Raw genomic sequence first — 60,948 nt, 5'->3', positions numbered from 1 at the left:
TGCAAAGCTCTGGAATGTAGCTGGTCCCTCAATCTCTCCCACCAGCATCATGGCTGTAGATCATATATCTCCTGTAAAGCCCTCCGGAGGACAGCCTGGCCAAGCAGCAGTCATGGCCATGAGTTTTTCCCCAGCATACACATCAGCCTGTGTGTTCGGTGCTTGCTCCTCTGTGGGAGGACTTTCATGCCAGCAAAAGTGGGGACTGAGCGCAAGGAGAGGCTCATGGGGAACAGGGAGCAGAGAAGGAGGCAAACATAGCGCAGAGTCCATTTAGGAGAAATCATGACATATGAATCAGGGACATCCCACCCTTCGGATCAAAACAGACACGTTTGTACCCCGGCTGCTTGGGGATGAACAAAGTTCATAGGCACGCGGGCATTGCACATCATCTGCCCCCGGCCTCGGGCATATGCCCAGGTCTGTACAAGTCCAAAGGAAAGCCATGAAAATGCAAGGATTCAGCCAAGCCCCAAGCTGGGGAAGTGGGGAGCCTGGGGCGAACAACCCCCAGCTCTGGTCAAGCAACAAGACCTAGCCATTGCCCAGCCCCTGCCACCTCTGCTCTCCCCCAAAACACCAAAAACGCGGATGATCACGAAGGTGGTGATTTCATGCAGCTTCCTCATGAGAAGAAGGAGAAATGTGAAGTTCTGTTAAGAGCCACTGCAGGTTATAAAGCCATCGTACTTCAATGAGGAAATCCAGGGAAGGGAAAGGGGCTGAAAAGAAATGGCCACAGGACAAGAGCAAGAGAAAGAGGAAGAAAAGGAAATAAAAATCATCATCATCATCATCATCATCAGGACACAACAACAGGACGAGAGACAGAGCGCTTTCCATGGGCAGTTCCCCGCGGAAAAGGAGCCACTGTGTCCGTGAAATACAAAACCCAGTGCCCTCCGGCTGGAGGGGGCAGCAGGTGCTGGGACTGGTTTGGCATCCCCTTGGGGCGAAGGGTCCAGTTAGGAGCAGAAAACCCTGCAAGGGAAAGGGGAGAAAGGCCGGTCTTAGACGGAGCAGTGAGGAGCATCTGAGCACCCTGACTAAGGACTTTCCAAGGGACCATGTTGTAGACAGGAATTTACACAGCCCTTTGCAGTTGGGTGAGGTGGGCAGGTAGGTGACCCTTATCCTCACGTAGAGGTGGGAAACTGAGGCACTCTGTATACAGTGCAGACCCCAGAGTATGTGCTGCGTTGGAGAAAAATTCCTACCAAACCTCAGGGATGTTGGGAAACCCACTCCGGGTCAGCTGAGCACTACATGGCACAGCCAGGAGTGCAGGCAAGGGATTGCACCCCAGGCTACCGAGGGCCAGGACGAGCAGCAAGATCCATGCAGCTGCCTATCCTTTATCCGAAATAATCCTTCTGCTCAGCCGGGGAAAATCCCACCACGACGGAGCTGAGCAAATGGCAGGACATGGTAGAGCAGAAACAAACATAGCAAATGTCAAGGTTTTTTACTTCTTTCGGTTGTTTTCGCAACCGTGGAAAGAAAAGTGTCTACATCTTTCCTAACCAGGCATGCAGCAGCCTGGAGACCTCTCCCACCGTGGGTATCTGCTGCCTGCACCCCTGGAGCCAGCCAGGCCCCCCCGCAGCCGGCACTGGAGCTGGGGAGAGCCACCCCTCGCCATGGGTCCTGCAAACCTTCCAGCCCGTCACCCGCCGGCTCACGGGCAGGGGAGCCAAGGCAGGCAGCGGGCAGGGCTCTTCTGCTTTGCATCACCCTTTGGATGGGATTGTCAGGTCTGAGCATGTTGGTATGGTGGGTGCAAGAACCTGGTAAGGCCAGGGGGGATTGGCCTAGCGAGGTGACAGCCGTTTCAGAGAGACTGCCGGGCAGCAGCCTCTGCTTCCAGTGCAACAATCAAATGCCTTTTCTCAGCCTCTGCTATAAGAAGGAGCACGTGTGTGCAAAACTTAAAGCTACCTTCCCCATCCTGCAGCCCACGCGCTTGGGAGACAATTGCAGGGGTTAAAATAAACATGTCAACTCACTCATCCGTATCTTTTTTGCTCTCCTCAATGAATGCAATAGACTCAGATCTAAGGCGGTTAGTCACTTCGTACGTACGCAGGGTGACTCCAAAAATATCCTCGTGGTACCGGCTGTCATCCTGAAACAGAGGATGGGAGAAGGGCAGTGGGGAAAAAAAGAGTATTTACAAACAGTTGGTGTTGCTGCGGCACCAGAAAGCTCTCGTGTTGTGGGGAGGTACCAAATACACAGCAAATGTTCTGGGGCTGTCACCAGAGCTGGTGGGACAGGCACGGCAGAGGGGCAGGAACAAGCAGGGAGGTGAAATGACCTTCCCAAGGTCACACCGTGGGGCAGTGGCGGAGCTGCTCAGTGCATTAGACCTCCTTAACTGCTGGTAACCCAGGGACTGCCTGGCCATCAGAGGGACAAGTAGCCCGAGGCCGGCCCGTGTACGAGAGCTTTTGCTTGCAAACCAGCTAAAAACGTGGCTCTGGGCTCCCTCGGCTCCTGGATGGAGTGTGGGGACAGGGTTCAGAAGGGGTAGTCCCATAGGAATCGGGCTGAGTTATCCTCCTGGGCAGAAGCAGAGGCGTTTGAGCATTCGTCCTTGGGCCTGTGTCCCAAACTGAGCTCATTTATGCTTCAGCTGCAACCTCTGCAGCAACGTGTTTGCCACACAGACAGAGGAGATTTGGGGAGGGGGACCCACAAACTGCCCTGTTAGATTGCTGCAGTGATGGAGGGACAGCGGGGACTTAGCAAGGTGAACAAGCCCTGCCTGGGCTATCAAGGGTGCCCAAAAGAGCTTGTACCAGTGCTCAGCACAGCACCAGGCTCATCGCGGGAGCCCAGCACAGGCTGAGGGGGCTGCAGCCTGGAGCAGAGCTCCTGCAAAGCAAGGTGACTTCCACTGTGCACCCAAAGCTTTGGAAGATCACGCTCCTGACCTTGCCTGGGTGCAGGCAGCATGGGTGGGAGCTGCAATCCCCCCCAGCACCCGGTCTCCTCGGTGCTGCCCGTTCTGCAGGAGGAGGCACCAGGTGCAGCGCCCGTGGCAGGAGCTCGCATGGTGTCTCGTGGTGCAGACGCTACTCACCCGCAGCTTGCTGATGAAAGCGCCTGCCTCCTCCACCGACAGCTGGCCCTGCTGCCTCACGATGCGCTGAATGGTCTTGAGGACGTCCCCGGCCATGGTGACATCCCCGCAGACGTAGATGTGGCCTCCCTGCTCCTTCAGTGCTTTGAACACGGTTTGGGCCAGCTGCTCCTGTAACACGTCCTGCACGTATTTCTGAGGGAGGAGGAGGAGGGAGCTGAGATTAACTACAGCTTCTCAGCCCTATCCACCTGCACGCTCCGGCCAGCTTTGTGTGCACCAGCTGCTTTCGAGGCAGCAGCGCAATGCGACCACCTCTTTGGGGGAGCATGCCTGCACCTTGCAGCACCCACAACGATAGAAAAGAGATGGGGTAAGCAGCAAAGCGTTGTTTTGCTCTTGCATTCTCGCACCTTCACCATATATCTCATCGCCAGGCCTGCTCAGGTGGTGATGGGAGTTTGGACCAGATGTTTGCACTGGTTCCGGGCCACCCCACCAGGTGACATCCCTCCTTGCCCACCTGCTTGGGAAGATGTGCCTTTCCCCTCCTCATCTGCTCCTGCCTCGTGAGGACGGCTGCAGCCCCCCAGGGCAAAGCATGAGCAATGTGGGCACGCATTCAGGCTGGCACAGGGATGGGGATGTGCCCTGGGAATGGGGCTGCACTGGGAAGGGTGTGATCCTGCACACTTAGGCAACCAGAGAGCCCCAGGGCATGAGCTGCCATGGCTGTGCCAAGGAACCAGCATCTCCACGCCGTGCCGGCTGGCTACGGCCGCCCGGGGCTGCACACCAGGACTGGAGCAGTGCCTGCCACGCACCTTTGGTTTGTCCGGTTCCCGGGAGTAGGCTGTGTACAGCTCTCTGAAGACACCTTGGGTTTTGGCAAAGAGCGTCTCCTCTTTGTAAATGTGGTCGATCCTGGACTGCCGGCAGCCAAATACCAGGACCATAGGACAAGGCTTCAGACCTGGGGGACAGATGTGGGAAGCAGTTAGCCCAGGGACAACCAATACCCCCTTTCTGTGAGCCACCTACCTCCAGATCTGCCAGCAGCCCCAGCACCCTGCACAAGACTGCCAGGAGCCTTCCCTGGCCAAACTGGGAGGGAGGAAAAACCAGTAAGGAGGAGGTAATGCATTGTCTGAGCCAGTGCATGGCCCGGGGTCACATGGCAGGTGCGCTTGTGCCAGGTTTTGGGGAGAAATTAAACTTTTTTTTCCTAAATGGTCTAAATGATCAGTGAAAAAAGTGTATCTTACATAATTTTACATTAAATGTATGTTGAGACCCCACCTGGAGTACTGTGTTCAGCTCTGGGGCCCCCAGCCTAAGAAAGACGTGGACCTGCTCGAGCGGGTCCAGAGGAGGGCCACGAAGGTGATCAGAGGGCTGGAGCACCTCTCCTATGGGGACAGGCTGAGAGAGCTGGGGTCGTTCAGCCTGGAGAAGAGAAGGCTCCAGGGGAGACCTTCTAGCAGCCTTGCAGTACCTAAAGGGGGCCTACAGGAAAGCTGGAGAGGGGCTTTTTACAAGGGCATGTCATGATAGGACAAGGGGTAATGGCTTTAAACTGAAAGAGGGTAGATTTAGATGAGATGAAGGAAGAAGCTCCTGTGAGGGTGGGAGGCAGGAACAGGGGAGAGGCTGTGGATGCTTGGAAGTGTCAAGGCAGGCTGGATGGGGCTTGAGCACCTGGTCTAGTGAAGGTGTCCTGATGGTTGGAACTCGATGATCTTTAAGTCCTCCAACCAAGCCATTCTATGATTCTATTCTATGATTCTATAAATGACCTTTAAAAACCAATGCCAGCACTGTAGTACTGCCATAAAAACCTTGCAAAGTTTTACAGGAGGATTTTCATGGAGTTTGTTTTGGGAGTTTGGGCTGACCTCCAAGCCTGCACTTGGGACAGCCACTGCTTCAAGAAGCCCTTTGCCTCTGCGGGGGCAGCCTGGGCAGAAGACTGGACCACCATCCCAAGCCACCAGCCCAGGTTCCCGAGCACTGCTTGAGATGAGAAACAGGAGGAACAAGCGTCGGCCCACCTTTGTGCTGGATTTCAAAAAGCCGCTGCTGCCAGAAGCTCCGGAAAGGGGCAATGCCGGTGCCGGGGCCGATGAGGATGCAGGGCACCTGGGGATCCTGGGGCAGGTGGAACCCGGGCGCACTGCACACATTGAAGACGCCAGTTAAACCCAAGCAGGATGCTCCCTCCCTCGCCTCTGCCCACCACCCAGAGAGGGAGGGGTAGAAAACGAGGTGAAATCCCAGAAAGTGACATTTTAGTGCAGAAGAACTGCACCCGGGAGGGACCCATTTGCTCACAAGTCCAGCCCTGTTTTCTCCGCACCCTTAGCACTTTGCAAAGAAGACTTGAGGGCAAAGACCTCATCCTGCAAGGGGGCTCACTCCATCTTTTTCACCCCTTGCCTTGTGTGGACCACTTACCCTCTTACAAAACAGGGCACTACTTCATCGGTCTGTATCCGATTGAGCCAAGAGGAGCAGACTCCGTGGTGGATTGGTCCTTCTCCATCTAAGAGGGGAGGGAAGGAGGTCTGTATTTGACACACCAGCCAACTACTCCAGTTGCTTTCCATTCTGAAACCCTCCCTGCTACATCCCACATGAACACCTCACTGCAACATTTAGTATCTCTGCATCCATTCTCCATGAACTTGGTAGAAGTTTGGCACTTCGATACCTCTGTGGAGCTACCCAAGTTCACCCAGGACCCAGCCCTGGGATAGTGGACCTCCACAATACTTAGGAAGCACCCAACTTCTCTTTGGTCCTTTTTGGCAGAAGCAGCATCATGCTGTGGTGCTTCCAGACACAAGCCCTCCATGGCAGCCCCGGATGAATGGCCACTGTCTTCCCCTGTGTCCTACCTGCTGCAAGGGCACCAGGGCTGTGTCCATGTACACCATGACCAGGGCTGCTTGGACACATCAGTGCTTGCACAGGTACAGAAATTTGGCTAGTGGCAATGTGGAGTTTGGTGTGGGCAAACATGGTCCTACATGGAGCTTGGAGCCGCCGTGGCTAGTCTGTTGCTGGTACCTGACCCAGATCTGGCATCTCTGCAATACACTGCCCTTTGATGGATGGCCATTCTCCATAACATGGGACAGCAGTGTCATGGGTTGAAGGAATCTAGTCAGTGCAGCAGGTAGAAAGGCTTTAAAATAACATCTCTCTGCCAAAGACCTTGTGGTGTGGCCCACGTGCTAATGCTTTTCCCCTGCTCCCCACACCGAGCCTGTCTCCACTGACCCCTGCGTGAGCATGGTACCTCTCGTGCGATAGGAGACCACTGCCACGGTGAGGTGGACCTCGCCTGGATACATCTCCGGGGAGGAGCTGATGGAGTAGTAGCGTGGTTGGAGGAGGGGGAGCTGCGTGAGCAGCAGCGTGGAGGGCATCTGCACTGAGGGGAACTCCTCCAGCACCTCCACGATGGTGGGGTTCTTGGACCACTTCCATTCCTCGTACTCCTGCAAGCCCTGCAGCCAGGGAAAGAGGGAGGGAGGGAAGGAGGGAGGGAGGGAGGAGAGAGCTGCGGCATCGACCTCTTCCAAGCCAGATGCCTCTAGTGATATCCCACCAGGCCTATGGCAAAGCTGGGGTGGGTGGCAGTGAAGGCAGGCAGGAGGAGCCCTGTTGTCACGGGTGGAGACTCAGCCTAACCACAGTGTGGGCGAAAATGCCCCGGGGTTGTGGTTGTCCCCAGGGCCTTGAGGAACTTGGGGCTTGGGGTCTGAGGCTTTACCTTGCTAAGGACTTGCAAATGTTTCTTCTCCTTGTCACTGGTGGCCAACAAAGCAAACTGCTGCAGCAGCAGGGGTGTGGGAGGGGTGGTGATGTCCAAATAGTACTTAAAAGCCTGGAAGATGGTGCATGGTGGGACACGGTTCTCGTCTGTCCAGTTACTGATGACACCTGCCAGGAGGGAATTCAGCACAACCATGGGATCGGCTGAGCATAAAAGCCAAGGTGGACAAATCCTTGCTTTCATTCCCCCTTATCGGCTCTGAGACAGTGAATGATGAAGAGCTGGAAAGAAGAGTCAACGAGATATCCTCATGCTACAAGTGAGATGCTGTACTATGAGCACAAACATGAGTCTGACACTCCACCACCTTCAGCCTCAGTCACTCTGAGTTAATACTGTTTTCCATCTCCTGTTACACTGTGCATGGCAGTAGAGTATCAGACTTATTCCTGAAATACAGTGTTGGATGGTCCATCAAGATCCCTTAACTCTTCTTCCCAGTCCTAGACATTGCTCTTCCCATAAGAATATAAAAGCCTTTAGTTTTTCTGAAGAACAAGGAAGCATCTTCTCCCCAGGGCCCTGCTCACCCTTCAACCCTTGCTCTACACCCCAAATGCAGATAAGCAATAGCTCTGGGCAGAGGAAGGTTGAAGGAGGTGCTCCCAATCCAGGCAAATGCACTAGTGAGATGGGAAGTGATTTCTCCTGGGGGCCACCTACCTCCCCGAGGAGCTACAAGAGCCGCTACAAGGGACGGGTGAGGAGGAGAGAGGCCATCTCTACATAGAGGTGGCCCTGGTTACCTAGAGCTGTGTTCCTCTCTTCCAGGAGCTCCACCTTCACCAGCTGGTTGGCCGGAGGGGCATCTTCAAGCCTGTCGATCAGGGCATTGACCAAGTCTTCGTGGTTCCCTGGAAAGACGCCCAAGTGGTCCCCAGGCAGGTACTGCAGTTCCTGGTGTCCGTTGGTGTGGAGACGCAGGAAAATTGTCAAGCGACTACAGGGAAAAGAGAAAAAGCAGGATGTGTTTTGGGGGAGTCCTTCAGGGAGCTGCTGAGCTCTGGCCTCAACAGCCACTGGGTGTGCTGGGCAGCGGTGGCATGTCCAAGCCCTGGTGTCCCGCTAAGCACGTCACCAAAGTCGCAGCAGGGAGCTAGAAAGGACACTGCAGTGTCCGCCTCCCCTCGCTGCTGACTCACCCTCAGGGACTTTTCAAAAGGGAAAAAACAGTTTAACCTCTTGCTTCAGCAATTTTATCCTTTCTTTGCATGCATCCTGCCACTCCCTAAGTGCAGCCACCCATCTTCTCATCCTTACAGGCAGCAGGTTAATTTATGTAGTGGCAGAGATTTCACAAAGAAGGCAGGAAACACCCGTCACCAGGTTCACGTAGCTTCCAGCCTTGGTGATGATTTGCACGAAGATGGTATCCGTGGGACATTCAGGGGTCAAAGGATATTTGCAGCACTGCGTGCACGGATGCTTGGGTGCACCATGAGTGCGTTCAGCTCCCGCAGCTCCCAGGACAGCTGCATCTCCTACCTGGACTTAGGGCTCTGCAGGTTCTGGCGTGTGATAAGCCGGGCTGCATAGACGCGTTTTTTGTGGATGCTGTACAGTCCTGCAGAGGAGAAGAGTCAAGTGAAGCAACGCAGCAGAGCGTGGTCAAGGCAGGCGGCTTCTGGCTTTTGCAGGGCTGTCGGCCACTGCTGTGGGTTCAGCTCCTTGGACCGGAGCTGGCTGACGCCAGCTGCAGCAAGTGGAATGTGGGCTCAACCACCCTCCTGCCCCCATCTCCTGCAAAGCTTCAGCGAGCCTGGGGGATCAGAAACCCCAGGGGGGAACCAAACACGTGTCCCTTTTGTGAGTGACTGAGGAGGACTCCGAAACCACCTGCATGAGGCGTGGAGACATGCCCTCACGTGCAGGCATGCACCTCTTGCTGCCAGTACCACCTGGCTGGTAGCAAAGCGCCTGAATTTGGGAAGAGCTAAGCCAGTGCGGCAGATCATCAGCTGCAGGAGCCGTGCTGAGGGGCCAGGTGTCGGTGGGCTGGACCTGCCATTGCACCGCCACGCTCGGCGGAGCGGCATTTGGACAAAGCGAGCTTGGAAAGCTCCCAGGTTTCCAGCTCTTTGCTTCAAAAAATGGGGTCAGGAGGAGGGAGATCAGATGATATCCCAACATCTCTGTTACAGATACAGACAGCGACCAGCCAGAGGAGCCTGAGACCATCACAAACTGCTCCTTGGGCATGTGATGGAGGGGAAAGGCAAGACTGAAATGCTGGGAATTCAATACAGAATAAGTAAGGAGGTTTGGCCCCTTTGCCCCAACTTGAGCCCACTATGTCTTCTCCTCCACCTGCCCCACACCCAGAGCCCTCCGGGGTGACCCCGTCTTCGTACCTTGTGTGAGCTCCGGGGCCTCGGCCACGTAGGTCAGGCGAAACTTGCTCCTCTTCCAGCTCCGGTCATTACTGATGAGGGAGTTGTTTGCTTTCTCGATGTTGACGTCGTCCCCCACGCAGAACACGTCGCACGCTGCCTGCAGCACGCACCAGGCTCTCAGGCATATCTGCACTGCCCTTGGGCTTTCTGACCGAGCCCCACGACCCCCCTTGTCCCACCCCACCTCAGCCAACACATGGAGAAGGAGTCCCCAATGGTGTAGGGCTATACCATGTCTCGTGGTGCCCTCCTTCCCCAGGCATCTGGGATAATGCAGGAATTCAACACAGTGCTCACCCTTTGGCAGTCAGCACAAACCAGAGCGTCAGCTCCACCAAAATATGGAGAACCTCTTTATTGTGGGCCAGGGTGATGGTTGAGCATCCCAGTGTAGGGAAGGAGAGGCTGGGTTTCGATCCAGCTCTAACCAGCAGCTTTGCTCTGTCCCTGTGTCCTTCTCCCCCCTGCCTCTCCTTGGAGCAGAAGGGAAGCGGGTTACCTTGAAGACCTTCTTGGCCCAGGTCCTGAAGGACTCCTCTTGGCCACAGAGCTCATCCCCTTCTCCCATGCGGAGGATCCGCTCTCCACCCAGCTCCTCCAGGAGGGTGTCCACCGCCCGGGCAAAGGCGCAGAAATGGGGGTAAGCACGCGACCCCAGCCCAAACACGGAGAACCTGCGGAGAGGTGTCACAGCTGTGGCTACAGAGCCGGGAAGGACACTGACGTCTCCCCCTCCTGCACCACCACGGCCAACACCAGCATGAGGGAGCGTGGAGGGACCTGCACGTTGCAGAAACACATCATGTTTTAGGTAAGAGCTGCAGTAGGAGAAAGGGGCTCTGTGCAGCACCAGCTCCTGCTCTGTCCTTTCTGCAGCAAGAAATTGCTGCTCCCACCCCATCCTATTTACCTGACATTAGCCAGGGGCCCCGTGCTTTCAAAGTTGTCCCTGGAGTCAGGGCCGTCGCTTGAGGATTTCCGTGCATCCAAGTAAGAGGAGACGCTGTTGAAACGTACCTTGTAGCTCCTGTGAACAGCAACAGCATCGAGTATTACAGTCGTGACAAATACACGTGTGGTTCCCACCGGGCTGTGTGCTCGGAGGGGACCAGATTGTGGAGGAGACCAAACCAGAGCCCAGGGCTCAGTATTCCATGAGCAGGCACCATGATCAGTGGCTACAGCAGAGAAATGTGCTCCCTCCCAGGCTTAAGCCATAGCAGCCCATACGTTGCATCCCCCCAGCTGGACCTGGTCTGCTCCATGAGGTCCTCCAGTCACCTCCTAGTAGGTTGACCCAGGTGTTGGCCACCGCATTGTCCCCAGCGGTGCAGAGCTGACAGGACCTTTGGCTTTACCTGTCCTTCCCTGGCTGCACACAAGGTCGGGTATATGTCTGAACAGATATTCTGAAGGTTTTTTCATTCATAGGAAGTAAAAAAAAAAAAAAAAAAGGAGTGAGAGAAGAGGGGATGAGGAGGGGGAAGGGGAGCGGAGAAAAAAGTCTGACAGCAGCAGAAGTATTTCTGAATTGAACCATCTTCAAAAATTGCTCTACACAAGAGTTTCTAAATATACTGCCAGAACGATGAAGCAGTAGTGTGTGGATGAGTCACAGCAGACCTCCTGCACCCAGCATGCCACGCAGAGGAGACAACCCTTGAACAAAATAACTGCCAGGGTCGTAGAGCCCTGTGCTCCACCACTGCTCCAGAGCCTCCTCCTTTCTGCCCAGACAGCTCATGCTTTTCTGCTTCACTCCATCTGGATGGACCCACTTCTCTCTCTGCTGTCCCTGGGCCATGTCCTCACCCCAGGTTACGTGGCGCAGGCAGGGCAGCACAGCCCACCAGTTTAGATGGGCAATGAAGCCCAAATTCCCCAGTTGGGTGCTGGGCCCAAGGTCGGGGCACCAGCAGCTTCTGCTGAAATGAATAGGTCCTTGTGGCGGGGGATGACTGTTGAAGGATGGGCTGCATTTGACCAGCGGGTCCTTAAATAGGAATGGCTTAGGAACGCCTCTGAAAAGCCTTGGAAAACCCTTGCTGTAAGACACAAGGAACCAAATATACAACCACAGCAAATCCCCTGGGCTGTGGTCAGAAAGCTACGGCCGCAATGCACTGGCAGGCTTCTCGAGACACTGTGGCTTAGAGAGGCCACCGGTCCCTGCCCTGGGGGGTCTCAGCCACCCTCAGCATCCCCTGGTGGACATGGAGCTGGGACCCTGTGGAGTGCATGGGCAGGAGCTGCTCTCTCCAGCCCTTTCCTACAGATGCCAGGCTGACACTGCCCCTCTTCCCTAGACGGTCTCCTCCAGGCCGCCTTTTCTCATTGCAAAAGCTTTTTTTCATGCTTAACGTCAGCAAGGTCCTGCACGTGGGTCAGGGCAATCCCAAGCACAGATACAGGTTGGGCGATGAGCGGATTGAGAGCAGCCCTGAGGAGGAGGACTTGGGGGTGTTGGTTGACGAGAAGCTCAACATGACCCGGCAATGTGCGCTTGCAGCCCAGAAAGCCAACCGTATCCTGGGCTGCATCAAAAGAAGCGTGACCAGCAGGTCGAGGGAGGGGATTCTCCCCCTCTACTCCACTCTCGTGAAACCCCACATGGAGTACTGCGCTCAGCTCTGGGGCCCCCAGCCTAAGAAAGACGTGGACCTGCTCGAGCGGATCCAGAGGAGGGCCACGAAGGTGATCAGAGGGCTGGAGCACCTCTCCTATGAGGACAGGCTGAGAGAGCTGGGGTCATTCAGCCTGGAGAAGAGAAGGCTCCAGGGAGACCTTCTAGCAGCCTCGCAGTACCTAAAGGGGGCCTACAGGAAAGCTGGAGAGGGGCTTTTTACAAGGGCATGTAGTGATAGGACAAGGGGTAATGGCTTTAAACTGAAAGAGGGTAGATTTAGATGAGATGTAAGGAAGAAATTCTTTACTGTGAGGGTGGTGAGGCACTGGAGCAGGTTGCCCAGAGAGGCTGTGGATGCCCCCTCCCTGGCAGTGTTCAAGGCCAGGCTGGATGGGGCTTTGAGCAACCTGGTCTAGTGGCAGGTGTCCCTGCCCATGGCAGTGGGGTTGGAACTAGATGACCTTTAAGGTCCCTTCCAAGCCAAGCCATTCTATGATTCTATGATTCTATGATCTCTTCCTACCATCTAGAGCCAGGACCTCTTGGCCTGTCCCAGCACGGAGATAATTTTTCCCTCAACCTCTGCAGTCACCTTTTCCGTATGTGAAGTCTGCTACCGCACTACATTTCTGTCTCCTCTTCTCCAGATAAAATAGCTCTCACCCTTTTGATCTGTCCTTGCAGGTTGCTGTTTCCAGCACTCTGACCACTTTTGCTGTCAGGTAACCAAGCCACAGGCTGTCCTGGCTCTTAGAAACTCCTGCCAGCCCCTTAAATTACATTTAGAGGTGACTGGGACAGCCAGCACCGAGCTCAGGTGCTTTTGTCCTCCTCAAATCTGCCTGGCTTGCCATGGGTGGCACCTCGGCACCCAACCCAACGTTGCACCAACCCAGCTCCGAAAAGTGAAGATCCTTGGGGTGAGAACCACATGCAAAATGCCCCTTCTCCATCCAGACACCTCCAGGGCAGCCTGCACGTCCCATTTTGTCAGCTGTCCCCATTAAGGCATGAGGCCATTAGAAACCTAATGGGTTTTCGTCTTGCGAGCCCTGCGGGGTTCTATCAGATGACTTGGCTGCACAGCAAGGAGACCACTTCGGGGCTGCTGTGTCTCCAGCAGCGGAGAGGTGCAAATCGGGCCCTGCCCTGCCCAGCGGTGTTTGTCACCGCTGTGCGGCCCCGCCGGCACCGCTCTGCGCTGCTCAAGCAGAAAGTCAGGGCGGTTAAATTGCACTGTAGCACTGGTCAGTGCTAATTCTTCCTTAATTAAGGAGCAACGTTTTGCCAGTGGTTAAGCATCGCTGTGTTAACTCAGGAGAGACTCCAGAGCAGAGCAGTGTCCCAGTTAAGCAAAATATATTGTACTTAATAGCTAAAATAAGAGGAGGCCCCAAGAGATTAACACTTTGCCAGCTGCCCTCGCTTCCCAGCCTCTGGGACGTGCACCGAGATGCTCAAGGCTCATCTTCCAGCAATGGGGGATTTTCTAAAAACCCAGACCCTGTCTCCAAGGTACCGGTTCCAGACTCACTGTTACAAACATCACAGCCAGAATTTATAACAGCTCTTATTTTCCCTGGAAATATTTTCACATGATGCAAGAAGTTAAATTTGGTTCTCAAGCCCTCCCCCACCTACATCCACATAACTGGGAACTCCCTTCTACCTCCACGTCTTACTATTTTGGTGTCTCCTGGACAGCCCCAGCTCTCAGATTCGATGATTTTGGGGGAATTCTTGCTTTTATTTGTTTTTTTCATAAATGCCTGCCTCTTACAGCTGAAGAGAGATGCTTTAAAATGCCAGCCCAGGGAATTACAAGCTGGAGTCCACAGGCATGCCTGACTCAGTGCTTTTGTCCTCCCTGGGACCTCCACCCACTCCATCCCCTGGTTCTCCAGGCAGGTCCCATCCCTCGGACCTTTGCAAACGTGAAACCTGCATGAGGATTTCACACTCCCTTCTGAGAGGAGGAAAGCAGAGAAGCAGGCTGTCCTGGCTGCGGGGCTGCCTGCTTGCTGGGGTTTTGAGTGGGAAGGGAGGGTTTTGGGGTGCTCTTACTTCCTCTCCTCCAGGTTGGAGTTGGGATTCTTCATCTCCATTAATGCGCAGCCAAATTTCTACAGAGAAGAAATAAAAAAAGGCCGTCACTTTTGCCAGTCTGTGCAGGAAACGAAGCCGTGACCAAAGCCTGGGCTGTGGCTCTGCTCTCTGCTTGCTGTTCCCAGCACCTGCAATGCTGTTGTACGGGGCTGGATGAGGCCGTAGCTCCCCTGCCAAGGGGCTGGCACCTTTTGTGTGACACTGACATCAGTTGTACAGGATGAATTTAACAACAGATTAGTTACTTGTCTCACAGCAGGGAATAAGCAGATATCCCTATTTCAGAGCAGGCTGGAGGCAGGCAGGCACGGCACCAGGTATCACACAGCACCCGGACCTGTTTTGGGCCATTCCAGCTCAGGCTGAGCAAAAAGAGGACGCTCCTCCCCGTTCCCCACTGCCTCTCCTCTGCCCGCATCCCTGCTGTAGTCACCCATCCCTGCGCTCTGTCCTACCTCTCCATTCTCAGGTGGGTCTCCATTGCCAAAGGTGCTTGTGACTACCAGGACCATGGTTTCATGCTCTAGGTGCACGATGTCATACTCGTCCATGGACATCACCTGGGAGCGACAGAGATGTTAGCAAGAGGCCTTTGGTGGGGAGATCTACCGCCAGCCCGTCTCCTTGCTGACTCCATGCCAGTGCACTAGCAGAGATCTCCACACAGGGAGGATGAGAACAAGAGCCTCAAGGGACATGGACAAACCAGGGGGCTACCACCTGAGAGACAGTAGAAGTATGTATGCTAAAATGCCTGCAGGAGTATTAGCTGGAAATTAGCTGGAAAAAATTCCTGTGCAGGCTTCAATCCAGACCCACAAGGTCATATCCTGGGAGCTGCTGAAGACCCTTGGCAGCTGGGAAGCTCCACATGCGCTGAGCCATGCATTTTCCAACAGCCATGTATTTCCTTGGGCCACCGAGATGCGCACATAATCTTGCAGGGTCTCGGAGCTGGGACAATACCTTGGCATCGAAAGCGTGCTTGAAGATTTCACACAGAGTTTTTGCATAGACCTGCGACTTCCCTGTTTCAGTGGCGTACAGGATGGTTGCTTTGACCCTCTTGGCCATGGCCTGTCCCATCAGCTTGGCTGAGAACTTCACAGCTCTAGGAAGCAAGAATAAATTCTGGTAAGAGAGCTTGTTTCCTTGTCAGTGCCTCTAGCCCAGACTATTCACACCATTTTATTTATTATTAAATGAACAGCCTGCCTTAAAAACTGCAGCATCACTTTTTTGTTGTTATATGCCAAAGAGGGAAGCTATGGAAGAGTCTGTCTGTCTTGACTTGTCAGAGAAGAAGACTAGATGGGGGGGCTTGAAGACAGAGCTGAAGTACCTGAATGAGTGTAGGGAGGAAAATGCTAAACGAAGTGTGGAGGTGCTCCTTCTGCAGGGACAGAGAAGCAGGAGAAGAATCAGGGGCAGCAGTCGCTGAAAGCAGTGACCAGATAACCTCAAAGGAAAAGCTGGAGACCAACCAGAGCCCAAGCTACGGGAGGAACAGTGGCTTCTCCGTCTCTTCATGTCTTTAAATCCTACCTGGCTGCCTTTCAGCAGAAGCGCCCAGGCTCCACACATCACACACAAAGCCCCGAGACACTGAGAAGGTCAGACAAAGCTGTCTGTAGTCCCTTTGATTTGCACTCCAGCGATGCTATGAACTTTACTCAGAGGAACAGCCCTCCTGAGGCTGAGAGGTTGCACATTTATTTGAGCGTGTGCAGGGCTGTGTCTAGCCGGCTGCCTCCTGCGCTGCCTCCGGCTGCAATCGTGACTGGATGCGTTTGCTCCAGTTTTCCCCATTGGCTCAGCTCTGACAGCAGGGCAGAGGGGCCCTGAGAGGTCACCAGCCTCTCTAATCCTGGCCAAGGAGATGCAGAGCTAGAAACGCTGGCTCCTTGTCTATACTAGCGCTGCTGGCTGGGTTGGCATCAGTGGGAGCACAGCGATGGGGCACAAGGGAGGCTGTCATGAGCCAGCTTTGGGTTGCACGGTAGGGCACCGAGCCCAGTGTGGCAAGTTTGTTATTTTAGGGCCATTCATAATCACATCAACATTATTTTTCCTAAGTGCAGAATATCTTCACCTTTTCTAAATGGACCATCAAGCCTTTAAATGGGGCCACCAGAAAGGCAGGTCTGGATTTAGCCTGGTGTGTTGCCATAGGGAAGGGGCAGTTTGGGGGGGGCTGAGAGAGCACAAAGCATCTCTGCGGCCTTTGCAAGAATAAGGGCTGCTTGATTCACTTCAAGAGGGTGATCAGACCCTGCCCTGGGTGATCAAGTTCAGCAGGACTCCTGCATCCCCTTCAGATGAGCTATGGGGAATGGAGATTGCAGCTGGACTGGTTACACTGGCAGGAGAAGAGAAGCCCAGCTTCCCCCTGCCCCTCCTGCCAAGGAGGGAAGAAATGCTCTAGGTTTGGAAAATCACTTGGGGGAAAAAAAAAGGGGGAGGAAAGAAGAGGTAGAAACCCCACCAGGCTGGTATGTCCTGCCTCCTCCGAGCAGCTCCCCTCCACATCTAAGTCAGCCTCAGGAGCATTTATATTTGCTGCTATACAATCACTCCTCAGTGTAGTTCTGCATATTAAAGTTGCCCCTTCGCTTTCCCATGACGGTAGTGTCCCCTGTCCCCAGGGCTTACACTGTCCCCAGGGAGGGGAAGGGGCAGGACAGGCAGGGACTGCAGGTTTGAACACTCTGATTTGGCCAGAACCAGCACAGCCTGTCTGAACAGGCATCAGGATCATGCTGCGACCAGTGCCAAGTGCAACGCTCGGGACTGCTGGGCTCGATCCGCCACTGGTTCAGCTGATTAGCTCAGATCCAGGCAGGATTAATGGTGAATTACAAAAATAATTCTTCTACCCTACATCAGGAACAATGGAGATTTTTTTTTTTAAATTACCTGCCAGGCTCACATTTTTATAAAATCATTTATCAATCGCGCACACACAAATAAAAGCATTGTTTCTTCTAACTCAATGGTTCAATTAATCTTCCTGCGCTCTCCACCAGCCCCGGGGCTGCAGCCCAGACCCAGGCACCAGTGTCAGCCTGAGGAGCACATTCATCAGCTGCTGATCATGTTTATGGATGCACCATGGAAAATAGCTTACAGAAGGTGACAGCTGAAGAGTGGGAACAAACTGATAGTAGGGACTCGGGGAAACTGAAGCGTGGGGAGATGCTGTGAACAGCACAAGGCCACCTGGCAGCCTGGCTACAGATACCAGGGCAGACCCAGCCCTCCCCAGTCTTGGCCCGGGGCTCTGCTGCCACGGAGCCAGCAGCTCCTACAAGAACCTCTCTGCCAATGGCCCACGGGGGAGGCATTTGGGCCAGGATCAGCCAAAGGGTCCAAATTACACTTCACTCCTACGCCCCTGCTGATTAGGAGCTTTGGCAGGGAACAGGGACTCGCGTGGCCCATTACTAGGGGTCAACTGGCCATGAAATGCAAATCTGAGCTCGGCCCTGATCCATCTGCTACCTGTAGGGAGATTCCTCATTCCAATCTCCCCCCTCCTTGCAAAGTGGGTGTTTGGAGGTTTAGACACGCACTGGAGACGAGTGCTCCTCAAGTAGCTAAAGAGTCAGTGAGAAAAAGAGAAATATGGACACGAGTTTCATCTCGCTTGTGCCAGCATGGCCCTGAACAGTGATGGGTGATCTCTCTGCCCCAGGAGGTTGTGAAAGGAGAGACAGGCAATATACCCCCAAGAAGTGAGAAAGCCATTCTTGAGCATTGAAGACCACCTTACTGGGGAATGAACCAGCTTAGGAGAAGAGACTGTATGCAACATCTGGTATTCACCTGGTCAGACACCTTTTGGTGGTCTAATGAGGTGTTCAAAGGACTGCCTGTTTCTCCAAATGTCCCTCTTGGCAGCTAAAGCCTCCAGTGGTCTGAGATCCAGGCTCACGACCCAACAGTTTGCACAGATCCGTAGGGCAGCACTATCAAACAGCACAGCAAACAGAGCTGCCCAAAACCAGGACCGGCCCCAAACACTCCAGGGCTTTTCAGAGCCCACTGGTACTTACTTTGCTAACTTCTTAAAGCCAATGGCCCTCTTCTTGGTAGGTGTCCCATTGACCCCTTTCCAGACATGGGTGTTCCAGGGGTCCGGCTAGGAGAGAGAAGAGCAGCAGCAGCTGATGGGCAGTGCTCAGAGCTTTGAGAAATGCTGTATCCACAGCGCTGAGCATTGAATTCCTCTAGTTATGAAGGGGAGGACTAGCTGGCCTCTTCACAGCTCTCCATCTCCTGTATAGGTCCCTGATCCTTGGGGCCCCATGGGTTTCTTGGGGCAGTTGGGCAATGGAGCATGCACAGAAAAATTGCAGTATAATAAAACCTTGCTGGCTTGTAACAGCATCTGGCCAAATGCTTTCTCACCTCTGAGATGAGCATTAGTAGGCACAGGCAAAAAGAAGGCAGGCAATGCCAGAAGGGGAGAGGCGATGGAAACACGTCCTTCCCCCTCCCCAGCCCACAGGATTTTTTTTTCCTAAGAGGCCCTTTGGGAAGGGGAGGCAGCTGAAGCAAAGAACAAGCACACAGAAGCTAATTCAGTGCCCTCGCAGGCGGCTGTCTGTAATCAGGGCCAGGAACCATCGGGGTTCCTGGTGGATTGGTTATAGAAATGAACAGACTGCTCCTGTTTTGTGATTGTTCCTTAAGGGCTCTTGACTAAAGGTCACATTGTGTGAAAACCACCGGAGCAGGGATGGTTGGCTAATGAGGGCGTGTTTGCTTAGGGGCAGTTTTCCCATGTTCTGAAGTGTTCAATACTCCAGCACCAGCATTTCAGCCCGCTGCTTGGCCTGCTGGGCAGGAGCCTCCCCATCAAATTGTTGGATCCCCAAGCCGGCAGGAGCCATCCACTCAAACCTGCAGGCTGGAGAAAGGAGGGGTACAGTGCCTACCAGGTCATTTCCTCACCATCAAAGTGCAAAATTAGGCACTTCCAAAGGGAGCAGCTCTGCTTGATCCAAGGGTGAAAATTGGGGCCTCAGGTGTCCCACGTTCTCATGGAGGGGCAAAAAGCCATTGCCCTGAGAAAAGGTGTAACGTCCAGGGGGTTATTACACTACATTAAGGGGGATCATCAATTAGACTTGTTCATGGACTTCACTGCCTCGAGGGACAGCTTGTTGAAGGGATTAGATGGTGTCTGTCTCCTTCCTGCAACTTCTGAGCTCCAGCTCCCACCCTGCTCTTGGCTAGACCTTTGGGCGATGCAGCACTGATGGTAGGTAGGGTGCAGACAGTACCTGGTACTCAAAGGAGGGTGTAAGACGGTAGTTGAGCATTTCCTGATGGAAAACTGGGGTGATGCTGCCAGACATTGGTGGGACAATCCACACCCAGTCGGCAGGACAGCCTCCACGGCATCGGTACTCGTTCTCCATGTGCTTGATAAAGGACTCGGTGGCTGAGTGGTGATCCACAATGGTCACCTTGTCGCTCTGTTGGAGGGAGAAGAGAGCAGAGCCAACAGCTGTGGGTTAATACACCCCAGAAGGCAAAAGGCAAGATTTTACGTTTGGAGCTGTTTGACCCAAATATGCCTCACTCCCATGGTCTTACAGGACTGTACCTTTGGAGACGACACAGGGCAGCTGCTGACCCTGGTCTTCCCAAGGAGGCTGTAAAGCTGCCCTTGTCCTTCTTGAGTAGATGCGCTATGGGATGGCTGTTCCTCCTGTTATTTGTCAGGGGCCAAGCAAAGACTAAGATGGCATGAACGGGATGGAGCATCCTCTGCTCAGCCCCTTGGGAAACTCTTCCATGGCTTGCACAACTCAAGGAGCAGCTCTGATCCAGCTCTGGGAAGGACTCCCACCCTCTGAAGTTGGGTTGCCAAGGACTAGTTTTGCTACTCAACCTTTAAGTGCAGGCGGGGGGAGAACCTGGGCCAATTCTTGCCTCATGGACGGGACAGAAGGGCTGGATCTTGCCCCCGGGGCACTCCCTCTGGACCGGCAGAGCTTAGATGCTGATAGTGCTGTCTTTGCAACATCCAGGGCACAGAGATTATTAAATTTCACTGCAGGCTCCTGGAACAGCCCAAAATTAGGAAGGCACAGCCCAATTTCAGCTGAGTGTATCAGCTGCTGCCGTTGTCCTTGGGCATACTTGTCCCATCTAGTCCCTGTGTCCCTCAAGCCTGACCCAAACAAAACGGAGTCTTGCTACTCGGGTACCTGGAAGCTGTACAGCACAGCAATGTTGATCTCCACCAGGGCCTGGTCCTTCCACAGTGAAGAGGTTTTCCTCATATCCAGATTCATTTTCTTGGCCACTTGCTGTAACAAAACATGGTAGAAGGTGAACACTTTTAATGGCCAAAAACCAAGGACTGAAGATCTCTGCTTGGGGAGAGGAACCCAGAGGGGGGACCCAGGCTGACACAAGGCACCCGCAGGGCAGGGTAGCACATTTGCAACGAAGGGCTGACGTTTTGCCTTCCTCTGAGAAGATGTGGTCCTGCCTTTTCCTCTCCATGACAGCAGCAAGGCCAGTCCGGCCTCCCTTCCTCCCCCGAGCACAGGAAGATGACTAAATGCTGCTGAAAAGGGCTATCAAGAGCAGTTGCTCTTTGTGGGAGGAGAGGAAATGGGTGGGTCTGTGGGACAGCAGGAGATGGTGGTGATCCATGTGCTGGGAGGAACAGACCCCTGCACCCCTCCCCATGCCAGACCCCCTGCTCCTCCCAAACTCTGTTCTTTCTCAGCCCATTTGTTCTACCTGGAGTCCTTGCCCCAGACACTCACACACACTCACACACTCGCTCTCCCTCCTCTGGTTTCCAAGTGAGCTCTCAAGCAACTGGGGAGGGACGCAGCCCCTCCAAGTAACACAGCATGCCCCTTGGGCGGGCAAAGGAGCTACCCTTGATGGGTGCAGATCCTTCGTACCAGCACCTCCCCATGGCTTGGCTTTGTCTCTGACTCACCCTGTCCCCAGTGTGGGGAGTCCCCGAGCCATGGTAGAGCTCTCCAGAGGGGCCAGCTGGAGGGTCCCCACGAGCAGGCATGTCTCTGAGGAGTCACCAAGTGTCTCAGCACCCTCTCAGCCCCACCACGTCTTAGTACTTGACCTCAATCAACACATGCCCAGGTGCCTGCTGTTCCACACGATGCTTTGAGAAGTCTATGGGGAGCTCAACAGGCTGTGTTAGATACCAGCTGGCTCCACAGGACACAAAAGAACTTGGCAGCCCATCACACCCTTGGCCATGTGGCTCCAGGAGAATGTAGCTGCCCTGTCTAAGGGAGACTTGGATGTCCTGTGCTCTTCCACTCAAGGCAACACTCTCCCAGTGTCCTGCCTGCTCCCCAGTAACTTCACACACATCCAGCACGCCCCAGGAGCGCCTGGCCTCCTCGAGGAGGGGGAATTACCTCCAGTATGTTGTAGCGAGAGTTGTCACAATAATCCCGGACCCCAATCTCTGTGCCCATGTACCAGCCGCTGAAGGGGCAGGCGGAAAACTCCAAGCCACCAATCTCGAGGAGCATGTTGGAAACTGCTGGCAAACCATACCACTTCAGGCCCAGGTCCTTAAACCATTCAAACCTGCCGGGATACAACAGGGTTAGGCAATCAGCCATGCCCCAGTGCAGGCAGGGGAATGGAGGAGGTTACTTTGCTACCAGCCACCAGGCTGAAGGACATGTGAGCAGAATGGTTCCTGGAGGCAATATCTCCCTTAGGGGCCATTTATGGGGAGAAAGCGATATATCAGGAACATTATAGAGTGGCGTAAGTCCTGGCAGACTTCAAGGAAAGGGAAACCAGCCCTGAGACAAGGACACAACTTGCTTTCCACCTGCAGGCTCTGCCAGCCTTTCCACCTCCAGCCTCTGCCATCAGAGTGGAGGGAAGACCTGGAAGAGGGTCGTGGGTAAAGCACCCAAGCCACAACAAGGAAAGGCCAAGCACAGGAGATCCTTAGGGTGAAACCAGAGTAGCTCAGTCCTGCTGATCCCCTCAAGCAGTTTCGGGGCTTACTCTGACGTACTTGGGATGCCGGATGGGCACTTCCAGCACGAGCTCCGGGGGGATTTCGAAGAGCTCTGGGTCGTTGCCGTTGGCTTGGAGGAGCAGAGGCAGGATATCGAAGCGCCCGTGTGGTGCCTTCCACCCTTGCTGAATGCAGATCTACAGGCAAAACAAAGGTGGGGTTAGAAGTCCCAGCAGGTCACCTGCTCTTCAAGCATTATGGGCAGGGACTTGCATGGCACTGAGCAGGGTCTCCTAACAGCATCTCTGCTCAGCCCTTACGGTTGAGTAATAACCTCCATCCAAGAGAACTACGACACACGGTTGCCTGTCACAGCCAACCCATGGCCAAGTAAGGGGGATCTGGGCTAAAAATGAGCCCAGAACTAGATCCCCAGGTAGGATCATAGACTCTGAAAAAGCTGCTTACCCCATTTGTGCCTGTAATGGTGAAGGAGAAAATGGGTGAGAAAAGCAGAGGAGTTTGGGCAGAGCTGAGCAGAGCACTGGTGCTGCGTGGGCAGTGCCAACAGGCAGCAGCATAAGGCAAATCTCATTTCTGATTCCCACTGGCCCAGGTGAGCGGTGGGCACACATGTCCTCCTGCAACAGTTCCTTCAGCACCACTAAGTGACCCCTTCTCAGCAAAAGGAAAATGAGATAAGAGTCTTTCAGTGCAGCTATGCCCAACTCCTGCATGCGTAGAAACAGTTTTTATTGCTGGGAAAATATCTGAGGGTGAGACAAATCCAGCTTCGCTTTGTGGCACTGCAGTGGATGTGATAAACCCTGCTTGACCCAGCACCCTCCTCACTCCTGGGCTGCTCAGAGTTTCTGCATGCCCCCCCCAGCCCCACGCCCACGGTGCCCAGGAAGGATGGCTTCAGCCGGTACCTCCGTCAGCTCCACGTTTGCAGGGTCTCCCAGGATAGTGCCGTCGGGCTGCTTGTAGCCAGCGTAGCGGATGAGCTGGGCGTTCCAGATGCGGAAGTCGTGCTTGCTGTCCGTCCGCTGCGGGAAGATGGTAATAGCAGATCTGGAAGGAAGAGGCAGAGCTGGTGAATGCCAAGGACGTTGCAAGGGCACAGGACAGGGCTCATCAGAGGAACGGCAAAGTGTTGCGGGGGGAAAGGTGCTGCCCCTGCCTGCCACCACCCTGTGCACCACCTCTGCTTGTGCCTTGGACAAGCCCCAAACATTTATTATATTTCCTTCACCAGAAGAAGTCATGGCCAGGTGCACTCCAGCTATGGAATTTGGGGTGTTTCCAGCAATTCAGCTCCAGGCAGAAGCTGGCTGCTAACATGGGGTTTCAGATAGCTCTGAAGAGCAGTCCGTGCCCTGCATTTGATGCAGAATATAGGAAAGGAGAAATAATTGGAAAATCTGCCCTTTGAGGTCCCACAAAGAGCAAGAGAAGACACACTTGGACCAGCAGGACACCTTCCCCTGATGTCAGGTCCCTCTAACGCTCCCCAGGACAGGTGCTGGCTACAACCATCCTGTTGTGCAGCAGCTGCTAATGGAGACAATGTCAGCAGGGCCCAGAGCTGGGTTGACACACATCCAGAGGCCTTCGGATATAAACCGTGGTGACTCCCTGGTGGCTCACCTGAGGTTCCCTTTGTTGGTGGCGTATTTGATGTGGTTGCAGATATAATTGAACATCCCATGGGCTGTGGTGCAATCCCGGGCATCAAACACCTGAAACAGTGGAAGCAATTGTGGTGGTGCTACAGGATGTTCCAACTCCTAGGGCAGAGCCAAGCAGAAGAAACACAGCGCAGGGAAAACCCTAGAGGCCACCGTGACTTGTTAGATATCTAAAGCTCCATAATTATGCGTTCCCTGCCTTTACAACACGTGGATGTCTAATCCAGCTGCCTCTTCTGCTGTGGAGAGGTGAATCATCTGCTGCTCAGGCAAAAACCTCCTCAATCCAGTGTTCTCAGCCTGCTGCTGTTCCTGGCTTATCCACCAACAGTTTTGGTTTCTGCTCTTTGTCTCTTGTAGATCAAGACTCAAAGCTCAAATAGGACGGGTATCAGTCAGGCCTGAGATCCACTGAGAGGACGGGGAATCATAGAATCATAGAATGGTTTGGGTTGGAAGGGACCTTTAAAGGTCATCTAGTCCAACCCTCCTGCAATCAGCAGGGACATCTTCAACGAGATCAGGTTGCTCAGAGCCCCCGCCAACCCGACCTTGAATGTTTCCAGGGATGGGGCATCTACAAAAGCATGGGGAAATCAGGAACGAGTGTCAACAGGAGGCTTGAAGACAACTTCTTGCAGAAATGGCTCCTCCTAAGGTTCAGATATGCCAAAAGAAACAGTGGAAGAGAAGAGCTGAAGGCTGAGCTGGGAGCGAAGGAGGCCCAGCCTCCCAGCCCCAGGCAGTGCCTATACCCTGTGTGAAACAGCCACAAGAATTGCTCAGCAGCACTTGAGAGCTGTGCTCCAGGTTACAGAGGGAGACATTCTCTCCATACCAAGGGATTCCACTAGGGATCACTAATTCAGATCCTACCCTACACTTCCAGCTCGTCAAAAGGGCACTGAGCCAAATCTTCTCCTGCCGTAGCACCTCTGTACCAAGGATGAGTGTGTCCTGCTGCCTCTCTCCAGGCAGAGCAATAGTTTTGGAAGAAGCATGGAAGATACTGGAGCAGTATCTGATTTTGGAAAATCTTCTCTAGAGTGCCAGCTTCCAGTTGGCCCCATTTCAGACACAGACACCTAGGCTACACCTACCTCACAGATGCTTTTCCAGCTCCTCCTGACTTCCCAGCCTATGCATCCCCAAAGCTGTCGAGGAAAGCATAGCTGCTGTGTGCTGAACACCCCCAACTGTACCTGTGCTGTGCTTCCCCGGGCATTTGAAGAGCAAGTTTTGCCTCTCCAAAACTCCAGCGCACCCTTTGGCAGGCAACCTGCCAGCCCTCTCCAGCTGTGCTGGTGCTCACCTGCAGCTTGGACCACTGAATCCTGCCCACACAGCGGGCTGCGTTTCTCCAGGCATGCTTGGCTCCATAGATCAGCTCCGTGTCCCGCAGCTGGTAGGTATCAGTGGCTTCAATCTCCTTGGTCACTTCCTCCAGCCTTTCCATGTGGGCCTTGGAGCCAGATCTGCACGTGTGGGGAACAGAGGAGATGGCAGTCACCAACCCGGGTGGAGGGCAGGGAATCCTGCTGCTCTCCACCTGGGTGTGAGTTCTTTCTTTCTTAAGCACATGTGTGCACATACACACACACACACGTGTGTGTGCTTTCAGATAACAGATGACCAAGTGCAAACGGGAGAGCTCAGTAATTTGCAGAGAGGCACACAACCAATGCTAGGAATGAAACTGCCCTGCAGAAGCAGCTGAATGTGGAGCACCACAGTCTCACCCTGCTTTGACTCGCAAGTGTGAAAGATCAGATCATATGTGACATCTCAGCATAAGCAGCAGCCAGGGCCTGTGACCTTCTCCAGCCAATACTTACCTCTTTATGGAGGAGTAGTACTGGTCAATGAAGTCCTTAGCCAAGAGGAGCACCTCCTCTTTTGTCCTGGTATCTTCTGACTTGCGGACGTGCTGGCTAGGGGTCATTACTGAGCCCATGCAGATCTGTTCGGTGCATGCGGTGGCCTGATGAGACAGAAGGAGACAACCGTGTCTTGGGTTACTGCAGCACTTATGGTTACATGAGCTGGGCTGGAGGAAGTCAACAATTAGCTATGCAGAAGTTGGTGGCATCTTCGACAAACAGGGACATTTCCAGCTTATTTGTTTTCACACCTATCGGTAACGTCGTGTAAGACAGCTCAAGCATGTGCAGTCATCTCTTGTCCCACCCAATACGGACAATTAGGGCTCACTGGATTCTTGCCCCAGCTTGGCATAAAGTCATATGCTTTTCCTGATTTATCCTAAATGTGCTTCCCTCTCACCCAGCTTTTTGCACCAGAGGTTTGAAATTCAGACACCACCGGAGACAAGAAGACTGGCCTGAATTCATCCAGTTCTGCATTTCCAGGTAAAGCCATCTTGGAAACGCTGTGATCCACTCAGTTATGCTCAGACAACTTTTGGCCAGTCCTATCAACTCTACTCACCATCGCCGTCTTGAGGTGCAGAGTGTCGTGAAGCACGGAGCCTGTCTCCCAGTTCTTGATTTTGACAAACCGCGGGCATTTGGAAGGACTTCCATTCACTGTGTTCTTAGTTGGGGACTGCCGCCCAGATGGCGGTGGCTGGACAACAGTGAAGACCAGGCACAAGGTTAGTATTCATCAACAAGATACAGGAAAAAAGCCACAACAAGAAGCAGCATCTTTATTAGTGGTTGCCTGTGCTTAAATCCTAGTGATAATAGAGCGAGACAAGGTATATGATCCAAATATTGGCAGCGTTTGGGATCCTGTAATGGAGCAACCAGCTCTCAATGCAATTGAGAAGTCATCTCTGTTTACAGAACAGCCAAACCTGTAGAAGAGGAGTTAAAAAACAGAGACAGAAGTGACTTTGCAGAACGTTGTGTTCCAGTTTCCCAGTGGAAGACTTACCTTTCTAAAATATATTAGATGTTTCTTTTTAAGGAGCATCACCTGCTCAGGTTTTACACGTGCCAAGCTCTGCCTCACTAACACGAGCACTGTGAGATAGAGCTAACAGCCGATCGTTCCTCCGAGCAAGCCAAAGGCACATCTCCTTTGATATCAATGCTGGAAGATCGTAGGAATAAGGATGGATAAATTATGCAAGTGGGAGGGCTGCTGAATTATGCATAGTCGGATTCCTTCAGTCTCAGCTCTGAATCTCCAGCCCTCCCTGATCCTCTGCATCAGGGTGTGCTCATCCAGCACATCTTGAGTTATATGCCAACGTAAGGAAGAGCCCCAGCCAGCAGAGAGCTTGTAACGAGTGCTTGTACTTGCACATGTTTTCACAGGTAATATCTAGTATTTCCACTGTGACCCTTATTCGCCCCAAGCACTTCAAAACTTAAAGAGCAAGCAGTGTCTGCCAGCGTGTCATGGGACAGTGAGATCTGCAATGGCCCTGGAAAGCAGAGACGTTTCTTCTAGGAATCGGATCTTATAGTAGGGTGTAATTCAGTCACTGCAACCGCAACGGTTTGCTGCAGGTTTCAAGGGGAGACCTGATCCCACACCAGAGCGTCCTGTCAAAACCTGCTTATATTTGGCACCGCTTAAAGGCTTGGACCTCTGCAAAGTAGATCTGGGCTTTTGATGTAGCCTTCCTACATGAATCCTGTAGCTTGTGTCCCTTCCTAATCCATCTGCAAGGTTTTTTAAAGACAGCACTGCCTTCAGCAGAGCTGTGCGGAGTCTCACCCTCCTTTTTGGTGGTTCTGGGCTCCTGTCACAGTTGCAGCTCATGGACTAGCAGCAATAGTACAAATCCAGCATTACGGCCTGAAGGAGCAACTGAAGAAGACAGAGGATTGCTCTGCTTTTCTGAAGCAGAGAGAGATCGATGCCTGATGATTGATGGCGAGACTGATCCTGGGCTGAGCAGACACACTGCATTGCCCTGGTGGCAATCTTGGCCGTATTTTTTCCCCAGTCCTTGTTTTTACTGTATGCTCCACACTTTTTTTTCTGGAAAACAGGGATTTTGCTGTTAAGCAGCCTGAGGCTCACAGTGTAACACCATGCACTGAAAGCATATGCTGGGAGCAAGAGACAGAGGATGGAGGGGAAGGGAGAGCTTTACAACCTGACCCCTCCGTAGGACTCTTTTTGGTCCTTGCAGTTTCTGAAAGCCGCTCTCTGCACGCCCTCAGGCTGTGCTGTCACGGGCCTCTGTGACATTCCTCATGTCACAAATCCTGTGGTCTTCCCAAGGAGCATTTTGAAGTCCTAGCCCCTGAAGCCGGACGACCATACAGTGGATCTCAGCTTCCCCTTTCCATGCTGCAGAAAACAAATATAAGACTTCATATAGAGCTCAAAACCGGTAGTAAGTAAGAAGAATCTCCTAAATGTAGTCCTGGAAAAGCACTATTTTTAAGTTTGTTTTTTTCACTCTTGGTGAATCTCACCTGAATTATGGCAGTGGCAGTTCCCGGTCATTTTTTTCCTGCTTGTTTTACTCTTTCTAGAGAATTAAACCATTCCTGAGCCACTAACAGCATCCTGCACTCTCTGAACCAACCTGGGCCACCCTTAGGACGAAGGAGAGTAATCTGCCACCTTCCAGCTGCTCATAGAGCAGCTCTATGAGACTGGTAAAACATAGCTGAAAACTGCTGCTCAAAAATGCAAACAAAACCAATCCTCACCTGTGCCTCCACGGCCAGACAGAAATTAGAAGTACCAAGCAGAAAGTGTTGGTTGTATCCAGCACCACTTTTTTATTCTGAGTTAGTTTTGAGTTGCTGACGGGACTTCAGTGCAGCTTAGGAGGTGTGCTGCTAAACAACATCTTGCTCGAGCAGGTACGGCCCACGAGCGTGAATCCAGATGTAGCAATGACCCCATCCTTGGAGTGAGCAAGCTCATGATCCAAGTCGGTGGACGTTGGCTGCTTAACATCTGCCTACAGATGTTCTACCTTAAACCTCTCTCAAAGCTGCTTCCTTTCCTTTTTGGCTTTTCCCTGCAGGAACTGGCAAAGTTTGAATCTTTGCTGAAAGAGGGACACGGTGAAGGGGCATGCCGAATCCCTGGGATGCCAGCCGCGCTGGAGCAGCCGAGGCAACACCACCTACAAGAAGCAGAGGTGCCAGGTCTGGCAACCGCATCGGAGAGCAGCTGTGGAGAGAGCAACACCCAGAAAAGACTGCGAAGGAGCTCTGTGTGTGTGTGTGTGTATGCCTTCCCTGCATGGGAAAGCTGAAGCCAAATATTACCCCTGGTTCTGTCAGGGAGGTTGTGTGAGATCCTTTCATGTTTTAATTAGGCAGCTGTGATATTAGTGACTCAAGAGTGGGACAAACGGAGAGACTAATGAAGCAGTCGGGGCGCACATGCATTATGCAAACATCTTTTACAAGGGAGCGTGTTGGCACTTATCGTCAGCGTGCAGCTTGCGAGCTGTCTGCAGCTCTTACAGACGCAGGGGAGAAATGCACCCAGCCCCGGGCGCTTCTTGGGACCAGAACGACAGGGAGCATCTCCCTTTTTGCAGACCCGAGTAGGCTCTACAGGTCCTCAGCCTTCCTCCTGCATCCCAGCTGGGCTTTGGGAGTCCCTGCGCTGATGGCATGTATTGCCCTGCTGAAATGCATCGACTGTGGGAGGACGAGGTCTGCAGCATTAGCCCAGGTCATAGATATATTGGCATGCTGACATTTCCTTCCAGACTGCATTAACCCCGCTAGCTGAAAGTGTGTTTTTCGCTTTTATAAAGCTGTAAATCATCCTTACAAGTGTGGAGCTGATATGACTCCCTTCCCCTGCTAGCTACACGGACAGACACCCTCCGCCGGTTACCCTGGAGCTCCTAACAAATCAATCTGTATGGACTGAAATATGACTCACACAGGACCTGGGCTGGTGCAGTCACAGCAGCTTTCCATCGGTGAGGTTTAGGGCCAGGGGGATTGGGCTCCTGGGAAACAAGCAAAACACACTGCGTGATTTTGCAAAAAAAAGAGGGATAGGGATCGATGCCCAATGGGTTTTTCAGCACCTTATTATGAACCTCAGTGAGCATTCCCCACCCAGCCAAGTGAATCCACCAAAAGCTGCTTCAAAGAGCAACGTGGATAAAAAGCTCACACTTGGCTGGGCTTGCCCCTGTGTTAACTGTATTTATTGCAGCTTGCAAGAAGTTCAGTTGCCTTGACCGCATACAGCCCGGGGGAATGGCTGCAGGGAGCATGGGGGAAAAACCAAACTGCCTTCAGAAGAGCCGGCATAGCAATTTGGGGATAAGGAGGATAAAAAGAAAGATGCACATCTAGTGAAAAAAAAAATTAAAGAGTCTTATAGCGGCTTAAGACTGGGGATTTTGGCAGCCCTAACACGGAGAGAAATTAAGCTCTGAACACAGAAGGTTATAAAGTGCTTATAGTAACAGACATGTACATGCAAGGAGCTTAGCAAAGGAGGCAGAAAGACAGTGTTTTTCCAGAGCTGGGGCAAAGGGACCAGGGCAGCGACCTGTCCTTGGGCGAGACGGGCTCGCGATACCTGCCACAGTGCATTAACCACACAGCGGGACATGGGGCTGCCCGGGGATGTCTCTCCAGCGGCTGAACAAAGTGTGTTGCAGCTCTTGGATGCACCCATTTGCATGTGCCGATGCAGGATGATGCCCACCGTAAGGTTGCCTATGCTGCTGGGAGACCTGGCCGCAATCCAGAGCTGCAGCCAGGTGAGGGGAGGATGGAAATCGCTCCCAACTGCATCTAAGCACCCAACCAGGTTGGTTAACACCATGCAGCAAGTCTGGCATGGTCCGGAGTATCTCAGCCACCCTGCGTGTGCATCAGCACCCGCACAGCGAGTCTCGCATGTCCCGTGAGCCTCTGGCACTGTGCGTGCTGCAAAAGTGCACGTGAACATCGTTCTGCTCAGGAGTCCCAGGAGAAACAGCGGTGCTCCTGGCACAGAGGGAATGAGGGCACGGGTAGAATTAAACCACCGCAGCCAAGACCATGTCAGCTCCATGGACATGAAGGGACCGTGTCACCTTATGTGACCTCATCCCCTGCTTCTGGCTTTGCATCTTGCAAAATGCCCGTGAAATGGGAAAACATCCACTGGCAGAGCCGTGGCCTGCGAGGTGCTGCTGGACACTGCTGGGTGTCAAGGCCAGGCTCGACATCTGGGTATCCACCACGCCACAAGTGGCACCCACCCCGTGGTGCTCTGCACGTGGCACGTCAGCGAGAAGCGTTGCATTGCAGCTCCTTGGAGCTGGGAAGAGGCGTCAGCCAGAGGTATCTGCTGAGGACATTCCTGAGCTGAGGGAAATGCTGATGTTCTCGGAAGTCTTCATGTGACCACTAACTCACTCTTCTCCCTTCCCTTGGAAAACAGTCCTTACTACGTCACCCTGAGAAATACAGTGGGACAAGGAGACCGAATGGTCCCCAGACTGGTCCCCTGTGTCCTGCCCGGCTGCTGGTTAATCCCATCAGGGAGACGCATTTGCCCGAACAGGCTTGGCAGTGCTCACGCACATCATGTTTTCCCTGAGGTGATCTTTCTGGCCTGGCAGGGTCTGCCTTACGTCTCTGGCTTTGCTACAAACGTGGAATTAATCCACTTTTGGCAAGGAAGCCTGAGAATTTATGTCCGTGGAGCGTGAGGAGATGAAAAGGCACCGCACAACATATTATCTGAAGTGCTCTATTGAATTACCGTCATCTGAATCAAAACGACTTTAACGATGCAACTCGGCTTTTTGCCACGAAAAGAGACGACAGTCCCAAGGGAGATTTCAGAGTCCTGGTCCCTGGCTGGGCTCCCGTCCCACTCTGGCCCCTTGGATGAAGAGCATCATTCTCCAGTGACCTATACCCTGCCCGAACCACGGGGAATTCGGCTTCTGGACCAAATGGGCTCTACGCCCCATCAGCTCCAGCTCTTGGGATCAAAGGTCTTCAGGGTAGCGCATGTAGTCCTTGCAGGTTCTCTGTGGTGTGAGAGCCCACCAGGACGGGTCACATACCCCAAACCCCCTTCCCACCCAAAGCAGCACGAGCCATGGGCTCTTACCTGCTCTGCTTCGGAGTAGGGGTTGTTCAGGACCACGGGCACGTTGCTCTTTCCCCACAGGTCACCGAAGACACGGTCGTTCTCCATCTGAGCTGGTAAGGCTTTCTGCGGCTTGTTTTCCCCTTCTCTGAAACTGAAGGGTTAAAAACCATTTGGGTCAGTGGGCTGGAGGGCGGCTGGGTGCTGGGACCACAGGGCCAGGTCCCGGAGCGAGGACTCCTGCTCCCGCTGCTTCCCACAGGAGTGAAAACCCATGCATGGCCCTGCGGGAGGGGAGGAAACGCTCTGCCTCAGCTGAGGCGATGAATCACCGCAGCGGGGGCAACCCAAACACAATAGAAATTTCGCCGCGCGGGCGAGCGCAGTGCCTGCAAAACAACAGGAAACCCCTGCCCCGACACTGGCTCTGGCGGGGTTACACGCCAGACCCTCTGCACCCCAAAAACCAAGCTGGAGCCCTGCGAAAACAAGCACGGAGCTGGGGGAAGGAGAACCGCACGCACTTCCAGCTGCACAACCTCATAGCAAAACCAGCTGGGTTTGCAGAGCATTTCGGTGTTTAGGAGCGGAGGAGAGGAAAAAAAAACCCAAGAAAAAATAGGTGGTTCCCAGGAGGGAGACACAGCTCTCTCTCCTCTTCTTGACCTTTACAGATGCTGCAAATGCCGGCGAGCACAAGCGGTTTTACTCAAGCAAACTGACGGATTGCCTCCCCAGAGCTGGGGACATTGGTAAAGCTGGGGGACTGAGGATGTCCCCAGTGCTGGCTGCTCTGGCCTGCGCAGTGAGACTGGTGTAACTCACGGTGCACGCAGTCTACCGCAGACATTTTGCCTGGGGAACGTGCCGCGGGATGTCGGTGAGGCTGTTAAATGCCACCCAAGCAGGTGATGGAAAACCACTGCCATATGAGCCCTCACGAAGGAGAAAAACAAATGGGGTTTAGAGACGTGATATTCAGAGAAGGCAGGCTGCGGCATCCGCACCGAAGGCACCGACCGCCCCGGTGAGGCCACGTGCGGGAAGAAGCTCCGTGGGTTGGGCTGCACGGGGCCACGGGCCAGGATGGGCACAGCCCCACGGCTCGCAGCCGTGCTGCCTTCACCCTTGCTCAACAGACCATCGAGGTAATGCGCTCTGGCAATTGTTTTGCTCCTGCTGTCAGTTCTTAAAAGTCTTCCAGATGCCCACTAAAGTCAATAATGAGCCTTCCCATTAATGACGGCGGGCTTTGGGCACCGACCAAAGTAGGACACTCGCACTCAGGACATAATTCACACCAACACGGTGCTCTTGACACAGTCTCAGGAAGACATGTACGTACAAACAAATTCAGTTGCACAATCCTCCTTGCCCCCCAGCTTGTATCTTTAGGTACAGCTTAGGCAAAATACTTGACTTAAAGATGATCTCCCTGTGCTCTAAGCTTTCTGTAATTTTTCTGCCTTTACAGAGCAATGTTCAGCTGCCAAAATATTACACTAGGCTCCTGGACGCCTTCCAAACATTGGCTGCCTTAGGGTGAAAGTGGCCAGCTTGGTGCAAACGAGGAGGTACAGGTGCCATAGGGGCAGTTTTTACTGGGTTTTCTATGCCCCCCCCCAGGAAAAGAAAGCTGTTCTTTTGTGACTTGGCTTCTATGAGTACGCAAAAGGGTTTCAATCAGATAAAACACAAGAAACTCCACCCGCCGCACCGCACAGCCGCAGCCAAAGACAACAGGGCCCGGCTCTCTGCTAGACGGTGGCGGCGCTGCCGGGAGCACTCGGCAGCCACGCAAGTCCCAGGGCTGGGGACAGCCACGAACCATACAGTCCCCACTCTGCCCTCTACCAGCCCATCCAAAGGGGAAGCTCAGGGTCTCTTGACCCGTCCAGCCTACCTCCGTCTAGAGAATTCCCGGCAGCAAGACAGAGAATTAGCAGGATGAAAATTCAGCACATCTGGCTCTTCCCCCTGCGTCAAGGCCAGCTATTAAACCTCCTGGAGAATACTCATTTCCACGGCTGCACATCCCTGCCCTCTTGCCCTGAGCCCCATCATACCAGGGAGAGTGGAGGCAGGTCAACACAGAGCCACTGAGCACGTGAAATGATGGGCGTACACGAGCCATCTCTTGTAGCTGATGAGCCCCAACGCGCTGCTCCCCATAACTGGCCCAAAATCAAGACACAAGCAGTAAATCCATGAGGTGATGGAAGAAATCCCTTGGCTTTACTGGTTCCTGGGACTTAGCAGAAGGAACCTGCCTCCTGGGCGACCACTGTGCCTCTCCAGGGGCACAGACTTTGCCTCTCTGCAGACAGGAGAGGCTCGGGCAGACAGACCCCAGCGTGCCAGATATCCCACAGGTGCCTCCAAAATGACACTGAGCACAGGCCTGCAGGCGCCTGGCACGACCCGCTGTTTCCAGCAAGGTGCTTGCAAGCCCGTCTAAACAGGCATCTGCCGGCACGAGGGAACCTCGGAGAGGAATCCATCAATCGGCAGCAGCAGCCGGAGGTCTCGGCCGGGAGGCTGCAGGCTTAATCTCATTGTCTGCACACCAGCAAAGCCATAAATGCCGGTACCTGTGCCAACGGCATGGAAAAAGACCAGATGCTTGAATTAAGTCATCGCTGTAGTTGGCTACTTTGTGTTTTACAAGTATTGCTGGAGCGGGGCCCTGCTCCTATTCACTGGCCTCGAGCATCACCCGACAGCGAGATGCACCGTCCTGAGGAACAGTGAAGTCTAGGTGGGCATTAAGGGTTGGTTGCTCAGGAGCAAATGCTCCACATCCCATTGCATGTTTGCAACTGGGGCAGAAACGGGTTGCGTATTGCTATTCTTGATGGATTTATGGCTGTGTGAACAAGGCAGCGAGGTGCTGCCCCCGCCCTTAGTCTCCGCTATAAAAGCACAGTCAAGCGTAGCTGCAACAAAGCCATTAGACTAAACTCGTGGTTGTATCTCTCGCCTCTGTGCTGGTGTTGTGCTGCAGTTTGCTCGGTGTCGGGCGAGGAGGTCTGTCCCTTGCAGGGCTGCGGGTGCGTGCCCCTGCGCTGAGCTAGCGCAGACCTCTCCCCGCGTGAGGCTGCCCAGAAGTATCCGGCTCTGTCTTTTGGAGAGAGACAGGGAGAGAAAAGCCCATTCAGAGCGGCCACAGCCTCACCCCAGATGGGGGGGAAAAAAAATAAAAAAAAATCAATTGCTTCATTTTACAAATACTTCCTGCCCATTTCTTGTAACTGCCTTGTTTGCGAGCTCAGGCAGGAACAGGGTCTTCTGGGTCAGTTATTTTCCTCTCTTGACTTGGCTTCCCCAGCCACCAGCAGAGACGCGGGGTGACCTGCCACGTTCATACGAGGATGCCGCTCACACACTCAAGCAGACTGGCAGGACGGCCAAAACGCCGTGCCTGATCTCAGCCTCCAGATAATGTTTCCAAAAGCACTTTATCGACAGGAGAGCCCAAAGAGCCGTTCTCCCGGGTTCCCGGTGGGCGATGGGGCGGGTGCGGCTCCCCCAAGGGGTGTTTCAAGGCAGCCAGGTTGGGCACCTCCGGGGAGCTGCCGTGGGAGCAGCCCCGTCTGCAGCTACGCAGGGGAGAGAGGAGCTTGCCCTCGGCTCCCGGCAGCCTTTGGAGAAATCCTCCCGACTCACTGCCAGACCCGACCTGGGCACTTCGGAGCATTGAACAGGATTTTTAAAATCACCTCTTTAGTGTCTTTGAGGCACTGGAAGCAATGCTGAAGATCTCTCCTTGGTGGCACTTGTTTGACTGAACTCTCCCAAAGGCCAGATCCAGGATCCAGAGATCCCTCTCTGACCTGGTCCCGCTGCCAGATCTATTAAATACTATTAGCGAGATCTCTTAGATCCAGAGCAGGTTTTTGGGAAGGGACCCTGTTTGAGGTCGTCTTTTGTTTTGAAAGCAAAATTTGTTACTTAAAAAAAGAAAGAGGAATCCTGCCCTCCCCCACTGGTGCAAAGGCTTGGATGCTGCCTCACCTCGGAAAGAGCATCTGGCTGTTTGGAGAAATGAGAGGCACCACTGTTTTCTTTTGACTAATTTGATGATGTTGCAGTGCTCAGAGTGATGAAGCAGAAGGGAAGTTGCTGAGACAGCCCTTTGAGAAATTTCTCCAAAGCTTTTCCAAAAAGAAAGGGGAAAAAAAAAAAAAGAGCAAAAAAAGTTTGTCACTTCGCTCCTTTGAATTTGCTTGGCAGAAGAATCTCTCTGATTTCCCAGGCAGAGATGAGAGATACCACTAGCTGCTGCAATCCCCAGGGGCCAGTTTGGATGAACCAATAAGGATGCCGATGTCCACACTTCTGACGATGGCTCTCGTGCCGTGATGCCCATAGCAGCACCCTGTGCTGCGACCGCAGGGGATGGACTCCTTCCAGGCCCTTGTCCCGGTGCCTGAAAACCCTACGCTTGAGCTTGGGACTGCATGGGAAGCTCGCACGTGCACACCTCGCTTGCTCTGAGCTTCGGGAGAGAAATACCTTCTTTTTACTTTTTTTCCCCTCTCCTGGTGTGTCCTTGGAGACGGCTGCAAGGCTCCACTGCGCATTGCTCCTCCTTCCAGTGCTAGAGGCTGGGGTGAATGGCTCTTGCCTCACCTTTCTTTCACCCCATGGAAAACCATACTCCAGAGGACATTGCATCCTCAGAAGTTAATATTTCCTTGCTATCCAGCTCCCCTGGGGCAGCTCACAGTCCGCAACGTTGGAAAACGTGCTGGCTGCAGACTCCTCGCCTCAAGGGTTAAAGCAAGGTCTGGCACAACCGCACGCGTTTGAGGGAGAGGCAGGAGAAGGGAGGCAGGAGAAGGGATCGGGCAGGCTCTGGGACTTGCAGGGTGCAGAGGATGGAGCAGAGCTCAGGAAGGAAGTGGGAGTGTTGGAAGCAGAAGGAATAGCTCCAAAAGGTGGGATGCGCTGTCTGGAGAGGCAGCGGGGCCAGCACGCCCGGAGCAGGCAATTGCAGAGCAATCAAAGCAAGAAACTGTTTCCTAAATGAGAAAGGGGAGCTTGAACAGCACCGAAGGAAGAGGACAAAAGCCCCACCGACAAGCATGCAGCATGGCTTGAAGAAGGTCTTGCGCCCTCAGAAGGTCAGAGGGCGGCTGGGCTGTGCCCAGTGCTGGGATTAGGGACTAATGAGCCGAGCAAGCTGCAGAGAGCGGCTTCGGAGAGAGGCCTATGAAATACAAGGTTGGTAAATGCCGTTGAGTAGGCATTGCCAGATAAAGGCCTGGGAACAGATCCAAGCGATCCCAAAGTCCCGTCGGCATCGTTCGAGATTCAGCCAGCCTCAGATGCAACCTGCAACCGCCACGCTCGTCCCTTCCCAGCCGTGCCCAAAGAGCACCCGGAGGATTCCAGCCTCAGCATCTTATTTGGAGGCCAAACGCAGTTGAGGTCTGCCAGGAGAGCGTAGGCTCACACAGGGGCCATGGGTTTGTCTGCTGGGACCACGTACAAGGAGAACGGCCATCCCATGGGATGCAAGAAAACAGCACCAGCACAGGGGGCTGAGCAGGTGAAGGGTGCTTTGGAGACTGGTCCGAGAGGGCTCCACGGGGGTATATTTGGGTGGAATATGCTGTTTGCAGGCACAAAATACCTCTCTGGATTAGACTGATGTAGTCAGAGTGATGAGGAAGAAGAATCCATCGAGGGAGAAGGGGAGGGTTACTCACTGCCAAAGCTTCCTACTTCACCATCTTGCAGAATGGCAATAACATGATAGTTTCAGGGAACCTTTTTATTTCAGGGGGTTTAAAGTTTCATGTCCAAGTACAGAATAATGAAGACATCAGAAATGCAAATGAAATGTTTTGAGCAGCACAAAGAGATTTTGGCGGCGGCAAAGGAGGTGGGAGGAAGAGAATTTTCTCTTCGAGAACTGCAAAATTACGGGGTTCGTTCCAATGCACGATGGAGCCTGAAACCTTGAAACCCTTCATAAACAGAATTCCTGCTCTCAGCACACTTCTCCCTCTCAGGGCTGCTGATGCTGCTTTTTGGACTGAAACTGCCATGTTTCCATCATGCTGTTCATGTTATGGCATAGACCTGAGAAGAAAAATAAATACTGGCAACTCGGTGCGGGGGGGAGAGGGAGGGAAGATGGGACATGACAATCTCCCTAGAGCTCAGAGGGAAAAACAGACCTAGGTTAGCTGGCAGTGAGTGAATCAAACTCTATTTTTGTTTTCTAGCCCACGGTGAGCCTCATGGCAGAAATGCCAGCTCTCATCATACCTTGCGCCCCACTTCCATGCTCTCTTTTATGATCGTCTTCATCGCAGATGGCTTGAGCCGAGTAGCAGACATTCAGCCGTGGTCGCAGCCCATCCCACGGGCACGCACCATGGACCCAGGGCACCTTACAGCTGGAAATCAGCAGGGAGCAAAAGCCAGATCATTGCACGGGCAACTCCCCGGGGAGTGCAGACCATGGGTGCAGGGGATGGAGACGAACTGATTTTTTCCCCCGATGCAAACTTCACAGTTTCCAGTTTTCCTTGGAAGTAACATGAGAGACATGGGCTGGAAGCCCAAAGTATCAGGTGTAATTCGAATCGCTTTTGGCAAAGGCCACCTTGAACAAGAAGTGTTTGGCTCCTTGTGAATAACCTCAAACTTGTACCGTTCCTGTCCGCCCTAGGAAAGCTGTCACAGCTCTGCGAGCCGGACCGGCTTTGACAAAGTGCTGCAGGCTGTGAAGGTCAGCACTAGGCGAAGACGGAGACAGAACAGGATTGGTCCCGAGACCAGCATCTCCAGCTGGATCGATGGTCAAGTGGTCCAGGCTGTAGGTGTCAAGATCAACCTTGAGCGAGGTTTTGCACCCTCCTGGTGTCTAGGTAGGGCTCTATTCCTGTTTTGACTAACACCAGCTTTGCTTGCTCCCCTCCCAGCCTGGAGAAGTCACAGCCTATGGCGTGAGAGCTGCATCAATCTGATAAAGCTTGCTTATTTTGTTGGGCATTTCTTTGGCATCGACCAACACAGTCTCCCCAGTTACCGCTCCCATCGCTCCCTGACCTTTCTGTGCTTCTCCTACGGACCAAGAAAACCCTCACTATAGAAGACCTTCACGATGCCCCGGCTCTGTCTGAGACCAAGCCAAGGAGATAAATCATCTCCAGCACGTCGCAGGAGTGGGAGGAGAGGCGGCTGAGAAATGCCCTTTACCCTGCAGAGCGGCTCTTGACAAGTTTTCCCTGCAGTATATCTCCTTTCCCACTTCTCTGCTCGAGCCCAGGCCTTCTCGCTCATACCGAGTCCTACTGCAAAAGTGAGGCTGCAGCTTTTCATGAAGCAGAAGATCGAAGACTAATTTTGACCAAAAAGTGGATTTTCAGTCCCAAGGTACATAGATTACATAGATTTTTTTTTTTTTTTTAAAGGGTATTGAAAAATAAAGTGAGTGGCGTTTTGGTGAAGTACCTACTTCACTAATATTCTTGCTGGTTCGAGGTCCTTCAGTTTAAGTGAATTCAAAGTGTTTCGGTTTAATCTCTCTCTGGGTAGAAGAGACTCCTCAAAGAAAAAAGACATTTTTCATCCCTCCCCCCAGCTGGAGCAGAATTTCCTCAGAGACCCTGCAGCTGGTGGGACGGGATGGGGACAGTGGGGGACACGGTTTGAAGGGTGAGGCTGTACCTTGTATCAACGCTCAGGATTGTGTCCTCTGGGGGCTTCGCTGGGCTGTCACCCCCAGCTCCATCGCAGCAGTCTTAGCAAAACCAGAGGGACAGAAGGGACTTTTAAGCACCCCTGCACATTTTGTTGGACCTGTAGTCAAGCACAACCCCTTCAAGGTCTCAATTCTTTGGTTGCTTAAACCAGGTTCTCCCAGGGATGGGTTGGTGCTGGGTTAAAGGATGTGTAGCCCAGGCAGGTAGCCCTCAGCCTTCCAGAGAGAGTGCCGGGCTCGGGAGTTAAATTGCTTCCTATTGCACAGCAGAAACCAAAACCAACAGTTTCCGAAAGCAGCCAAACGTGCGAGGCCTGGGGGTATGTGTGGCGGGGAGGGGACGGCAGGGAAGGATGTCCCCGAGCGTGCCCTGTCCCACCGCTCTTCCCCAGATGTCTGCCACCCGCCGCCGGCGCTGAGCTGAGCAGATTTTTTTTCCTCTTACTCAGTGTGACCACCCTAACAGGCTTTGAGTAACCGTGTCCGCGCGGAAAAAAACGCATAATTTGGGAGAGCGGAAACGACGACGCAAAAACAACCGAAAATAAAAAAAAGAAGATGGAAAACACACGGTATGGGTGTTGGTTTGTGATGGGAGCGATCCAGAGCTCAGCCTGGGGTTTGCCACCGAGCCGGGCAGGGACCCCACGGCAGGGATCCCGCTCCTCCACAGCTCTGCCTTTCTCCTCTCATTGTTTCTGATTAAAAAAATGAATACAATTTTTCTCCTTTCCCTCCAAGGAAGCAGGCGCAGCAAGGGAACTTGAAATTACAAATCCCTCTGTCACTGAACCGAGATCACCAGCTTCGGCGAACCCTCCTGAAAAAGCCTCCTGGCTTTTACAGCCAGTCGATAACCGAGGGCAGCCACAACCCGCTGCGGCACTTGACGCTGCTAAAATGTGTTCAGGGACGTGGGGAAAGGCAACAGGAAAAGGCAACCTATCACTGCTATTAAATGGCCAGGAGGCAAGAGAGCTGGTACGAAAAAAAAATAGCTACTAACAACATTTTTGCAAAACATGAAGGGCCACAGGGAGCTGCTTCGGCTCCGGAGAGATGGTCTACATCTCAGGGCGATGCCGAGGAAGATCAGGAGTGCAACACCACGCACGTGGCCCCTTGAAGAAGCAGGTGTCAGAAATGAAGCAATTCCATCCGTGTGATGGGACTTCACCCTCCTCAAGAGGCCATGGGGCAAACATTCATACGTCCCCACCCTCGTTATACATGCATATGCACATTGAAATAATTAGCTTGATCTAGAAAGAGCAGAGGGGATGAACAGGCAGCTCCGCTGTTGCATTTCAACAAGGGATGGCCATTTCTGAGCTCTTGACGGGAAACATTTCCCCCCTTCCCAGAAGATGGGAGCACCCAAGGCAGGTCCCGCTGCCCTTGCACAGAGGTCCCCTTGGCTTCAGCTGGAGCTGGACTGGGGCTCCCCTCTCCCCTCCCCAAGCCAGAGCCTGACTGCCAAAAGCACAGAGGGTTTTGAAACTCATTTCTCCTGGGAAGCGTCGTACTCTGCCGGTCTGACCTTCCTTCTCCCTCTCCGGCAGTTAATCAATAGCACATTTCAACTGGAGAGCTCTAAAGCAGGATAGCAAGGACAGACAATACCATGAATCTTATTTGGCAAGTGGGGAAACTGAGGCATGGGATTTTGTTTAAACTTAAAACAAATGAGATCCAGAACATGGAACAGTAACAAAACCCAGCCCAGCCTGTGATCCAACAGATTGCATAGCTCAGCTTTCCATGAGATGTTACTCCTGCTGTCTCCCTGATTTCCCACACTTACATCTTTCTCCCTTTCTTCCACCATCTACGCCCAATTTTTCATTACTTTTATCTTCCCCTCATCAACCGCTTCCTCCTTTTTTTTGCATCCCTTCCTCTCCATCTCCATCCTGCTGTGTCAGACAGCAGCCATTTCTGGAGAGGTGCTCACCGACGCCTAAACCAGCCGCGTTGGGTAGCCAAAACCAGCACATTTCACCAAATGTAAAAAATGTATTTAGGGACCTACCAGTCCACCTGGACTTCTATATCTCTTGTCTCTACCTTGGAGGGTGCATCTCCATCGCTGTCCTTACTGCTGCTCTTCAGGAGATCCAGGACAGGCTCGATTTCTTTGAGCAGTTCATTGTCTTCCACGCCGCCGTTGAGGCAAGGATGACCACAAGCACCCTCCTTCCCCTTCCCAGCATCCTGCCCTTTGCTGCCGGTAACGACGCCGTTAACGTGGACCATCGGCTCCACCTCCCGCCTGATCTCTCTTGTCCACAGGGAGCCCATGGTGCGGTCGGCTGCTGGCAGCGGCTGCTCTTTGCCGTACAGGCTTGGGTTGGACAAGTCAACCGCCTTCGGAGTTGGGCAGAGGGGTCTGGTGACGCGGATGGTTTTCGGCGTCCCGTCGCCTGCAAAAGTGGTCTCCAGGTGAGTGGTGAAGCCCTCAGGGCCCCGCAGGATGAGGACCACGTAGGTCTCAGAGGCGATGCTTCTCAGTATCTCCAGCGCGGTCTCATAGCTCATGTCCACCAAGGGCCTGCCATTGACAGCTAAAATGATGTCCCCAGCCTGGATGAGGCCACTCTGCTCCGCAGCCCCTCCCCGGATCAGGTCTGAGATGATGACGGGCGGCTTGCTGACGCGCTCCTTCACCAGGAAGCCGAGGCCGCCCACCTTGCGCTTGAAGAGCCTCACCGAGATGACGTTGGGCTGTATCTGCTGCACGCTGAACACATTCTCTTCCATGGCAGCCCCCCTCTTTGAGCCTGCAGACCAGGACCTCGACACCCACTGAGCGCAGAGAAATTCGCTGTCCGAGACGCTTATCCACGCCGGGGCTGGGAAGGGGCAGCTCTTCGGCTTTTAAGCAACTGGCCTCACTGCAAAACTCCTCTGGGCTTTGGCTGCAGGCTGGCTTTCTGCAGCATATTCGCTGCCGCCTCTCTCCGAAACGCAGCCTGGGGAAAGCAGGGTGTATTACTGGTGGAAAGCAAGGCTAAGGGCAGGGCAGGCAAGGCGGGCAGGGCAGGCAGGGCTGGGCATCGCGTGGCCAAGCAGGGGCTGGAGGGGGCAACATGTCAGCTTCCAGTCAGCCTCTGGTCCTGCGCTGGGCGGAGGCGGGGAGGCAGCCCGCTCGCTTCACCGACATCCTTGCAAACGGTCCATGAGCTTCTTTATCTAGAAAGGAAGAAAAAAAAAACCAAGAGAGAAAGAAAAGTGAGATAGGGCAGGCGTAAGTGCCGGCTCGGCACGGGGCTCGGCACGCCACAGACACCCACAGGCATCAGCCCGTCCCCACAGATGTCATCCCCCGGGCTGTGTTTGGGAGACAGGCTGCAGCCTCCCATCGCTCTGGGCTTTGTTTCCTCTGCTCCCCCTGCGAAAATCGGCACCATCTGGTCGGCGGGGGCCGGGAAAGCACGGGGAGAGCGGGGGAGCCCTGGGAGGGGGCCGCTGGGCAGCCTTGCTCAGACCCTCCCCGCTTTGCCCGTGGGTCGCAAGCAAAAACCGCTCAAGTCTGGCAAATGGGTAGAGCCGCACGGAGCTAGGCGGCAATTTCTGCCGGCTGAGGATCTTGTCTCCATGTGTTTTCCAGAGTATCCAACAACCTGATGGTTGAGATGGATCGGGGTGACCAGACAGGGGACGTATGTCCCTGCCCAGGATGAAACCCGTTCCATAGGTGCTGTCACAGCGAGACTGTTTCGATGCTTCAGGAGAAACAGTAGCAGCCACAAGCAAAACGAGGCGGTAGAAGAGGACATTCAGCTCCCCTTACCCTGAGTTACAGCAAAGCGCTTACAACGGCAAGTGCTTTTAAGCCTGGCTACGGGATCACAGCCTCAGCCTGGCTCAGCTCCTCCTCTCCCCATATTTCAAGCCTGGCACAGGGATGCAGGAGGCAAAGCTAGCACTCCCCCGTGCCCAGCCCTGCCATCCAGTTCTGAACAGTTCCCAAACAAATTGCTTTAGCTGATGGAAAACTATCTAAAGGAGAACATGCAATGAGTTTACCCAGCTCTCGGGGGAACCTCATGCAGCTAGGCATGACTTTCTATAGCCCTTGCGTGGCTTGGGGAGCCATGTCTCATTGACTCCTGATGGGACCCTGGTTCTCACATGCCTACGCTTGCGTTCGATAACTTCAGCTCCCAAACCCTCTCCGTGTTCCCCTCCCATTTCGTAGATGCTCTGGAGAACATTTCTCTCTGGGACTGTGCCCTGACATTTAGCAGCAAGCTGAAATGCAGATGCCTTCTTTTCTTTTTTAAATCTGAATTTTTGGGAGAGAACAGAGGGCACTAGATCTGCAGGCTGGAGGCACTGACGTGCCAAGGAAAACACTTTCTTGTCTCCCAAAGGCAGCACATTCAGGGCAGCATTTGCACCTTCAGACACCGAGCCCCGAGCCCCCCTCTACCAGGAGCTACCTCCAGCACCCGGATGGGAAAAACAGGGATCTGAGGAGCAGGGCAGTGACACCAGCCCTGACATTAACTCACTTGAGCATTTTAATCCTCATGTGACGAAGGCTGCTGACCCCAGACTGGCTTTTTACGGGCGAGTAAAGAATAAAGCAGTTAGAGACCGATAACCCAGCCGATGGATTTAACCCCTATTGCCCTTCTCCTGCCATTACTCAGCCCTGCAGAGCAGTAGCAGCGTGCAAAGGGTTAAATGCCACCTGAGTAGGTCGGTGGGGAGTCACCTCCTCAAGGGCTAATTAACCCGGGTGACATAAGTCCTAATTGTGGGTGACATCCCGCAAGTGGCCCTGGCCAGAGGTCACTGGAGCAGGACCTCCGCCAGCCGTGATGGGTTGTGCCACCTTGCAGGGCTCGGGGCAGCAGAGCAGGACATCTCTCCAGATCCTCAGGCCACCTGGGGAGGGAAGGTGGCATATTTGGGGAGGATGGAGGGAAGCAGAGATCTGCTTCTACAAGGAAGGTCCTGCCCCTCTCCTCCTTCTTTTCCAGCCCCTCCATCCCTTCCCCAACCAGAGCCCACTTTCACTGGCAGCGCTGGACACAGCAGGACCCCGGCCGAGTCTTCCCCCTCTTTTGCAGGTTCTTTGGTGCCAGTGCCAAACCACAGGACCAGCTTCCTTCTCCCTGCCAAGGGTTTGTCTTTTCCTCGCCCCGCTCCCGGCAGCCCACCAGCATGGTCCCTGCATCGCCCAGCCCCTCCACTGGTCCCCCCTGCAAACAAGGTCACCGTCACCCTGATGTCCGGGCAAGCCACCGATTCACGCAGGACTCATTTCTAATGTGTTAGCTGACACCGTAAGGACAAACGAGGCTTTGAAAGCAGTGTAAGTACCACGCGAGTGCGGGACTGTCAGCTTCCCTTCAAGGGGACAACCTTGTTATTTGCTCTGGATTAGTCACCAGCTACGCGGCGCTCACGAAATCCTCGTAGTCGGTGAAGTCTGTGTTCACATCGTGCCCATCTCAGCAGGGCCGGGGCCATCTCGGGGACTGCCCGGCACGAGCCCCTGTCACCGCCGGGCATCCCCGGCAGCTCCCGTGGGCAGATGCTCAACAGCCGGAGGAGATGGTGCCTTTCAGCCCGACTCGACCCCTTACTGCAGTGCTTGCAGGGGAGTGGGGTGATGCTGAGCTCACTGGAAAGGGCCCTCGTGTGCCCCAAAGAGCTGAGAAACCCCAAAGTGTTTACAGTCCCTCACTCTTTTCCCCCCCAGGCCAATTTCCAGTTCTTTCCTCCAAAAAGCTTATAGCAAAGCTTGTAATTTGTTACATATATACATCTCCAGCCTGCAAGATTCCAGGGAACAACATTATTGCTGGGTGCACATCGTTCCCCATCCCCAAAACCCGCCATCGTCTCAGCATTCCTTACAAGCAGGAAAAGAAGAAAAAAATTAGATTCTAGGCGATACCTAAGCACCCAGCCAGGGCTTTCTCCAAGGTGGGGGTGAGCACCAGCGTGTCCCCTACAGACAAGAGGGTGACTCGCTCCCGGACCTCGCACGCTTTCGCCCGTGGGTGATCGGCAGCCGGTATCTCCCCCCGCCTCAGCTGCGGGCTCTGCAGCAGCAGCCGGGGACTGGCTGGAAGACAGGCAATGACATTATTTGCCTGTTCAGGCTTTTTTTCCCCTCCCTGCAACTCAAGCCTTTTCTTTTCTTTTTCTCAGCTGCTCCCCAGAGTAAGGAAGGTCAGAGAAAAGCCAGAAAGCAGAGGGGCAGGCAAGGAGATTGAGGGCAACCTGTCTCTAAGGCCCTGACCCTTCTGCTCCTTCGGGGAAGAGTTGGAGAAGCATTTTCATAGAATCATAGAATCATTTAGCTTGGAAAATAACCTTAAGATCATCGAGTCTAACCGTTTTCCAGCTACAAAACCTTGCACAAACTCAGACTGAAGATGGGAGGGAGAGGGAGAAGTTCAGGGCATGAGAAGGCAGCAGGAGACACCTGGGAGCGCAGGGAAGACTTCCCCAGACACCCAGCATGGCTCAGGGCTTCCCTCACACCCAGCTGCCAGGGTGTCCCGGGACGTCTGCAGGTCTGTTCCCAGAGGGAACACGTTTCGGATGAAACCTGAAGCATTTAACCCCGTGCGAAGCGATGGGGAGACGCCAGCTGTTTGCAGCGCGGGTGGCTGAGCTGTGCTCAGCTCTGCCGAGTTCAGTTCTCCCTACGAGCATCATTAAGAGTCTGATTTATGAACCCAAGAGCAGTAGTATGTTTGCGAGGTCATACATTTAAAGCTACTGGAGGTGTCACGTCTAACTCCTTAAAATCAGTGAGAGCAGCGCAGTGAGCAGGGTTTCACTGGGCTGAGTGCTACTTGGATGGAAACACTTATTTCACTCCTGAAAGACAGCCAGGAGACGGCCGACGCCATGGGCAAAGCCAGGCTCAGCTCCCTGCCGGCCACGCCGCTTGAATAAACATCTACGGACGGTGCCGTCCCACTCCCTGCCTCCGTTTCCCTCCCCTTCCAAAGCATAAAACCAACTCAAATTACAGAAGAGCAACAAACCCTGCAGATCTGCAAACTTGGAGCACCCCAGACAAGCCTTACGAAAAGCGTTAACTCTGATCTCGGCACCGATCCACGCTGACATGGTTTGTTTGGAGGCTTTAATCAGCGTAGGGAAAAGCAGCAGAACAGCCTCCCCTACGGCAGCGATGAAGGCATTCGCTTAAGAAACAAGCCCTACGAAAAGCAGTAACGAAAAGCTTTTAGAGTCGCCAGATAACATTTCAAGCAACAAACTCCAGCACATATGTTAACTGGATGATTTGATTTAGAAAGCGAAGCGGAGGAGAAATCAATCTTAGGAGCTTAACAGAATCTCTTAACTCTCCGAGCCAGGAGCTGCAGGCTACGGTGAGCTACGATGCACCCAACGCCAGCCCTTCGGCGTGGGCACTTGGGTTGCCCTTGCCCTCGCAAATTGATTTTGGGTCTTGTCTTCACTGCAGTAATGGCTTACATTTCTACGTGCCAGCTTTAAATGGACACCATTGCCCTATTTAATTAGTTTTCATGGGATTTATAGCGTTCAATGAAGAACCCCAGGGCTGGTGGATTTATGCCCGTTTACTTGTTATGACCCATGGAGCGCCAGTGAATCTGATGAGGAGCAATGGGATGCAACATATGCACACTTACTGTAAACCTGCGTGTTTGCGCATCTGAAAATGGAGCATTAAAGTAATTCACTAGCAGCCAGCTCGCTCGTGCCAGCAGTTCCATGCTCAACTCCCGTTCGGCTCAGACCGACACTGCAGTGTATCTATGTACATGGCCTTTTAATCCTGAGAATGTATAGACAATGTTCCCCCAGCTATCTCCAATTATCTGTAGTTATCCACCTCCCACCAACCTTGCCAAAATCCGCCCGGGAAGGAGCGAGCCCTTTTTCCTTCACAGCCAAACAATGCACTCCACTTCTCCCTTCCCATCCCCGGCGCACGAGGCTGGGAAGTAGCTATTTCACCTGGGCCACGACAATTCCTTCACCCCCAATAAACCTGATTTACACATAGGAGTAAATTAAGTAAGAGGCATTTTGCCATCTGGACAACACCCTGGTGCCAGTGCCCAGCATCCAGTGATGCTGCAGAGCTGCCGGACCGCTCCACGCAGCCACGGAAACCAGCGGGCTCGGGAAGGATGCTGCTGAAGGGATGAAGTGCCGAGGTCTCAGGCCTGGAGACCCCCTCGCCTTCCCCACGTTGGCAGGGCACGGGTGTTTGCACTGAAAACATGCCTATCACTGGTAAAAGAACCATTAATAAAATAAATGCTTGCTTTCTGATATAAATAAATCTATGTCCATTCCCTGAGAGGGTTCATTTCCCTCTAATCAGGGGGTTGTTTTCTGGAAAGCAAAACAATATATGTTTGCTCATGGCCATATCGTTGGGCTGAAGCTGCCCCAAAGCTCAGCGACCTGCACATTCATCCAGCTCCTGGCACTTGCTTTTGCGTTCATCCCAACTGTCCCTCTCCGGGGAATTAAACAGCCGAGGAAAGGCTGGTCCTGCTGGCGCAAGCAGCCACCGGCACGCCTTCGAGGCAGTTGGACTAGATGATCGTTGTAGGTCCCTTCCAACTGAGATATTCTCTCCTCTTCTCTCCTCTTCTCTTTGGTCCAGCATCCTGCACACTCCTAATCACGGAGCAGCAACGCTAGAGGGGCAGAACTGCACCGAAACGGTAATTTAATGAAGTCCCTCGTCCCCCCCTCTCCCCTTCGCCCCATCCAATATGAACCGCACCTCTCCGAGCAGACCACAGGCAATACATTTTAATGTTGCCAAGACAACTGTGTTGACAAAATTCTCTTTTTTTTTAGATGACAGAAACAAGGTTTTGTTTTAATTTGGAGTTCAAGGCTTAGCATATTTCAGTAACACACTTGCCATTTTTCTTTTACTGTTTCGTACAATATTTTCTTGGCACCTGTGGTGTGCGGCTGAAACGGAGTTTAGATAAAACCACCACTATACATCAATTCCACCGCTAACCCCATCTAAAACTGATGTTCTTATTAGGGCTCAGCCCATCTGTAAAACATAAATTTCACCGCCATCAATTTGCCGAGAGGATTGGAATTACACCAGTGACTCCAGTTTGACAAATGGGACCCGTGTTAACACAACACCACTTTGTCCGAAATGACAAAATAGGTAGATAGGAAATAAATGAGAAAATGCCACTTGATGGATGGTTTCGAAATCCAATCGCGGCACGAGAGGGGAATCGTGGCTCCATTTAGAAAAAAAAGAAAAAGGGAATTTGAAAATCGCAGCAGGTTGGCTGGAGCTGTAATAGCTCCAGAGCCGCCAGCCGGCATCAATAAAGTTAGCGACAGAGCTCTCGGCTCAGAGTCAGTCCAGGAATTAAACTCCCGGCTCGTTTCAGCAGCTCACGTTCTCGTCCCCTCCTTTGCTGCTGCTGACTCCCCAAAATCCTTCTAGCATGGCGTTCAATTTTCCTACTCTAACAAGCCAGTGGGAGAAGTAACCCAATTAGGACACTAAATAGCAATAAACCTTATTGTCACCGACTTTCATAGAGAGTGACTCATGTCACTATTTAAAAACCTCAGGAAAACATCAGGCTCCTCACAGCACAAGCCTGGCTTCCTCGGTCTGGAGGCACGAGCCTCCTGCCAGGTCCCCGTCAAAGCCTGCCACTGAAACGGCTGCAGGATCTTCTCTGTCCCCCAAGCATGCTACCATCTCTCTTCAACATCGAAAGGTGCAGGAGGACTAGAGGTGTGATTCCCCACCGATGAATCCGGTATGTGGAGTCAAAGCAGAGCTCTTGCCCTCTTTGCACCGGCATCCTCGGTGACTGCACAAGGCGAAAAGCGAGGATAATTTGTTCCCCTGAGTTTCTGTCTGTGCTTTTCTTAGGGTTTTGCATTAGCACTTGTTGCCATAGTATCAACGGTGGTGGCAAAGTTCTCTGGGGGCCTCCTGGGACCCGTCCCCTGTCCCACGGAGGGCACTGGCTCTAATTGGCGGATGGGGTGGGGGGATGTGGAATTTTCTGCTTCCTAATTTTTGCTAAAGGTGCTGCCGGCAAGAGCGAGGCCATTCCTTAGAAGCAGCATCAGCCACATCATCCTCACTCCACCAGCATCCCTGAACATGGGCTGGGCATGGGGCACTGTGGCAAGAAAGCCGTGAGCGCATGAGAGAGAGGAATGGAAATGGGCCCCGATGCTCATCGGTTCCTGGAGCTTTTTCCCCTTCCCCCATGGGACAGTCCCATGGTGGTGATGCTGCCTTTGGCTGAAGCAGCCCCAGCCCCTATCTTGAGAACAGAGAGCTTTTTCCCCGCGCCAGAGGAGAGGATTTTGGCTTCCCAAGACCTTCCTCCTCAATACTGGCACCATGGGGAGAGGCAGCAGTGGGGCAGGCTGTCACACCAGGGCCACCGTCCCACCGCACTGCAGCGGGACTGGAGCCCTTGGCCGAGACGTGCCACTGATATTTCCGAGGACGTGTTCATTTTGATGGCGTTTGGGGATGAAGGATGGGTCCTGCTCTGAAAAGACTGAGCTTTCGTGACTTTCAAGGCAAGGAAGAACTGCACGTTTTCAGCATGTCTGAAAACATAAGCCTGAGACTCTGCAAAATGGGATTAAGACAAGCCTACCCTAGAAGGGCATTGCAAGATCTCGTTAAGCATTTCTGAATTGTCATGTAAAAGAGAGGCTATGGAAAGAGCTGCCTTAGCATAAATACCTCCGTTTTGTATACACACACACAGAGTACTTGCAGGTTTCCACGCACCGCATATAGAACCAACATACCGATAACATATGGGCTTTCCAGACCTTGTGTTTCTCGTGCCCACAGCCAGATCCCCAACACTTGCCTGGCATCATATCGGTACTTCGCTCCGCTTGCTTCACAGCTGCCGTGAAGGGTGGCAATCCGGGGTGCGTTGGGTCAGGTATCGCACGCAGCCCGTTGCAGAGTTAATTTGGAACAAGCAGATGGAAGTAAACATGCTTTCATCCGGCTTCAGCCAGACAGTGGCTTACAGATCCTTCCCTCTTTGGGACACAATATGTTTATTTTTGGCTACGTACGAGAGATCAGATCGCGTATATAGATTTGATGTAATGCACAGATACAATCAGAACAGCGTGAGCAGAGCAAAGGCATTTTAGCTTTGTTTGGAGCCTCCTCTCAAAACCAGTCCCTTGCTATCAGGATTGTATTTCTTTAGTAAAAATTGATGGTATCAACAAGTATCAAACAATATTCTCATTACTCAGGAAAGGTAAATGCTAATCTATGCAAGCCGAGCTCATGTGACTTATCAGTTACTATATATAGTTGTTTTCAGGCACTGATTTAGGCAATCTGGCAGATTTCCTAAGCCTTTGTACAGATACACTACTGAAATGGAAAATACAAACTACACGAGCAAAGGAGGGGGGAAAAAAAAAATCTGTCAGAGCCAAAATGTCCCTGAGGGTCAGGGAGGACCAAGCCCTCCCCATCAGCAGAGAGACAACATTAATTGCAAGTGAGGATTCAGCCCAAACCCCTCTGCCTAAGATGGCCTCTCTGGTACTCGCTCATGATCGCCGCACTGACAGAGGGAATAAACAGAATTCAGAGGGCACAAGGACTTGTCCCTCTCCTTTGCTCGTGAGGGAATGTAACGCTTCTCCCACTGCAGGCATCTGATGAGAGAAATATCCCTTCAAACCCCACGTCTGCGTAAGAAGAGACTCTGTACTGGGAGTTTGTTTGCAAACATATGCACGTTTTAAAACTGGAGAGTATATGACTGAGTTTGTAGCATCTTTAAGAAAATATTCTGGGTGATACAAGCTAGAAGAAAATAAAGGGAGGAAGAAATTGCTGATGCAAACCCAAACTCTTTAAAATAAGACTTCCCCACCTGAGACCTTTAACAGAAAAGGCATAGCCAACCAAGATGTGCAGGCAGAACTCTCTGGGAGAGTGCTGTTTTGAACAGTCCCCCTGCCCCAAAAGCCTCCCCACAGCTTTTGTGTGATCATCCCTGTAGATCCCGTTCTGCCGTCTGCCTGAGCCATCAGCATTTGGGGATGCAGAAGAGGAAGAGGAGCTGGCATTTAAAGCATTTAAAGCAGTCGAGCCCCCGACCACTGCAACTGCCCCCTGCAATCTCCCACGTCTCCCGCTCCAGACAGCCTGTGCTCCCACGGGAAGGAAGGAGACACTTCCCCTCCATTTCAGTGAGAGGCGGATCAGCTCCTCGGGGACTCAGCAGATAATTGTCAAGTTGCCTGCCAGAATTTCCTCCTGACAGTCATAACTTGAAAGCGTTGGAAGAAAATGTCTGCACCTGGGCTGTGGAGTCAGCGTGCTCAGGGAGCGCAGAGCTGAGGCAGGGAAAGGCTCTGCGGGACTGGCGCTGGATGGGGTGATGCACACCCACCCCAGCACCAGATGCTCCAGATGTGCGGGTACAGAGGTCTCTTTTCCTCTGTTTTGCCAGTAAAAACCAAAAGCTTTCTACTGTCTACCGCAAACCAAGCCGAGAGCGAGACCACAGGCAGGGCAAGCAGGGTTCATCTCCTTTGATCCCTGCGACAACAACTCCCTTCTGCATTTCGAGCGCATCCAGAGGGGACTGTCGAGGTTCTTGGCGTGCGGGTGGGGAGAGGGAAGGGGCAAGATCCGGACTGACCCCCGGCTCTCCCTGAAGGACAGGAGCCAGACGTGAGCGGGACATCCCAGGGCTTCACTCGGGGGCTGGAGCCCCATCGGGGTGTCTCTTCCCCACCCCGGGCTGGAGGGGGATCTTGCTCCCACCCCAGTGCCCCCGGGGAAGGCAAGGACATCCCGATCCCGTGGGACAGGGGGAACAGCAGGGACAGGACCCGGCGTGGGTCAACCCCCCCCCTCCTGCAGCCTCGAGCCCTCCCCGCCGGTGTCCGGGCTGTCGGGGTTGGGGGGGAGGGGCTCCCCCGGGGCTCCGGTCGGGCGGCGCCCGCCGCTGCCTTCAGCACCCGGGACAGCTCCGGCACCGCCCGCGCGGGCGGGGAGGGGGGGGGGAATAGCCCTGCCCCTGCTCGCCCCCCCCGGTGGGAAACTGCCCCCCACCCTGGGGAAATTGCCCCCCACTAGCCTCCCCCCCCCCCCCGGGGTAAACTGCACCCTTGCCCTCTCCAGAAACTTCCCCTTCCCTTGGCAAACCGCCTCCCTGCCGTCCCCGGACAGATCGCATCCGGCCCCCCCGCCCCGCCTGCCCCGGCCCCTCTCCCTTCCCTCCCCGGGCAAACTGCCGGCTGTCCCGGGCACGCTGCCCGCCTGCTCCCGCCTGCCTTCCCCGGCCAAACTGGCCGCCTGCCCTCCCCGCGCACACCGTCCACCTGCCCCTGCCTTCCCTCCCCGGGCAAACTGCCCCCCCCCCCCCGAGCACGCCGTCCCCCTCGCCTCCTGCCCCTGCTCTGTTCCCCCCCCCCCCCCCGGTAAACTGCCCGCCCGGGCAAGCGGCCCCCTCGCCCCATCCAAACTTGCTGCAAAGTGTTGCGGGGGAGGGAGATAACAGCTCCTTTCCCGCAGCTGGCTCAGCCCCCCCAGCCCGAGGGACGCGGGGGGGGGGGGGGGGAGCCGAGCACGGAGGCGGTGGAGGAAGTTTGCAGCGGAGCCCCGGGGTGCGGAGGGCCGGGGGGGGGGGGGGGGAACGGACACACACCGACAGCGACGGCCCGGGGGGGGGGGGCAGGGTGGGAGCCGCGTCTCGGCGTGGCCACCCACGGCTTCGCTCGCCGGACCAGCAAAGCGGCTTTAGCCGGGTAGATCCCACGCGTGCCCTCCGCTCCCCTCCACGCCGCGGGACTCAGGGGCGGCTCGGACACCTCCACGGAGGCCCGGGCTCCTACAGCCGGAGGCAGAGCCCGGCTGCCCGCACCGGCGGGGCTGGAGACCCGCTGCTGCCTCCCCCCGCCCCTCCTCCCCGGCCAAGGGCACGGCGGAGCGGCGCAGCCCCGGTGCCCCGAGGCGGCGGCGGGGAGCGCTTCCGACGGGCGCCCGAGGGAGCTCACGGTCCCGCGGGGCTCCGCGCTCCGCTGCCGGTCCCGCACCCCCTGCCCCGCCGCAAAGTTTCCCCGGAGAAGCGGCGCCCGGTGCGGGGCTGGGGGCAGCCCGCCCGCCGTCCCACCTACCGTGCGGCGGAGAGGAGCCGTCCCCGTCCCTGTCCCCGCCCGGCACATCCCTCCCGGCGGCTCCGGGCGCGGCGGAGGGGGACGGAGCCCGGCGCGGCGCTGGGCTCGGCTGGGCTGGCAGGGAGGGAGCCAGTCCTCGCTGCGCCCCTTTATCCCAGCATCACCGAAACGAATCCGCTTTGACGTCCAACCAGGGTTTTTATGGGTGTGGAGCGAGCCGGTGCAGCCCTCATTAGGAGACACTCCGCTCTCCAAATCATACATCTTTTATATAACCTCATTTCCAGCGTGGTTTTTCTTCCCCCTCCCTCCCCTTGCCGGGGAGCATCGCCCCCCACCCCCAGCCCCCCCCAGCTCCCCCACCAATTAAAGAGCCGAGAGACACCCCCCCCGGCCCCCACTTGTTGCGGGGAAGCTCCGCTCCGCAGCCCGCGGGCCCGCCTCAGCCTGCCCCGAGGGAGCGGGGGCTCTGCCTGCCCCCCGGTTCCCCGGCCCAGCCCTGCTCCACCGGCAACTGCCTCCGTACCCCTGGAAAGCTGCAGCCCCCCCCCTTCCTGCTCCCAGCTGGGTTGTGCTCTGAGGCTGCAGAAAAGCCCCCTCTTTCCCTGCCAGCAGGCAGCCCCTCTCCTGCCGGGGCTGCCCCTGCCCTCTCTTGTGCCCAGGGCAGAGGGCATCAGCCCCGCCAGCATCTCCCAGTGCCCCCAGCCCTGAGCCGGGCAACGCTGCAGGCTGGGGCAGCCCTGTCCCTCTCCCAGCCACCAGTACCTCTGCTGCCAGAGCGGAGCCTGGGCTGCAGACAGGGGATAGAGCGAAGGGGCTCCTCCTCACCCCGTTTCCCCTTCTGACTCTTTACCTGCCCCCGATAAGGCCCAGTGCAAACCGAGGCTTGACATCAGTCTCCAGGCTTTGCAATTGTGCTCATTCCCATGGCAACAACAAACACACAATTATAGATATATAATATTATATAAACCCAAGCGGGCTCTCGGGCAGGAGTGTGAGGTTCACCTGCTCGCAGCCTCCTCCCAAGCCCAGGAGGCAGCTCCCACCGGAGCACGGAGAGCTGGCTTTCAGATGCACAGCCCATGGATGACCGGCAGCTCCGGGAGCCAGCCGCCCCGGGCAGCCCCGGCCTGCCTGCCCCACTGCCTCTCCGGAGGCAGGCAAATACAGCGCAGCACAGCAGGCGATTCAATTACAAAACTTCCCACAGGGAAGAGGAAACCGAGCAGCCCTTGTTCCTCCCCGGCACACAGGGAGTTTTGCAGAGGTGGCAAAGGGGAGAGAGTAGGCAAATGCAGCAGCAGAATTGGGGCTGGGGCTGCTTTCCCCGTACTCCCCCCTCCTCACACTACCCATACGTCAAGCTATAACACACCGTCTGGGGCTAATGAAAACATAATTATGCCTGTTTAGATGCAGGAGGACTAATCTAATAGTAAGCTACCCTACAACATCTGCTCTGATCCATTGGGCAGGGAAATCTGCCCCATGGAGGGATGAGTAGGTGCACACCGGCAAAGAAGGGCTTTCTGACCCAGTCGCAGGCTGAAAATTGTCAGCTTCAGCCCAGGCTAAGAAAAAATCCGAAACCTTCTCCTTTCAGGGCTCACATCTCTGAGCACGGCCTTAGTGCTGCAGAGCTGTGTGTGCTAGTGTTTATCAGGGAAACTGGAGCGGTCCCCCTTGGATGGGGGTGCAGACAGACGGGGGGTGAGCGGAGCATGGCTGGAGGTCCGGCTCACGCAAGGCTGATGGGTGTGATGGCACTTGCGTGGTGTTCGAGGGGACTCTGCACTGCCAAAGCCACCCTGACACGCGACACGAGCTCCGGCCACCGGCACCTCGCTGCTCTTCTGCCTTCCTGCCAGCGAGGCAGATCTGCAGGAGGCAAAACCACGCTGGGGAAGCAACGCCCTGACTGCTGGGGTGCTTGGATCTTAGCAGGGCTCCCTGTGCTACTCCCGGGACACAGCTTTGGCAGTGCAGCTCACCCACCCCACCACCACACCCTGCAGCTGCACCCTTGGCAGGGTCCCAGCCCTCTCCGCTAGCTCAGAGCTTAAGGGAACCAGATGAGCTGTGCTCACCCGTGGGCCACGTCCTCACCAGGGCATGGCAGCACTTCTTTCACCTGCAGAAAACTTCATGGGACAACGCTCATTTTTGTATCATCTGGAGCTTTGCTGAAGCCCGTAAATCTGGGCAAGTCAGGAGCAAAGTGTCAGTACAAGATGGGAGCTGCTGGCCTGTGCATGTCCTGTCCATGCTCCTGAGCCAGGGAGGAGCCCCAGGGAGCCTTTCCCTCCAGCCAGGAGCCATGAGTCAGCCCGAAGAGGAAGGCTTGGAAGTTCATAAACAACTAATGAGACAAATGTTGGTCTGTGAATGGAGAAGGTGGAGCGAGACCCTCTCCAGCCCATCTATACCCAGTGAGCCCGTTCCCACACAGCTCTTGGTGTGACAGCAAACGTTTGCACCTTCCTTCCTCCAGCAAAGAGCATTTGTGGACAGGAATTCTCCACAGGGAGCATGTTCCCGTAATCCTGCCTCATCCTACTTGTGTAGCCAAGAGCCCCGGAGAAGAGATCCCAGCTCTGGAGAAGCCAGAGCTTCTGACCCCATACCCAGCCCTGCTGAGCCAGCCTCATCCATGGAAGTTGCTTCCCCCCTTCTCACAGCTGGGAGCAAATGCAAGCGGTGCTACCAAGCAAGTTATCCCCCAAAACTGCTCGGGAGAGGGAAGAGCCTCCTCCCTGCCCCTCGCGCAGCTGCTCCCCGGTTCCCTCTCTCCTCTGAAATCAGCTCAGCGCTGCTTGCTTCTGGCCATATGCTGGCAGCGGTTAGAGAAGCCAAATATAAACACAGCAGCTAATGCTCACCCAAGTTCCCTTTCCCTCCCTGCCCCCCGAATCTGGGCTCTTTCCCCTCTCCTGCTGCCGTTCGTCCTCACCCACCTCTCTTTCGGGAGCCGGCGGCAGCTGTGGGCTCCAGCGGGGAGGTCGGGTGCGAGTCAAGGAGCTGCCGGTGGGTCTCTCTCGAGGGGTGGGTGGCCGGCAGCCGGCTCTGCTGCCGGGGTTCGCAGCCCGCCGGCGGGAACGTGCCCCTCAGGATGCTCGGCTCTCTAAGATCCTTAGGAAACCGTGGCCTCGGCACAGATCACACACACAATATCCCCGGCAGCCGCGGCTCTGGAGTTATTCGGCTGCTATTTCTATGCAACTCAAAATGCGTTTCGAGGGATTACTGCCCGGGGAATAAAGAAACGGCTAAACATATTTATACTAAAGCTTAAGGAGCCTATGTAACTGCACACACACACCCCCACACCAGCTGATAGGGGGGTCTGGCACAGAGACTGCAGTGATTTGGGACAAATCCCAGGATTGTCTGTCTGTGCTCTAGTTTAGAGCAAGTGCCTATGCTGGTCCTTGCCTAGAGGTGGCAGTGAGCCTTCGCTCTTGTCCTCTCCCGGAGCAGAGAGGAGCAGAGCAGAGCAGGAGGGCCTGGGAAGTCCCCAGCTGAGCTGGAGCTTTGCACTCTCTGCTGGGTTGGCTGCAGGTGAAGTGTTTGCTGTGGGCAGAAATACAGGTCCCTGTGCCCACATGGCACACGGCAGAACCCCGGCGGGACCTGCAAGGAGGAGTCCCGCTGCCTCCTTCCTCCATCCTCCGCACGTCATGCACACCCACGCCGCAGGCTCGGGGGGATTCTTTGGCATCCTCCCCTCTGCAAGGTGCAGGGGGAAAAGATTGGGGTGTGATCAAATCCAGACTGCCTTTAAAACCTGGGAGGACAGGGCCAAGGGAACTCACTTTTAGAAACATCCCTGTGCCAGCTCCCAACTCCACCAGCCCACAAGCTCCAGGACATGTTTGCGGGGAAACTCTTTGCTCCCCACTTTCAGGAGGTATAACAAGTCCTCAGCTACCGGGCAGAGATGTGGCAACGTGAAGTCTTCCAGCACAAACACCAATGTCAGCTTTTCCCTGAAACCGCCCTCCTTTCCAGCAAGACACCTGTAAATCCCACCAAAAGCCAAATGTATGTCTTAAACCTCCCTGCACTGGGGGTTAGAGTTCGGAACGTGCTGCTGGAAAGATTCTCTCGGAGCGCATCTCACAGCCTCCAAGGGTATAAAGTGGGTTATAAAGGGTGATCTCTCTCTCACACGTACACGTGGGCACACACGCACGCACAAAATCTAATAAAAAGATATTAGTTGAAGAGTATTTGGCTTCTGGCATTCAACTAGCTCAAGCTTCATACAGACACCAAAGAAATGAAATTATGGGAGCACACAAACAAGAAATTCCAGGGGGATGAATTAATGTTTCATTGCTGTTACAAGGCAGAGAAGTACCTGTCTGTCTTCCCTTGCATTTCTTTTTCTTTTACTTCAAAATGTGAACCCCCTACCTTTAAAAGTCACGGTAGCATGTTTCCTCCAGCCCAAGCCCTACCACCTTTCCATCAAAATCAAAATTGCTTTCACTATCATTTTAAGGACACGTTGGAGGGCTAATAAACACACCAAAGTTCAAGGACTTCTTGTAAATCCAGGGTCTAATTTAGACAGATTAAAAAACCTGCTTTAAGACCTCGCTTCACAGGCTGAAAGGGGTTCCAGTTACTTCTGGGTTATTCAGATGCAAACACTGTTTTGAAACACAAGTGCCTGAGCCATCCACCAGCAGCTGTAAGTTTGGGGGCAGATGCTCGGCAGCGGCAGAGCTACACGACTCCACTGAAATCAGCAGAATCGAGATCATTAAAGCCAGCTAAAACCAGCCAGTTCTCGGTATTTTGTACCATCTGAGTCCCTATTTCAAGCCCATTCCTTTCTAGTGGGATCCGGCCCCCGAACCGTACCTTTTAACCTTTGCCTCAATTATTGGGGTAATTACAAACTAGGCAAATCACTTTTGTGTCAATCTTAAACAGTATATTTAGAGATTTATTTCTTTTTTCTGTTAAGTGACACATTTCAGAGGACTGTAGGTTAAAGACTCTTTTGAAAAGACCCAAATCCCTAATCTTAAATGAAAAGTTATCACTGGAGGACCTTGGGGTGGGTGGTGACAAACACAGGAAAGGGCCCTGCGTCAGCCAGCGCCCTGGGTAAATAGGGACGGGGAGGAGAGCGGAGGGCTTGGAGCAGGCTGACAAGCCTGATAAGCCAAATCTGCAAAGCATTCATTGCAAAAAAGAAACACAAAGCAAACCCAAAAGCAGAGAAACAGCTGCTGTCGAGTTCTTAATTTCTAAAAAAGAGCAAGAAGAAAAAAAAAAGCCAAAAATACTCTGCTACCCACCAGCAAAGCCCCTCGCGTGCCTCCCCGCAGGGTGGGTGGGGAGCGAGGCTCCAGCATCCCTGGTCCGTCCCCCCCCCGCCCCCCCAGACCCACTTAAGTGAAGCAGCATATTTGGGGCACCCCACGAAGAGGAGCGAGCTGGGCAGCCCCTCCATCACATCGACCCCAGCTTCTTCCAGCTTGGATGGAGCCGCAAAGCGACGCGGCCCCAGCTGCAAAGACCAAGGGGAAGGCGACAACGTGGAAGGCCGATCCCAGCCCTCAAATTACTCACAGCCCCAGAAACGAAACAAAACAGAACAGAACAAAACAAAACAAAAAAGCCTCGGGGGCTGCGCAAGCGTAGGGGGACACAAAGATGTTGGGCACCCACCTCTGAATGAGCACCTTTTGGCCGCAGCCAAACAGCGACTGCGGATCTCTCCCAGCCCAAACGCGTGAGTCAACGGCTCCCCCCAAAAAAAGGGAGAAACCCAAGAAGTCGAGAGACAGAGCGGTGGTTTTTTTCCCCCCTTTTCTTCCACAAACCAAACAAAAAAAGACGACGCTCAGCCTTCCCACCGACTGGGGAGAAGTTTGCAGAAGCCATGCCAGGAATTTAGATATATTTCTGGAATGACTTTAATGGGATGTTGAAACGCTGCTGTAATTTAAAGGTATTAAACAGCTTCTTCTAGTTAAACCAAGATCAAGCAAACCCTTCCACAAACCACTTTGCTTTAAGTCAACAAACACCAGCATGGCCAGGAGAGCTCGGCAGCCCCACGCGAAGCCCCAGCAGCAGGTTTGAACGTGCCAGGCCCTGAGTTCACAGCTTTTTTCTTCCCCCCCCCAAAAAAAAGGCGATTTACAGCTTTTTGGCTACCTCCAGACGCGGCTCAGCCTCGGTGATTCACCTGCCTCCAGGCTGCAAGAGGCTCCCCACGGCCGAATCCTGGCTCGCATGCAGCCCCTCTGGTTTCAGGCTCCTGGAAACAGGGCTCACCCCACTAATGAGAGGGAATTGGGGCCGAGCAGCTCACTGGTGTCACCTTTGAGAGCTTCGTTAGCGCCGGGGGCCCCATCCCCGAGCGGGGCTGAAGTCAGCTCTAATAAGGTTGACGGAGCCTTTGCCTGCGGTCGAAAACATCCCTGACGTTTCCTTGCGAGATCACCGGTGCCGCGTGGATTTCAGCCCAAATCCCAGCCCCCTGCTTGGCATCCCGCGCAGTCCAGCCACCTGGGACCCATTTTCATGCAACTCACAAAAACATCCTTTTTTTTTTTTTCGTGTCTCAACCCTCCCATTAAATTTGGTCGAAATTAGCTGGGTTTGTTAGGATGAGGCGGACGGATAAACCAGAGCACAGCTGGATGAACCCTGTTTCCTGAGGAAAGTGGTACGAAAGGTACCCCCAAAAAGAAAAACAACCCCCCAAACCTTCTAGTGTTTTGATGCTGTTGGAGAAGGGAAATTGTGCCAGTGTCTAAAAGCTGGAGGATTTCCACCTCTTGATACCTCTGATGGATGATGGTAGCTCCACCAAGGGTGGCATCGCTGCCCACAAAACCCAAACCAGCTGCTTTGGGGGGGCTAAAATATGTTTTCCTCGTTCTCTAGCTGGAGATACTCTCCCAGGCTGGGCCATGGTTAAGTCCTAGGCAAGGAGAGGTTTCCTGATAGGCACACGTAGACCTTCCTAGTCCCACCGCCCAGACCTGGGATCCTGCCCAGTTTGTAGAGGGAGGAGGTGAAATCCCGGGAAATCCTGGCTTTCCGTGCCAGGGAAATGTTGGAGGGGCCCCAACTGTTTTTATATCCAGGCTCCTGCTTTCCCTGCTGCATCTTAACACGCTTCGGCTCTTACGAGACGACTCAGTGAAGTCCAGATTAAATTGATTGCTGCGACATTAACGTCTGACCTAGGGTTTTGCCTACAGCCAGCCGGAGCTGTGCGCTTTCGGGCTTTGCCTAACAAGCTTGCGGATATCCTCACCTTTCCGTAATGCTTTGTGCAGAGCT

At 54.0% G+C, this 60,948-nt stretch overlaps 1 protein-coding gene across 1 annotated transcript; it reads right to left on the bottom strand.

Annotated features, from left to right (window-relative positions):
* Positions 1-919: 919 nt before the first annotated feature.
* On the bottom strand, positions 920-42,216 carry NOS1 (nitric oxide synthase 1). The gene is made up of 28 exons (XM_050906468.1): positions 41,489-42,216; positions 31,758-31,890; positions 26,178-26,315; positions 25,565-25,710; positions 25,042-25,204; positions 23,689-23,780; positions 22,971-23,112; positions 22,096-22,235; positions 21,476-21,650; positions 20,276-20,377; positions 19,343-19,537; positions 18,110-18,195; positions 15,021-15,165; positions 14,510-14,614; positions 14,013-14,071; positions 10,233-10,349; positions 9,822-9,996; positions 9,281-9,419; positions 8,415-8,493; positions 7,676-7,869; positions 6,867-7,036; positions 6,390-6,600; positions 5,543-5,630; positions 5,140-5,261; positions 3,913-4,061; positions 3,089-3,283; positions 2,010-2,128; positions 920-984 (listed from the first exon to the last, which is right to left on the bottom strand). Exons 1-28 carry the CDS (start codon positions 42,214-42,216, stop codon positions 969-971), a joined length of 4,323 nt encoding a protein of 1,440 aa, XP_050762425.1. The 3' UTR covers positions 920-968.
* Between the last annotated feature and the right edge of the window lie 18,732 nt (positions 42,217-60,948).

The sequence above is a fragment of the Gymnogyps californianus genome, chromosome 16, assembly GCF_018139145.2.
Source record: "Gymnogyps californianus isolate 813 chromosome 16, ASM1813914v2, whole genome shotgun sequence".
NCBI classification, from domain to species: Eukaryota; Metazoa; Chordata; class Aves; order Accipitriformes; family Cathartidae; genus Gymnogyps; species Gymnogyps californianus.
The sequence above is the reverse complement of the archived record's forward strand: the minus strand, read 5'-3'. Positions and strand labels throughout refer to the sequence as shown.

What these genes read in the sequence shown, in the direction of transcription:
- NOS1 (XM_050906468.1), bottom strand. Translation starts at nt 42,216, where the DNA reads ATGGAAGAGAATGTGTTCAGCGTGCAGCAGATACAGCCCAACGTCATC. An exon ending in TTCAGTGGTCCAAGCTGCAG is followed by an intron (nt 23,781 to 25,041) that starts GTGAGCACCAGC and finishes CCACTGTTTCAG; the next exon opens with GTGTTTGATGCCCGGGATTG. An exon ending in ATTTGCAAGTCCTTAGCAAG is followed by an intron (nt 6,601 to 6,866) that starts GTAAAGCCTCAG and finishes CCCTGGCTGCAG; the next exon opens with GGCTTGCAGGAGTACGAGGA.